This window comes from Mercenaria mercenaria, unplaced genomic scaffold (assembly GCF_021730395.1).
Source record: "Mercenaria mercenaria strain notata unplaced genomic scaffold, MADL_Memer_1 contig_2240, whole genome shotgun sequence".
Lineage (NCBI taxonomy): Eukaryota > Metazoa > Mollusca > Bivalvia > Venerida > Veneridae > Mercenaria > Mercenaria mercenaria.
Window position 1 is genome coordinate 9,168 of NW_026460287.1, and position 69,387 is coordinate 78,554.

General features: G+C 34.1%; 2 protein-coding genes across 4 annotated transcripts in view; both read right to left on the reverse strand.

Annotated features, from left to right (window-relative positions):
- Positions 1-5,016, reverse strand: part of LOC123543346 (uncharacterized) — a 6,895-nt gene extending 1,879 nt beyond the window's left edge. Inside the window, exons 1-7 of one of the 3 annotated variants that reach the window (XM_053533318.1) lie at positions 4,481-5,016; positions 3,343-3,523; positions 3,076-3,177; positions 2,501-2,620; positions 1,935-2,131; positions 892-1,645; positions 310-369 (exon numbers count right to left, since the gene is read on the reverse strand). In XM_053533318.1, the coding sequence (XP_053389293.1) occupies positions 1,527-1,645; positions 1,935-2,131; positions 2,501-2,620; positions 3,076-3,177; positions 3,343-3,523; positions 4,481-4,499 (738 nt within the window). In that variant the 5' untranslated portion in view covers positions 4,500-5,016 and the 3' untranslated portion in view covers positions 310-369; positions 892-1,526. Of the gene's footprint in view, positions 1-309; positions 370-891; positions 1,646-1,934; positions 2,132-2,500; positions 2,621-3,075; positions 3,178-3,342; positions 3,524-4,480 lie in introns of those variants that run through there. The other 2 variants (XM_053533320.1, XM_053533319.1) reach the window with 2 other exon arrangements.
- Positions 5,017-42,071: 37,055 nt separating this feature from the next.
- LOC128552290 (uncharacterized) lies at positions 42,072-53,412 on the reverse strand. Its single transcript, XM_053533322.1, has 6 exons — positions 53,182-53,412; positions 50,899-50,969; positions 49,516-49,860; positions 45,304-45,425; positions 44,538-44,775; positions 42,072-42,106 (listed from the first exon to the last, which is right to left on the reverse strand). Exons 2-6 carry the CDS (start codon positions 50,957-50,959, stop codon positions 42,072-42,074), a joined length of 801 nt encoding a protein of 266 aa, XP_053389297.1. The 5' UTR covers positions 50,960-50,969; positions 53,182-53,412.
- Positions 53,413-69,387: the final 15,975 nt, after the last annotated feature.

A 69,387-nucleotide genomic window follows, 5' to 3' on the forward strand; every position in this document is an offset into this window, starting at 1 on the left:
TAACCTCTTAGTGAGTAATATGGACAAACATTACTTTTCGTTCATTCAATATATCTATACATGCTCCCCTTACAATGAATTTTGATCAAATGCACTATGTTGGCTAAATGTAATACTCGTGTAATAACTGTGCTAGTATTTGCTTGATGCATCCCAGTTACAGAAACATAATATTTTTCTGTGAGTGGAACAATCACAGACCTTAAAATATTGAAAATGTACAGATAAGAAAAAGTAGTACACCGTCATCCGGGTATACATTTTATTTACTGTAAGTAAAATCACATAATAATTATTGCAAAATATTACCTATGTTTAAGTTCTCTTCTTATGACTTTGGGTGTGACTGTGTCCATGTAGTTGACTAAACTATGCAACAAATAAAAACAAAAATTCAGGAACAAGAATGTAAGAACAAAACACTGACTGAAACTGGAACAACAGTATGAAAAGAGTCTGTCTGGTCTTTCAGTATAAAATTGTATTGTTTGTGACTTTAGATAATCTGATTATATGATACAATATTATGATAGATAGTGTTTGTCCCCAGAAAACAAATATTTGTAATTTACAAAATAAGTTTTGACCAGACACACTAATAGCTATTGTAAACACTTCAATAATTGCAAAAACCAAAAATTCAGCTTAGTCAAGCATATACCATGCTAATGAAATTATGATACATGATTATCAGTCTGGATCCATAAAAGCATAACAACTTATGGATTCTATTAGATAAGACTTATGATATGGCAGTCTGATATTGATAAATATGGCTCACAATCATAATTAGCTTGTTTATGCTTGACTTAGCCGAGGTGTAAAATATTGACAAGAGAAAACAGAAGTTACACAACTAAAACATTACACAGAAAAAGAGAATGATAGTACCTGCGATAGGTAATGTCTTCCCTCATTTATACAAGCAGCGGTCGCTTCAGCACGGTAGTCCAGACTCTTAGTGTCACCATAGTAATGTGATTTTGGTGCGCGCAACGAGACACGTCTGTTGGCCGACTCGCATTGTTGACTAGATCCAAGGTCAACGTAACTGTGGGCATTGGCTGTAACAGTGTCAAACACCGCCTGTAGCTTGGTCCTGAGATTACTGTCATGTAGCGGTGTCATATATGGCAGACTGCGGTACACATACTTCTAGACGGCCTTCTTTTATATCCACAGAATCGTCCATGGCAGAGAGTGTGGTCTGCAAATTGGTGCGGTATCAATGCCCGAATGTTCTCCTCCATTCCAATTTTATCACCTTGCTTTTTTGAGAAAGCATAGGACAAACATTTTTTTTATGTGTGATATAACATTGTCACTTAGTTTAAAGACACTCTTCATTTTATACAATGTCCCAGTCACATTTTTGACAACATAATTTTCGTCAAATCGTTTCTATCTCCTTCCAAGTACTCAATAGGAGTTCCTTCATTGAACAGCTCTCTAACTCCTTTCAAACCATTGGCTGCTTCCATCGATCTTGCACTCCCAGTGTGATTTTTTTACACAATAATGAGGTCTTACTTTCTGACCCTGCCTGTTCCGCTTCCACCACTTGCACTTGCCATAATGTCTATGTCCAACATGATGACCTTTTTCCTCCTGCCTGCTTTGTTTGTTGTCATGAAGAAGGTGTCAGCTAAAATGTAAAATAACAAACATGCAGGCATATCATGAAAACTGAAACAATAAAACTGACATAATGCTTTACTTTTTCATTTGCAAGCTTTAAATCAAACTCTGAAAGAAATGAAATACAAATCTTCTTTGCTCGAAGGGGAAGGCATTCATAACATAATGCTGGGTGGTGTTATCTGCCCTTGGATACAAATCTACTGACTAGAGTTATGACACCACAATAGGTATGCAAAGTTACAAGTTCAAAGCAAAATACTGAAGACTAAGTTTGGACAGCAAAAATTACTCACATGTAAGCGAATCAAAACCTTTCTTTTGCCAGGCTGTATCGCACGAAGAGGACATTCCAGTTCGTGTACGACATGGAAACTTCTTCTCAAGTCTTTTCCTTGATTTCAGCTTAGGCGATTGTTTTGCGAATCTTCTTGCCGACAGACGACTTATTCTTTCTGTATGAAGTGATGACTGAAGTACATTCTGAGGTGTACTGAAAAAATAATTTATATTATAAATGCTTCTTAGCTGCATGCATATGGTTAGAAGGAATGTTTTTTGCATGGTAATTATGCACCTGTCAGTTATGACAATGACTTCCCCTGGCCGAGGGAATAGTGGGGATTTTGACTTTTGATTTTTCAAACCACTGCCATGGTCTTGCCATGGGGGCATGGTTACAATCGACCGGTGGATAGGTCATAAAAATGTGTTACCAATTCCCCATAAGAGGGTTGTTCATCTGCTTGGAACTAACTTATTTTAGTGCCCTATTTGCACGTTAATAGTATTGAAAGACACAATCGTGCATGGTCTCACTGAATAGAACAATATTTACCATTGTGCATTTGATTTACTTTACCTTGTCATAACAGAAGATTCATTCTGCGGACCTGGTACTGGATCATTTACTTCAGACAGTACAGAGTCTTTCTCAACGTCGGAATCTGTTTCACATTCAATTACCTGCCTTGCTTGAAGTCTGAGTATGTAATTTGTATATTCATAAAAAAATAAAGTGAAAGTAAAAGTATTCTCAAACAATAATCAAAGATCTTTAAAAAATACCAAAATTGTCACATCACAATTAATGATATGAGCCACGCCATGAGAAAACCAACATAGTGGCTTTGCGTCCACGCAGTCTAGTCAGGATCCATGCTGTTTGCTAACAGTCTCTCTAATTGCAATAGACTTTGAAAGTGAATAGCATGGATCCTGACCAGACTGCACAGGCTGGTCTAGATCCATGCTGATCGCAAAGCCATTTTGTTGGTTTTCTCATGGAGCGGCTCATATACTGATATAAATGATTTCCTTTTTAGTTTAACGGCAAAAATCTTTATGGGCGAATCAAGCCAGGGATCAGACCCTCAGCCTCACATAAGAACTAGATCTGCCCTTGCATCAAAACTGTTAATAAATTATTTTACATACTGAAGTGATGGAGATTCTCCAGGGAGAGGACACACTCCTAGGTCATCAATCTCTCCTACCATTTGCCCATGTGCTTGCTCAGTCTCTTGCCGGGCAATATCACTGTAATATACATGTACATAAAATTATCTGAGACTATATGATAAAGAAAACTGATAAAAAGAACAAAATATGTTCAGTAATTCAACCTGACTAATATCTGACCTAGAAGTACAATTTGATTTTTGGATATACAATTTTTGCATATTTATAACAAATAAGACATACCTCATTTCTTTTTCAAAAGCTTCTTTTGCAGCATTTTTGCAGGATTCTCTGGACACCTCCTGAATAGCCTCACCAGCACGGTTTTCAAGTAGTTTTAAGTTCTTTGGATGAATCGCCTTCAAATTCAGGACTGCTAGGAGATTGTTCACTTTCTCTGCACCACCCAAACTGTCAATCATAGCTGAAAACAAAAGAGCAAGTTTATTTTACCCGTAAAAAAAGAAAAACAATCAGCCATAATAAGCAATTTAGATTCAGATCAGCCTAACTTCTAAAGTAACGTCTAAACATCAGATTTTTATGACATCAAAGCATCAGAATTACATGAGCCGTTCCATGAGAAAACCAACATAGTCGCTTTGCTACCAGCACGGATCAAGACCAGTCTGTGCATCCGGACAGTCTGGTCAGAATCCATGCTGTTCGCTAGCGGTTTCTCTAACTGCAATAGGCTTTGAAAGCAAACAGCATGGATCCTGACCAGACTGCGCGGATCCACGGTGGCTTTGCAGCCACTTTGTTGGTTTTCTCATGGCACGGCTCACATGAAACACATCCTTATTTTACATGATGCAGATCTCGAAGATTCAACCCAGAACTAGCCAGCCCCTCTGGTGTTTTTTTTATAACTTACATGTAATGGAAAGGGGATTCAATTCCTCATCAATCTATGTTAAAATTATCAAATAATATCCAAAGTCGATGTTACAAAATGATGTTTACCTGCCCCAAGTTTGGTGTTTATAATGTAATAGGAGCGGAAAAATGTGCAGCCCGATACAGGACTCGAACCTGCGACCTTCTGCTTGCAAGTCAGATGCTCTACCAACTGAGCTAATCGGACAATCGATATCATAGACTAATTATATACATTATATACACACTGCTACATTCCTCCCTCCTTTTTTTCAAAGACAAACTCAGATTCTTTTGACTAACCCAGCCATTGCTTCACCCTAGCTCTAGGATTCCAAGGCTAGTCACCACACTCACGGCACCAATGTAATAGGAGCGGAAAAATGTGCAGCCCGATACAGGACTCGAACCTGCGACCTTCTGCTTGCAAGTCAGATGCTCTACCAACTGAGCTAATCGGACAATCGATATCATAGACTAATTATATACATTATATACACACTGCTACAATAACAAAGCATGGCATCCCCTTGTTTTTTATATGGTGGGTCTTCCCATATGGCACTCGATTTATGTGGCTGCAGTCTGGGTTTTGGCACACAGCATATAGATATCCGCCTAAACCATTTTGCAATTCACCAACGATGTTGTTGTACATAAGTGGCACTGGGCCAAGCATGCATTTTCGGCATGATTTTAGATGGAGTAGCAGTACATTCAGTTCAATGAGCCTCCGACCCACTTTCCAACCATTCTTGTTTACTTTTTGTAGTAAAGTCATATGCAAGGAACTTGGACACTTTTTCCTTTTACAATCGCCTCCATCACACAGGAAAACATTGGCATAGTTATGGTCAACGATAAGTTTGGATTTCCTGCGCCTTTTATCCTTATCCGAAGCAAATCTTCCGCGAAAATCTCGTTTGTCGCCATATCTTTCTACTTTCGATTGCAACAATTTTTGGGAAATACCCCAAGCGTGACGTCACAGGAAGACAAACATTTTATAAATTTTTGAATAAAAAGCTTTTAGTAGTAAAATTTTGTTTCTCTTTAGCAATTCGTATAAATATTTAGCATTTAGAAAATAAAACGTCAAAAAAATCACAAAGAAATACACAAAACTCGATAACTACCGGAAATCACCGGAAACGTCGAAAACTTCCGACATTGGCCGAATTCTTCGATGTCGGTAATCATCGTAACTGAAAAGCGCGGGAAATCATTACACCATGTAATCCTTAATAACTTGATAACAGGATATTCATATAGTATTTTCTGAGAAAATAACGATACAATAAAACAAGGTTTACTTGAATGGTAACGAAACATGACTTAAGTATGCAACAAACAGGTTCTTCCTTCAAATAAGTGTTTACACTATATTTTTCATATGATGCAGCTCAAATAATCTCCAATTTATTGATCACATTTTATTTTTATACCACGATGAAAATGTTTTAGTAATATCTTGTTTCCGGAGATGTTTGTTTGTATTGGCTCATTTTGTGCAAATTAGCTAAAATACTTGATGTGGAAAAAATTATTTACCTTCAGCGTAACAAAATACTACTTATGCCATACCAAATTGATTTGTCGTTCGTCGGAACTACCGCATCAATGATTTCATTCCCGAGAAAAAGAAAAAAAATTCACCCGCCCGCACGCACATAAATATCGCCGAAAATATTTTTTTTTTTTTTTTGATTACGCGCTCCGGAATGATAACGGTAAACAGGTTTAATCGCTGTTTTAATGCGTCAAAGTGATATTGATCGGAATCCATGCGTTCGTAATACATGTAGCTGATGACACAAACTCAAAAAGTCAGGAATTATGGTGTTGTTCATCATTTGTTTTAAATCTGAAGTGTCTGTGCTAGTGCCACACATGGCCTTCGATGTGCCGGTAGGTGATGAAGTAGGCACGTTCTACGATTGTTCAAATTATACAATGAAAAGAACAAAGCCCGACTTGTAAGACGTGCACGGCCATGGGGATTCAAATTGAAAATATCTGGATTAAACATAGAAATATTGTTCAGATAAAGTTTTCAAACCATTTGTTATCAGTGTGTTTAGTTAAATATTTAAGATCTAGAGCCAAAGCCAGTGCTTTCTTGAAAAAAAGTTTGTTCACAGATCCTGACAGATGGATCCATCACATTAATTGTCTCGGGCCCAAATCGTTTTGAACGTAACTTCTTTAGTACGGCAGTCAGATATTCTATCAAAATGCATATATTCATTTTTAAAAAATGTTCAGCTTTTCAAATAAGTTGTGTAGATATAAAAAATAATTTCTGTCATATTGTAACCCCAATTTTCCCTGTTTGTATATTAACTGGCTGTGAATTGATTGAAAGAAAGAATCTGAAAAAACAGACTTTCCCAACTCAAAATTTCTTGGTCAATCAAAGCACAACAAATAACACTTTTAAAGAGTGGCCATATTGGGATCATTTTTTGTCCGTCTGTTATCATTTTTGACTGAAATGAACCTCTACCACAAAAACTTAAGCTAAGCTTATCTGTAAAGAAATTATTCCAATGGATTCGAGCAGTGTCGAAGCATTTGTGTGCCCAACTCCGTTTGGTCTCATTGTTAAGTGATTTATTACTTTCCCCTCACCTCTACCGTTTGGAGTTTCACTAGGGGCACAAAGTTGCTCATGTGTCGAAGCCATCTAACTGGGTTTCAAAAGATATGTTATTCCACTTGGGTGCCTGTTTTGTCTTAAATATTCCTCGTCCTCTGCCGTTAAATGGGCACGCCTTCAGATTAATGTAGAACAATCAAAATTAAAAATAAGACACTCATCCCTCAGTAAATATAAATACAAAATAAAAACAAAGTGATTCAGTGAGTTTTAGCAAGAATTTATTTGCAAAACCATTCATGTAGTCTTTAAAACATACAGAAAAGCTATCTACTGTCTTAGTCACACTATAAATGTTTAAGTTCTGTGTTATTCTTAAAGAAATGTTAACTTTATGTATAATCATAACTGCAAAAAAAAAAAAAAAAATACCCGCTCGCTCCATGTAAAAGCTACCCGCCTCTGAAAAAATCAAAATTGAGAAAAAAAAAAAACAAAAAAAAAATTCGCTCGCTCGCACCCATTTTTTTTGAAGAACTATGAATCAATTTGGTATGGCCTTAAGAAAACAATGATAGATTTTAAGATCAGATCAAAACTGTTTGATACATATTTTCTAAATAACTGATGTAATAAGACAAGGTTGTTGAAATGGTAACGTAACATGTGTAAAGTATGTTACATACTGATTCCTCCTTCAAATAGGTGTTTTAACTATATTTCGAAACATTATAGCTGACATAATCGTTATTTTGTTAATAATTATTAACTATATCACTTTATTAAGTTTTAGTGGTATCTTGTTTCCTGAGACGTTGGTTATGGAAGTGGTTCATTTTATGAAAATTAGCTTAACATTCATATTTTGCAGTTAAAAAATACCATCACAGTTACAAAATACTTTCTAAGAAAATGCTAAGAGACTTAAAGACCAGATCAGAACTGTATCGTACATTTAGATTGAATTAAAACTTTGAAAATGTTATTTTCAATCAAAATGTTTTTCATTTTGTAAAATTCTCATTAATATTCATTAATATGCAAATTAGTTAACTAATATGAAAATAAAGCTTTTTAAAGGCCAATGTCTCAGCTCTGTTTTAATACCATTTCTATTGTTTATCACCAAAACTGACCAAGATATGACTGATTATCATCTATATGGTTGTCCTTTCCAAAAACGAACGGTTGCCATGGAAACAGTGAAATCATATAATAGTTCAAAAGATTTTTTTCATGGTAACATTTTTTTTATTTTGAAAGAGCTGGTCCAGCCGAACAATTTTGTACCTATGAAAAAAAGTTAGAGGGGGATGCATGGTAGACGATTCTGCCCCCTCCCCCCACATACACACACAAAGTGTTTTTCCAGTTCGAATCCATTTGACTTGGAAATGTCTACTTCCACTCAATTTGATAGGATACATGTATATGTACATGTTGTAAACGAATGCAAGGAATGTATAATTACATTTGCTAAATAAATATAAATGCTTTGCGTTGATTTTTACTTTGCGTGGTGGGTCACATTTTGTTACTCTGTTTATATCTCGCATTATGCAATCAACTTTCAGGAGATATTATCATCATTGGTATGTTACCAAGTACATAGTTTGTGTATAGCACGGATTGGGAAATAAGCTTAAGTGTATATAAGCTGTTTTAGATAATTTAAAAACAAAAGTAAAGAGTGTGTGTACATTTACAGCTTTTCTGATGTTTCTTTCTTACAGTAGCAGTTTTATTCCCTGCAAAAGGTTATATTCTACGAAGAAAATATCTATATGTTAATGTACGTGTTTATGCATGGTCACAGTAAAAAGGTCAGTTTGCAAATGGATGGTTTGTAGCATATGCTGAAATACGAGTCAATAAATTTTATCGTTATACGTTTTCATTCCAGCTCCGTTACTTTAATGAATGGCAATGTTTAGGTATTTTATATATAAAAACACTTTATACAGACAAAAAGAAAAATATGAAATCCAAATAATCTTTTTACCCCGACGATTTACATGCTCAACATTGAAAAACACATGTATACCATAATCCATAATATCATTTTAAGAAGCAGAAAGGAAGTTAGTTTAGGACTGTAATGGCAAATTCTTAGTGTTAATAAATGACTCCAGGTATCCCGGACGATCCCCACCCTCCTCCCTCCCCCTACTCAATTTTAGTAACTCAAACAAAATCCTAGACGTCACAGTGCTAGATTTATTTTTTATTGAAAATTAGTACAACCCCTCCGGTAAATATCAATATGTACACTCTATAATCAATTTGCTCCAAGAAAAAATACCAAAAGAAATGGTACAAGATATAGATGGCGAGAAATTTAGTTAACGAGTAGCTTTCCTTTGCTTAGTAACTATGTCTGATATTGAAGTGGTGAAAACAAATGGCAGCTAAATATTTTGATCATCATACATTAACCGAAATGCTTGACGGACTTCTGTTTTTATATCACATGGCTTAATGTGATAAAAACATTGTTCCTGTGCACTTAGTGGAAGGCCAGTGCGTCATGCTAATTGCCAAATGCTAAATGACGAACATTTAGTGCTAAATGCCAATAACTTTATGCTAAATGTTTAACATTTAATGCTACATACCAAATGCTAGATGTCGTTTACTTAATTCTTAATACCACATGCTAAATGTCAAATAGCTAATGCTTAATGCCAAGTGATAAATGCTTATAGTCACATTCCTTAACTTTATAAGTTAATGATATATGTCTCTTAAATTAATGAATGTAACTTTTAATTATCTGAAAACATATAATGTTTTACCCGATAAAATTTTTTATCGGTCTTGGGAACATGGAACCGAAACTGTTTACTCTTAAATGTTTGGAAAACATGTTTTTAATACAGACAACGCTATTTAACAAAGGCCAATGACAACACAGTTATACTTAGCAGTAAGCATTTGGCATTTATTGTTTCGCATTTCGAAATTAACAATTAGCATCTGTTGTTTGACAATTACTATTTGATAGTAAATATTCAACATTTAGCATCTGACAAATCACATTTTGCACTAACTGTTTATCATTTAGCATTTGGAAATTAGTATGGCGCATTGGAAGGCCAGTGTGGCATGCTAATTGCAAAATGCTAATAAAACAGTTAATGTTTAATAGCAATAAATTAATGTCATATATTTAATGCTAAATACTTTATGCTATCTACCAAATGCTAAATGTCAAATGCTATTTAAAAAAATCATTCTTATTGACAAATGATAAATGGTAGTTGTCAAATATTAAACTTACTGATGATCTTTATCTTTTCAACTAATGAATGTAACTTTTAATCATTTCGAAACATATAATGTTTTACCAGTCTGATCTGAAGCAAAAACGTATCCACCTGTTATGGGGACATGGGACAGAACCTTTTAGCTGTTAAATGCTTAGACAAAAAATATTTAACAGAGACAAAGTTATGTTACGGTAGCCAATGATTATATAAAGGATGCTTTCATCCACTGATATATTCAGCTCTTTATTTCAATAGACACTTAGCACTAAGCATTTGCCATTTATTGTTTTAACAATTAGGAATTACCGTTTGACAGTCAATATTTGACATTAAGCATTTGGTGTATAGCATTTTGCATTAACAAGTTGGCATTTGCCATTTGACAATCAGCATAACGCATCGGCTTTCCATAGGCATTATAGCATTTAGTATGTAGCATTTAGTATTAAGCATTGGGCATTTAGCATGAAATATTTGCCATCTAGCATTTGGCAATTAACATGGTGCACCGGCCTGCCATAGATATATATGTCATTTCGTTTTCTAAACATTTAGCATAATGTATTTGGCATTTGGCATTAATATTTGGTATTTAGCATTTGGCAATTAGCATGGCATACGGAACTTCAATAAGACGCATGTATATGAACGTAAGCACCACTTGTCTAGTTATAGACAATATAATTATTAAAGTGATAGAAGTATCAGTTCTAAAATACTTGATTTCATGAACGAGAAACAGTAACAATAAACAATTTAACAAAAATGAGGAAAATCTAATGCATTCATTATATGTAACGTATCTATACAATACTGAAAGAGCTCTAACAAAAGGCAGTGTCACCGTAATCTATCAATGTTTTTTTTCAATAATTATTTTGATTAACACTACTACCTTTTGAAATATGACCAAGGAAAGTTTTTGAGTTTCCGCGATTACCAGCTTCAGTAGCCGTTTCCATGGTTACGGCACATCGCTAAATTTCTATGATCTGGTTCAAAACCTCAATTTATTGTCGATCTGTATTTTTGAACAGGTGAAAAAGTTTGTCTTCTGGTCTGTTCCGTCGGGCCCTTAAGAGCATTGTTAGCTCATCTGTTGTTTTGAATAAAAAGACGAGTTATTGTCATCACTTGATCGGCGTCTGCGTCGGCGTCGGCGTTGCCTGGTTAAGTTTTATGTTGAGGTCAGCTTTTCTCCTAAACTATTAAAGCTATTGCTTTAAAACTTGCAACACTTGTTTACCATCAATAGCTGACTATGTACAGCAAGAAACATAACTCCGTCCTTTTTGCAAGAGTTATCTCCCCTTTTGGACTTAGAAAATATCAGATTTCTTGGTTAAGTTTTGCGTTTAGGTCAACTTTTCTCCTTAGTGGTCAAAGCTATTGCTTTAAAACCTGGAGCAGTTATTTGCCATTAAAAGTCAATTTTGCACAGCAAGTACCATAACTTCACATTGCTTTCTGCAAGAATTATGTCCCCTTTTGGACTCAGAAAATGAGATTTCTTGGTTAAGTTTTTTTGCTTAGGTAAGTTTTTCTCCTAAGCTATCAAAGCTGTTGCTTTAAAACTTGCACCACTTGTTTACCATTAATTTAATAGCTGACTCTGTATAGCAAGAATGCTTTTCAAGAATTATGGCCCCTTTTGGACTTAAAAAAATCAGATTTCTTGGTTAAGTTTTGCGTTCAGGTAAGCTTTTCTCCTTAACGGTCAAAGCTATTGCTTTAAAACTTGGAGCAGTTATCTGCTAATCAAAGTCGACTCTTCACAGTAAGTACCGTAACTCTACATTGCTTTTTGAAAGAATTATGACCCTTTTTGGACTTAGAAAATCAATTATACAGAGACAAAAAAATCAGATGAGCGTCTGCACCCGCAAGGCGGTGCTCTTGTTGTGTTTTACATTACATGCCTTCTGTTGCCTTTGCATATGTTAGGGTTTCACCTGACGGGGAAAACTTTTATTTACACTGTCCTGTGACTTTGGAACATGGTAGGGATAAAAGTGAGGTTAGGTGAACCTAAAACCGGTTTAAGCTCCCCAGTGGCGGCTTTCCATGTTGGATATTCATCCTTGTTTGTAATTTGCGTAAATTACAATCCTAACGGAGGACTCGTACACTCGAAAGCTGCTTCAGTTATTAGATGTCTAATATTTTCCAGCAAAATCATGGAATACTTTACACCGATACTGCTCATATCGGAAGCTTTCCAGAACCTCATTGTGAAGAATAGCCTAATGCTCTAATCCACCACGTGCAGACACAAGATTTGAACAAAATTTATTCCGGACGGAAGCGCATGAACACCCGAGCGACGGTAGAATCTGCAGTGTAAGTGACATGGTATTCGAGCAGCAACATATTAACCACTTCATCGCGCAGGTCCCTACTGTGGTTGAGAATAGGTAAGTTTACATTATGTTTTTGATTGTAAACAGATGAAACTGTTAGCTAGTCAATGGAGTTCTTGTCATAGGCAGATACAGCTGGCGAACGATAATACAAATGGCGCGAAAATATCAGGTGAGTCTAAGAAATATAATTTAGGTTGGTCAGTTATCACATTAATTAGATAGGCATTCTTATGATACTTGTCAAATGAAAATTAACATTTACTTGAATGGCGAAACAGCTCAGGCAGCTAAGCTGTCGGTTTCAAATGCAGTGCGTAGAATAGCACGATTTCGAATCTCGCAAGAGGTTTATCTTTTAAGGAAGGTTTTGTGTAGCTTTGCTTTATTTTTAACTCACCAGAGCCAAAGGCTCAGGGTGAGCCACATATTCTGATCACTAACCGTCCGGCGTCGGTTGTCCGTCGTCCGTAAACTTTTACTTTAAATCTCTCATAAACCGCTAGTCCAATTTCGTCCAAATTTCACAGGAATGTTCCTTGGATGAAGCTCTACTATAGTTGTTCAAAGAATTGAATTCCTGCAGAACTCTGGTTGCCATGGCAACCGAAAGGAAAAAATTAAAAAATCTTCTTCTCAAAAACCAGAAGCCCTAGAGCTTAGATATATGGTGTGAATCATTGCCTAGTGAACCTCTACTAAGTTTGTTCAAATCATGACCCCGGGGTCAAAATTGACACCGCCCCAGGGGTCACTTGATTTTACATAGGAAAATCTTAAAAAATCTTCTTCTCAAAAACCAGAAGCCTAGAGCGTAGATATTTGACATGTAACATTGCCTAGTAGACCTATACAAAATTTGTTCAAATCATGAACCCCTGGGTCAAAATTGACCCCATCCCAGGGGTCACTTGATTTAACATAGGAATATCTTCAAAAATGTTTTAAAAATAAACAAGAAGGCCTAGAGCTTAGATATTTCATATGTAGCATTACCTAGTAGAGCTCTACAAAATCTGTTCAAATCTTGACCCTCGGGGTCAAATTGACCCCGCCCCATGGGGTTACTTGATTGTACATAGAAAAATCTTCAAATTTTTCTAAAAATATACCAGATGGTCTACAGCTTAGATATTTGACATGTAGCATTGCCTAGTGGACCTCTACATTTGTTCAAATCATGACCCCAGGGGTCAATTGATTTTACAAAGAAATTCTTTATAAAGTTTCTATAAATAAACCAGAAGGCCTAGATCTTAGATATTGGACATGTAGCATTGCCTAGTAGACTTCTACAAAGAAGGCCAGAAGGCCTAGATCTTAGATATTTGATATGTAACATTGCCTAGTAGACTTCTACATTCTCATAACCCACGTGGTAAAATTGGCCCCGCCCCAAGGGTTACTTGATTGTACATTGGAAAAAAATTCTAAAAATCATCAGTTTGACATATTGGAAACATGTAACTCATATTACTCTGGTGAGAGATCCAGGGACATCATGACTCTCTTGTTTGTTTTATTTCAGTTTTATCCTCAGTTTGTCTTCTCTTTTTTATTTTTTTTATATTATCATCATTTCAAAATTACAATAAACCATTAGAACTTGTCGAATGATCTTCCTAGAATCCTCAGAATAATGAAATCGCTCATCGGAAGCTTTTTCAATGTTCTCCATTTCGAGCTATGGAATGATATGTTAGTGTTAAATGTTGGGGTACTGTACCTACATTCCATCGGTGTATATGGATGTTCACGAAAAAATGCTGTATACCGTATTACATGTATTTTCAAAGCCAGCGGAAAACCCGGTATTGTATCTATGCTGAAAAGAAGTAAAATAAAAAGTTTACTTCAACCTGGTATCGAACTCCGGACCTCGGGCGTTGCGCTAATACAGTACACCGTTCATCGAGTCTCAGTTTGAGATACTAATCAATATCGTCTATGCGTGATTTACCTAAACTGGTAAATGATACGGTTGACTTCGTTTGTTTACAAATATCAAATTATCGTTCGGTTACTGTAATCAGTTGAACAAACATTATACAGCGGAGAAGAGTGAATTACTTTAAACATATTGTCAGAGAAAATACTGACCACTGCTATAAATCATGTAGCATTTCGAAATCCAATAAACATTATTAAATTCTGGACCGACATGTCTGTTTTTTTGTTTGTTTTGAGTTTAACGCCGTGTTTCAACAGTATTTCAGTCATGTAACGGCGGGCAGTTAACCTAGCCAGTGTTCATGGATTCTGTGCCAGTACAAACATGTTCTCCGCAAGTAAATGCCAACTTCCCCGCATGAATCAGAGGTGGAGGTGGAGGACGAATGATTTCAGATACAATGTCTTTTATCAAATAGTCATGAACAACATACGCCCTGGGATCAAACCCTCAACCCGCGATCAGTAGGTCTGCGCTCTCCTTATTGAGCTAAGCGGGCGGGCGGACCGACATGTACAACTGTTATTGTCATCGCACTGCTATTGTCATCCCATAACAGTTTCGGATGATGCAATATTGTTGGTGAGATTGTAGTGAATAAAGTGTGACAGTGACGGAGAAAGACACAGAATAGCGGATAAAGCAGTCTATTTTTTTTTTGTATTTTATTATAACTATACGATTTAGAAAATCAATCAACTAGATTCTGTAGTAAATGTTTTCTTTATACATGTATGTAAGCTGTTAGTCAACTTTATTTTGAAAAAAAAAGAATTATATACTTCTAACGCAACACTTGCTTGCCAATGGAGACCTTACGGTGATGCTACAAAGCAAGTTTGACGAACATCTACCCAGTGGTTCATGAGAACAAGTCGTTTAAAATTTTTTCTATTTTTAGGTAAAGTGGTCCATAAAAGGAGCTAAAATGCCCCCATTTGAACAAATGTATTAGAGGACGTTATAATGATGCTCCAGAAAAAGTTTGATAAAGAACATTTAAGCATTTTATGAGAAGAAATATTTTAATGGTATGTCTGTTTTTAGCTCTAGCGGCCCCTATAAGGGGCCAAATGCTCCACTTGAACAATTTTTAGAGAGGACCTTTTAGTGATGTTACAGATAAAGTTTGATGCAAAATCCATCAAGTGATTCATGAGAAGAAGTCGTTTAAAGATGCGTTATCTATTTTCAGCTCAGGCAGCCCATAAAAGGTGCAAATGTGAACAATTTAAACAAACTTGACAAACTTGTTAGAGGTTTATGCCAGGAGGCTACTGACCAAGTTTGGTGTAAATCTGACCAATAGTTTGTGAGGAGAAGATGTTTAAGTAAAAATGTTGACGGCGGACGACTTACGACGGACGCCTGACCATCCACCTATACTAATAAGTCACCCTGAACAATTTTCCGGTGAGCTACAAATATATTCATCGAAAGATATTTGTATTTTTGTGATAGTTTAGTCATCGTCTAATCTAAGATTCTACTGATATCCCTTTTTTCAAACTCGGGCACCATTCATCGACTCAAACACTCAAAAATGATTATTGTAATGGACGAATATCAAATGCACATATTCAGTATTTCGATACATTGTTCTGCTTTTCGTAATGTGCAAATGAATCCGTCTGTTACAAAAATCTTCCACTGCTAGCCATTGTTCAACAAGTATTATCATTGTTATCACCCACCAAAAACGATGGTATAAAGCGATTGCGTTGTCTATTCGTCTGCCGTTCGTCTGGTGTATTAACTAACGAATCTTGATATATAGGTAACACTAGTAATAGTTTGGGTTTCTGTGCTCAAAGTACCGTATAGCGAGTTAATTCTGCGGGTTTTTATTTCTGCTAAATCTGCGGGTCGAGGCAGTCACGCAGAAATAAATTCCGCACATTTAAACAATCAGCAGAATTTTTTGACACAGAAAAAAAAAACACTTTGATATTTCGCTTAATATAATGACCTGTTATCTTTATCTCACGAGTTTTTCGTCTGCTGTCAAGTTATTCACACCGTATCGATTGTGGTTGATTGATTTTGTTATTGTATTAATCTATTGTCCACGAATGAGTGGATACCTTTTCGAGTGTGTAATCTTTACAAGTGTATATCACAAAACACTCTAGTAGCCGGTTGCAAGACGACTATAAGCTAGAGTTAAGTGAGAGTTATTGTGATCCGTCGATAAAACGGATCAAAATGATTTTTTGCCCGCAGAATTAACCCGCTATACGGTATTTGTTTTGAAGATAAATGAAGACCCAAGATGCTCTCTCCGGACATTATTTCAGGCACGGGTCGGTATCTGGGTAGAACCATCAACCTTCCGTAAAGCAAGCTGGATGACGTCCTCACATGACAAACTCTACACCCCAAGCTAGATTTCGAACCAATCTCGGTGACAGACAAGTGATTCGAAGTCACCGACCTTAACCGTTTGGTCACAGAGGTCCATCTTCACTGAACGTAGGTTAAATATTGCAGGTACATGATTTCTTGTAGAAATGAACCTTAAAACAATTCGTTGAATTTGCTTGTTCTCGATTAATATTACTATCAAGATTGTCATCAATAATGTAATTATGTCAAGGTCATTGAGTAAGGTTTGGTTGATATTTACATAATTATTGTTAATTTATTGGGTAAAGCTTCATTAGAAACGTGTTGATCACATCACAGATTTATTATTTGAGATCATGGTAAAGCTATTTTTCCATGCTTATATATGCATAAGTTTGAAATTCTATAATGTGCTGCAACCAGGTAAGCAGCAGGGTAGATTCAAATTAATTGAACTGCAGTAATTCTTTTTTTCTTAATTTCTTTAAAACAAGTAACAAATAAATTTATTTTTCCGATCCCATGTAGTGTTTGTTTTATTTTGATTTATTTAGACACATATCAAACCTTGACAGTAAAGTTGGTAGGCAGTTGGTAGTTAGTATTTGAACATTCGAATAACAAACTGCATACTAGTTGGCAGCTGGTTTTTCAAATTGTATTGGCAAGTTCGATTACTTTCCAAATCCAATATATAAAATACGGTCTAGCAAACATTTTCTATTTAGAGGTATTGGTTAATCAGTTTTTATTCCGCTCTGAAGGTAGTTGGTTACTAGTATTCAAACTTTGACAAAATCCTTACCTCTTTTAAAGGGATTTAATGCTTAATTTGCTCTTACATATCAATATCAAACACTTTAAATTTATACATCAGTCTTTGAAACATACAAGAGAGCAACTGTTTAGAAAAAAAAATTAGTCGAAAATGATAAAAGCATTTGATTTAACCTTTGATTTGTTCTTGGATAAAAATATTAAAGCATTTAAATGCACTCAGTAATCTCCGTAACGACCAGCACGCCAGTTGACAATTCGCGGTATGTTTAAGAAAATCTATTTTTTAGACATAAAAAGAATATAATCATACAATTTAACGCTAAAAATGTTCTTAGATATCAATATCCTTTTATCAGTCTTCAAAACATCCAGGCCAGCCAGTTGGCAATTTGCGTGCGAATGACCAACTGTCTACTGGCAAACAGTTGGTTATTCAATATTTTTCAGAAACTCAATTTGTCCGTCGAAAATGATAAATTCACCCAACTTTACGCTTGATTTGCTCTTAAATTTTAATATTCAAAACTTTCAATGTGCACAGCAGTCTTCATAAAGATCAGGAGAGCCAATGGCCTCTTTGCGTGCGAATAATCCTACTGCCTACTGGTAAGCATTTGGTTAGTCGACATTTTTTAGAACATCAAAGTTTCAGCCGAAAATGATAAAAGCATTCAATTTAGCCCTTGGTTTTTCCGTAGATACTTATATTAGTCCCGTTAAATGCATTCAGCAGTTTTCGCTAGGACTGGGAAAGCTAGTTGCTAATTTGCTGCTAATTCCCCACTTTTTTGGAAAAAAAATCAGACATAAAAAACAAAAGCAGTGAATTTAACATTTAATTAGTTCTAACATATCAATAACCAATACCTTTAATATATAGATCAGTCTTCGAAATATTCAGGAGGGTCAAGTTTGCATGCGAATAACCAACTGCCTACTGGTAGGTAGCAGTAGGCAGTTGGTTATCCGGCACTATTAACTGATGATTTTATAAAAAGGGATTTGACAAAAAATCCCTGTTTGGGGGTAGTATACGCCGTTTAGAGTGTCTTTATTTTGACCAAATATCGGAGGACTATTTTGGAAATTGTCAATTTTGCAAATAAACGCGGAATTTGTGACATGGATTAATCCATGCATTGGCAAAAACCCGAATAAAAGAAGTTATAATTTCCATTTTATTATCAGTTCCTCTGTACAACGTTATATAAACATGGTTTAATTCATCTACGAATACAGAATTCATTACTGATAATGAATGGATTAATCCATTATTCAGTCCAAATGAATTCCATACTTTGAAGAAATATAACACTTTATGTGCATTATAAAACATGGATTAATCCATCTTTTCATTTGGACTGTTGATATATGTCATAATCATGGTAATATAAACCTGGTATGATATATATAAAAAAAACAAAAACATGGATTAATCCATGCATTTATTTTGCATGTTTTCGAATCATCTACAAATCATTGCTGATATTGATAGTAGAAAATGACGAATTAATGCATCCCTAGTGTGTACATGTTTGAAAACTAGCACATATAAATGCAAATATTGATAAAAATATAAAGAATGGATTTATCCATCTCCATTTCATGTAGTAAAGTCAATGCTAAAATTGAAAATGAAAGACATAGATATGTTCATCCTTCCTTCGCGCATGTTTACATGTTTCTACAAGCAATGTTAATATAGAAATAGACGGGTTAATCCATCCCAATATTTGTAATGGAAAACACATTAGAGACCATCTCAAATGTAGAGTCAAAAACATGGATTTATCCATCCTTTCTTTCTTGATAAAGATAAAAATATTTTTTTCAAGTAGTGAAATCCTGTTACACTTTTCCAAAACGTCTACATACGATGCAAATATTAATGAAAAGATGGATTAATCCATCCCTATAATATGCAATAAGAAAACATTGTAAGACCGTCTAAAATATATAATCAAAGACATGGATTAATCCATGCATTCTTAGTGCATGTTTTCAGAACTTGAAAAATATAAATTTTTCTTTCCTGTAAAAAACCTGTTCTTGGACATGGATTATTCCATCTTTTCTTCTTGCACTTTTCCAAAACTTCTACAAGCGATGTAAATATTGATAAAAAGATGGATTAATCCACCCCTATTATATATAATGAAAACAAATTGTAAAACCGCCTAAAATATATATGCAAAACACAGATAAATCCATGTACTTTGGTGTGCAAGTTTATAAAACTTAATAAAAGATAAAGTAGTCCGTAACTATTCCATGTAGTGAAAACCAGTTCGCGGACACGGATTAATCCATCATTTCTTCTTGCACATTTCACAAACGTCTACATGCAATGCACATATTGATTAAAAAAAGATGGATTAATCCACCCCTATTATATATATTGAAAACAAATTGTAAGACCGTCTAAAATATATATGCAAAACATGGATTAATCCATGCATTTTTGGTATTCAAGTTTTCAAAACTTGGTAAAAGATAAAGAAACCCGTAAATATTTCATGTAGTGAAAACCAGTTCGCGGACATGGATTAATCCATCATTTATTCTTGCACATTTCAAAAACTTCTACATGCGATGCACATATTGATAAAAAGCTGGATTCATTTTTCATCTAGCAATTCTAAAACAGTCTCGGTGGTAAAATTAATAATTAAGGAAATCAAAGTTCCGTCGAAAATGATGAATTAAATCAATTCAACGCTTTATCTTAGATACTAATCTTCAACACTTTCAATGTATGCAGCAGTCTTCATACAAGAGAGCCAAGATAGCCATAGGTCGCTCACCTGAGAAACACACGATAACAGTGTAAACATGTTTGACATAGTGACTTCATGGAAACAAATATTCTGACAAATTTTCATTGAGATTGGACCAAAAATGTGGTCTCTTGAAGTGTAATCAAGTATTTTCTTCAACTGACCTAGTGACCTAGTTTTTAAGCCAAGGTAACCTACATTCAAACTTTAACTAGATTTGATCAAGGCAATCAGTCTGACTAAACTTCATGAAGATCAATTGAAAAATACAGCCTCTATAACATACAAAACGTTTTTCTTTGGTTTGACCTAGCGACCTAGTTTTCGAACTTGGCCTTAATTTCATCAAGGCTATCATTCTGACCAAATTTCATGAAGATCAATTGAAAAATACAGTCTCGATCGCATACACAAGGTTTTTATTTGATTTGACCTAGTGACCTAGTTTTTATCCACAGATGACCTATATTCTAACTTGACCTAGATTTCATTAAGGCAATAATTCTGACTAAATTTTATATATATAGTGTAAAATGCAGCCCCTAGCTATTGCGTATACAAGGTTTTTATTTAATTTGACCAGTTGACCTAGTTTAAAACCCTAGATGACCCATATTCATATTCGCCTAGATTTCATCCAGACAAACATTCTGATCAAATTTCATGAAGATCTGGTGTAAAATGCAACCCCTACTGCATACACAAGTTTTTTCTTTGATTTGACCTAGTGACCTAGTTTTGGACCCCAGATGACCCATATTCGTAACTGGCCTAGATTTTATCAAGCCAATCATTCTGCCTATAATTCATGAAGATCAGTTGAAAAGTATAGCCTCTATCGCATACACAATGTTTTACTTTGATTTGACCTAGTGGCCTAGTTTTTAACCTCAGATAACCCATTTTCAATCTCTTCCTAGATTTTATCAACGTTATTATTCTGACAAAATTTCATGAAGATTAATTGAAAAATACAGCCTCTATCGCATACATAAGGTTTTTCATTGATTTGACCTAGTGACCTAGTTTATAATCTTAGATAATCCGTTATTAAACTCGGCATAGATTTTATCAAAGTTATTATTCTGACTTATATTCATGAAGATCAATTGAAAAATACAGTCTCTATCGCATACAAAATGTTTTTCTTAGATTTGACCTAGTGGCCTAGTTTTTAACTCCAGATGACTCATTTTCAAATTTAGCCTAGATTTCATCAAAATAATCATTCTGACAAAAATTCGTGAAGATCAATTGAAAAATACAGCCTCTATCGCATACACAAGATTTTTCTTTGATTTGACCTAGTGACCTAGTTTCTGACCCCAGATGACCCATTTTCGAATTTTTCCTAGATTTCATCAAGGTAATCACTCTGACAAAATTTCATGAAGATCAGTCTCTGTCGCATACACAAGCTAAATGTTGACATACGACAGACAAACAACATACAGACGCCGGACATCGAGCGATCACAAAAACTCACCTGAGCATTGCTAAAATGACCAAGAGAGCCAGTTGTCCATGGTTATTCATCATCTTACGGAAAGTCAATTTTTCAGCCGAAAATGATAAAATCATTCAATTTGTTGGTTGCCCTTGAATATTAATATCAATCACTCTTTTAAAGGGACTAAGCCAGACAATGTCGGCAAAATATTCATGAAACTGAGTATTCTGAAACAGACTAGTGATACAAAATTAAATACTGATAAGATTTGTGCAAGATATTCTTCTAAATAAACAAAATAATTGTGCAGAAGGTAGAAAACATTTTCAACGCTTTTGAAATAACGTAGAAAATTTACATTCTTTTACTTTTACACACTGTATCATTTTTCAGTGTTATATATACAATCCATGTCAAACTTGGTGGAAATGAATATTTTGGAAAAAAAAAATCATCCAAACTGTGAGCGAGAAGCATTGAATGCATTCAGCAGTCTTCGTAAGAACCAAGAGAGCCAGTTTGTTTCAGGTTTTTTTTTTATAGACATGAAGGATAAAGGCATTCAGTTGAACATTTAATTTGTTCTAACATATCAATCTCCAACACTTTCAATATATAGATCTGTCTTCAAAACATTGAGGAGATCCAGCTGCCAATTTGCGTGCGAATAACCAACTGCCTACTAGTTGATCAATATGAAAAACCATTCGTGTAAGATTATATATTTATTAATTTATTTCTTGAGGTTCACATGTATTCATTAGCCACCACAATCAGAGCCAAAATCAGTGGAACAAATTTGGACTCTTTTCCTCGGATGTTTACATGACTGTGCTGAAAAAATGCCTTGCATGTGTTGACATATTTGACAGGTCACGTTGCTCTGCTAAGAACGAAGGTAATTGCAAGAATCAATCAATTCTTTTGCAATGCGTTCGAAACAAGGCTGATATCAGTCGTCTGCATCTTAGGATTTGTAAACGAACTACCCAGTCACGACCATTTAAACGCATGCTTTTGGGTGGAGAACATACGCGTGTATCAATGGAGTTTAGAAATTAGATGCAAAGTTGACGCATTGCATAGACAGTAAATCGGGCAGAAAAGGTTACTGTCATGGCAAAAAAAAGTTTCTGTTTAGGTCACGTATAATTTATTCAGGTAAATAGACAATGAATTGAAAAAGAAGTATTTTCTTAGGAAGAAGAGGGCCAGAAATGAATACATGTTTGGTTGGATTTTTACCCAAAAATGTGTATTTGTTTCACATGAATGAAAGCATGAACCATGGAAATAATGGTTAAGATTTGTGCTCGGCGTATTTCAGCGCCAACATATTTCTTATTCAGCATGGAATATATGATGGCGACCAACAGTACAGAAAGGTAAATGTCAATATTTTATAAGAAAAATAATGTTCTCTAAGTAAACCAAACTTGTCTTGAAAAAGAATAGCTAAATATATTAATGGACAAGGGTCTGATGGAGCGGCTGGTCCTGCACTAAAATGCAACAAATACATGCTGAATGACAATAAGTGGAGTAATGATCATTGTTTATGTCAGGTATAAAATTTTCAACAAAATTTGTACATCAACAGATACACGTGCAGTAGACCTGCAGACATATATGTTAACTTATAGCACTTCTATAATTATTATTATTATTGATTATAAATAAATCTACACTTTATTATCTAAAGAAGTGTAGAAATTCAATTCCTTACAAAAAATGCAAGGCAATGTTAATTTCCTTACAGTATACTCATAGTTTTCAATTGTACTGTATTTATTTCAGATGAAGATGTAAAATGATTCAATGATACAATGGTACAATGTATGCTAAAATAACCAAGAACTTATTGTGCCAAAACCAACAGCTTATAAAGGTAGATGTCAGTATTTTGATAATAAATGAGACAATCAGCATTTATTAAACGAACTATAATAGTTTATTTTAAATTTATATATTTCTCTAAATTATTTTGTTTTTAAATAAACATTGTATGAAAACAAGAACAAATACTATACTGTAAACATAACTTTATGTGTATTTACAGTACTATGCATTAGGTTAAAAATAGTAGGGGCCTACATGCTGTATACATGTATAGCTAAACACAGTATAAATGTGAACGTACACTAAATATTGGAAGCTTATTAAACAATCGAATGTTACTTCATGGCATATGCATGTAGTTCTACATACACAATTAATCTATGTATTAAGTTAAATATTTTTGAAAAGGATTTTCTACATTTGAAGTAAATATCTAAAAATAGATTATTTTATAAAAGATAGCAAGAACGAAAATGCAGCTGTTTATGAAATTTATAAATGTGAATGTTGGTCTATTAATTCAGTTACAAAATGATATGGTGAATAAAAAACATCACTGCAACCTTCTCTGAAGATGTGACAGAGTTCTTATGATAACTTTTGTTACTGCCAGGGTGTTTCTTGAGCTAAGCTAAGATACTTTTCAGCTAATTTTATTATTTAGAAAGGGTGTTAATCATGTTCTAATGTAAGATATTTATCCAAGGCACAGTATTATGGTTATACAATGTATGATATGAGTCTTTTGTAAAGTTTAAAACTATGTTCTGTATAATGTTGTAAATTTAGCAGTCTTATTAAAGCTGATTTATTAATTGATTCTACTGATGAGAAACTTTGGCCTCTGCTACTTGAGTTGTCATTCACCAGTTACCCTCATAAATTGCTTGGGACTGGAGTGTATTATTTTGTATCATTTTATCTGGGTACGTTGTCATCATGTACCATTGTAAACATGTCTGGTTTGTTAGAGTTAGGGGTGGCTCCGTATTTGGAATGGTACCATCAGTCAACGGTTATCCTCACAAATATTAGGGGTAATCTTTGTCTTTCATTACTATGATACACTCCAAATATGGGAGGGTACATACTTTTGTATATAAACCTAGTTCAGAACTTGGGAGGGGATTTTTCTTTACTTTTGGCTCGGACTTTGAAAAAAACAGATCATAGGATCTAGAAACAAGAAATGTAATATTTTACAATTATAATACAATAAGTGACTTTAGACCAGAGGAATGAGAGAATTATAATTTTGATGACTATATTTGCAACACTTAGACTGTATATCCATCTCATAATAAACTAACATAGAAAACTGGAATTGAAGTGTTCTTCTATCAATGGTGTATAAACCCTCACCCTCGAACCTACGTTTTTCAACAATAATGACATATATATAGTAAAATACGAAAATAGGTAACAAATGCAGTAAATTGTATTGTTCGTTCTATCAACGTCTTTTCATGCGTGACCATGTTATGACAAGAAGGAAATGATTCTAAATTAAAATTGTTATTGTATGATATATGTTGATTAGGGACCATAATTTGCCACGCGACAGTAGATTATACTCCATAATCAACAAAAGTCGTACAATAACTAACAGGTAAATGGTGACAAAATTATACTAAAACACACCAAAATTATAGCTTCAAATGTACATGACAATATACATATAATTTATCAAGTATAATTGTGTGTATGCGATTTTGTTAATGTTTATCGCATGACCATTTTCATTAAGTTAAAGACCTTAATCCGAACGCTTTCGCATACTATGTATACAGTTGTATTCATATCAATAGTTTTGCATAAATAATGTAATAATGATAATAATAATGCTATATATTATCAGTAACATAATTATAAATTTACCATCATAATTTTTCTAATCCTTCATATAGTAGAATTTTAAGAGTGGACGCGGAAAGAATACAGTCAAATGTGACTTGCGTAAATTCTACGATAAAACCTAATTGGTATTGTCATAGCATCTTACAGAATGCATATAATTTTCAATGCGCTGAATACTGAGTACCAAAAAGGGGCTTGTCATCCTCATACATGCATATGCTATTTGTCTTAAAGAATATCATAATGCATATTAATATGAATTATAAAGTGCTATCTATATCAATCCTTCACGAAAAACGACCTTTGCATTTTCCAAAATGCTATAAGATGAATAGAAGTGCATTTTGAGTTTACTGGGAAATATTTAAAGTAAGAGGAATAGTTAGCTAGATCATCATTATGAGCGTACACAGTCCCGTTAAAAGTGACATCTAGTTTGAATAAAAAATTTAATACTAAAACGTTACTTTCTTAATAATAAAATTAGCTAAAAAGTATCTTAACATAGCTCAAGAAACACCCTGGCAGTAACAAAAGTTATCATAAGAACTTTGTGACATCTTCAGAGTTATCACCTGAACTCTGTAACATTTGAAAAATCGGGCATAAAATTGTTAAATAGTGGTTAATGTTTGCACCCTTGCACTAAAATTAGGCTATTGCGTGTGGGGAGGATGAAGAACGTGAATGAGCAGATAAATATGTATGAATAAGCAAACGATTTCGATATTTTACTCAAAATATCTTCATTTCAAAGAAGTGGCGCTGATTATTAGTCTTGACAGTTTTTTCTGATGCATAGCACAAAACATTAAGCAACCTTGATCATCAAACTTTAGTTTTACTTCCCATTTTCTCTTTATAAAGATTGATAATTATCATTTTGCCCACCGATTCCTTGTTTTGTCGTACAGATATCAGAAGAACTCTGTAACGTTTTCCAGGAACTCCGTAACAGTTATCAGAAGAAAACATGACAGGTTATCAGAAGAACTCCATCCTTCGTGTAACACTTCCTCCCCCGTGTTATGTATGTATTAAACAGGAAACTTGGTACACACCAACATGAAGTGGGCACACACACATTGTTGGGACTACGAAGATTAATTATTTCTATTATGAGTCAATATGCGACATTGATACGTTGTATATTAAAACTACAATTTCCATTAGATTAGTATAATCAGGCAGCAGACATGCACATGTTTTCATGACTTTTATATCCGAGGATATTCTTCTTGAGTTATGGCCCTTTTTGGACTTTACAAATTGAATATTACAGCTTCTTTGTTCATTGTACACTTAGCTCCTGAATCACTTTCTATCTAAATCCGCTGAAACATGTTATCCATCATTATCATAAATGTCAGATCCTTTTAGTTCATTTTTCTGGCAGATAAATGAAGAAAAATATATACATCATCTGCTGAAATTTATAGATATTGGTCTTTTATAATTAAGTGAGGTATAGTTTTACCATTTTTTATCAAGTCATGTCTTTTTTTCCTTAATAATATCGGCAGACTGATATGGTTGTACTTGTAAGACATAATATTTTACATTCTTTATTCTTAAATTTGTAGTCTTAATGAACATACAAAATATGTAAAATTAATACTAGTGTAAACATGTTGATGAAGCAATGACTAAAACTTCTCCTTTCAGATACTCGTCCAAAGGGTTACTAGTGTTTGAAGCATTGGTCAACAAAATCTGACCTGTTTGATGGATCATACAAAATGTGATATAATATAGACACAAATTGGGAGAATCAAAGAAAAAGAAATATCAAGGATTAGGAAGAAATAAAAATACATTACTGATTAAAAACCTGCTTTAGATTGATTTGCAACTTACAATGAAAAATATCAATTGTTAATGGCAATATGAACATGGAAGTTAAGAAATGTGTAGTTTGATTAACCATCTCAATCGGGAAAATGGGTATCCCGTCAATACTGACACAATAAAAGAATAATTTTGTTTCAATTATCTGATAACATTTTTAACATGGCTACATCAATTAAAGAATCTGGTCTGACCGAAAACTTTTTTTTTTGAAAAAACGAGTACGCAACTCCTACAGTTTCTCTTCAATTGTACTAAAACTAGTTAATCATTGTGAACAAAGTGAACATAAAGTAGTGTTTTAGTTATATCCCCTTTTTGAACTGATGACATTTAAATTTATTAAAACGAGCATTTTCAGGGACGTGCGTCATACAATACCGACATCATTCTAGTTCCTTTTGTAGCACAACATTCTTGTTAATACATACTTTAATTTGTGCAGACATGCTACTATTTGTAACACTGCATCATAAAACAGTCATTGTTCCTTATCTTTCTTTATCCACTGGCATTTACAGAAGGATTCTGTATAGATATACTTTTTGTGTGTGAATATGTTCTCCTTAATATTTTAATGTAAAAAGAATAGCCTTGTTTAAGGAAAAAAAATCCTAGATCCTACAAAAATACAACGTATAACAAATTCAAAGGTAAAAACAAGCACATGAACACAGCTGGGCAGTCAGAACAAAGTACTTTCAGTTGTTGGTAATTATGGTGAAAGTTACGATTTCGTGATTTCTGGACACAATTTATTTATAAAAGCACTCGGAGAATATGTATATTATGTACAGGAACTCTCTTAAGCGTAAGTTTTGCAACTATACAAATAAAGCTATGCCTTTTAGGCGTGCTGTAAATGCACAATACACTAAAATCCGCGCAAAATAATTTGCTTTGCATTTGAGTTGGTTTCACGGTTTGAGAGGCTATATATCATTTATATAAAAGTTCACTGTTTCCATGACAACCGTTCATGTTTCGAAATGACATCCATATAGCCTGTAAAGATGATTATCAATAACATCTTGGTCAGATTTGGTGATAAAAAAGTGGTTCCAAAATAGAGCCAAGACATTGGCTTTTTGTTAGCAGTATTTTTATGTAAATTAACTAATGCATATTATAATTATGATATACAAATACTCATGATTATTGATGAGAATATTATAAAACCGCAACATTAAAATATAAAAAACATTTTCTGAACGCTTTAATCTGGTCTTAAAGTCTCTTGATGGTTTCTTATATATCATTCTATTACTCGGTAAAATATGCTGCTCTTAGCTAGGTTTGTTCAGCTAATTGCACAAAATGATCCAGTGCTACATCCAATGTCTCGGGAAATAAGATATCACTAAACTGTATAAAATGTTATAATTATGTGTTATTAATAAAATAACGTTTATGTGAGCTACATTGTTTGGAAATATAGAGTAAACATTTATTTGAAGGAGAAGTCAGTTTGTAGCATACTTTACACATGTTACGCTACCATCATGATGTTTTATTGCATATATGTATATACCAGACGGCTCTAATCTGGTCCTAAAGTATGTTAGTGTTTTCTAAAATATTATTTTGTTACTTTAAGGCTAAGACATTTACATCAAACTATGTGTTATATCTAATTGCTAATCTGGAAACGAGATATTACAAAAATGAGTAACATGATAAAATAAACTGGCATGTTAGTCTAAACGTCTAGGAAGATACTGAGTGTCTTTTGAAAGCCACTGTGAGTTGCTGAAAACATTTACCATTGATTCAAAAAGATCCTTTGGAAGTATAGAATGCAACCAAGCAAGCTGTTAATGAGAGGTAATGAAATGTCAAGTTTGAATGTATGTCATTTGAGGTCCTTGTTTATGGAAAATTAGAGGCTGCATTTTATTCCAGATGTTCCTCAGGTGAGTGACCTATGACCAGTTGGTCCTCTTGTTGTAATATCTTGTTTCATGAAACGTTGGTTGTGGAACTGGTTCATTATACTGAAAATAGCTAAGCATACCTACTTTGAAGTGAAAAACTTTACATAAGAATAATTTAATACTATTAAAAAACATTAAGAGATTTTAAGAACAGATCAAAACTGTTTCGTACATTTAAATTGATTTTAAATTTAGAAAATGTTATTTTGAAACAAAAGTTTGCAATTTGATATATTCTTATTGATATTCATAATTATGCAATTTGTTAATTAACATTAAATACTGCAAATAAATGGCAAATGTCTCGATTCTATTTTGATACCATTTTTATTGCTGTTTTTTTTACCAAAACTGACGAAGATATGATTGATTATTATCTATACGGTTGTCTTTGAAAAAAATGAACGGTTGCCATGGAAACAGAGAAAGCATATATAGTTTAAAAGAGTTTTTTCATGGGAACTTTTTTTATTTTGAAAGAGCTGGCCCTGCCAAACGATTTAGAACCTACGAAAAAGGTCTACATAGGATGTATGGTAGATTTTGCTGGCCCTGTACTACTAAAGTAAGCAATCCGTATTTCGACTAGAAAGTAGCAAATTCATGTTTTAAAAGGATAGATTAAGTAACAAAAAGTACGCAGTTATACTCATAAAATAAAAAAGTGGAAAACCACAGGTCGTCTAACACGATATAAACAAAAATGTTGCAGGTTCAGCTTGATTAAGCCTGTTCATGTACGGTAGCGGAAGTGCAAGCTCTAGCACCGGGTTGAGCAGAACTCAACATTTACACATGTTATAAATACCAGACTGTAATTTAGAGACATCCGCAAATATGCACTTGGAACCTTCAATGATGCACAGTGCGACTTATGGTCCCCAGATAAAATAGATAAAATAATGGATGTGCCCTAAACGGGAAAACAATGGGCAAAACTAAACAAACTGAAATTTAGAGAGGGGATCTGTGGTTATGGAGCCTGAATATCACAGAAACTGCCAAAAGACAAAATTGAAAAGCAGGCACTATATCCAGGGGGTGATTAAACAATACCTAACGTTTTTAAAGTGGGAGTATTGGAACCACCCAGGCCGAAATGTTACACTAACACAACATAAACGCCTTGCACAACACCTACGAATAATTGATACCTGTGACATATGCAGCTTTGAAAAAGTCTTTGTAAAAGTCATATCAAAAGTGCAAGAGGTCCCTTTTAGAAACTAGCTCATATATATTACTAATTCTGTATGGTTAATATGTGTCTCCTAAATCTTCTGGCGTACGCCGTTCATATGAGCGACAAGAAAAAACAATATAACTTTTGTTATAGTTACAATTTTCTTGTGGATTTTTTATTTCAAAATATTTATTTTGGTAAACTGTGCCTTGATGGTATTTACCAAACAATTTCATTTTTGTTTTTTGAATTTGAAGAGGTAACGGAACTTGCTGCTTACAGTTTCCCACTTAAGGTACTAGTCAGAACCTTTGCAATCTTGCATAGGTGCTCCATAATTCGCGCCCTGCGTAGCTGCATTTGTATATAAAACGCGTTCACGAAAATGGTGATGCATAAAATTGGTATTATAACGATAATACTTAAAAGTAATATATATACGTTAAATCGTTTTATGAATAAATTTAAAGTATTGGTAGAAACAGTTTTGACCGGACATCTACTACCTAGATATCAGAAGTTTAACATTTGAAAATCATAAAACATTATTAACACTTTTTGCAAGAATGACCATCGGATAATTGAATAAGATTATTATACTTGATACCTGTAATTTTTAATGAAGTAATTCATATTAATGTTGAAAATGATTTCGTTTGCCTATATAATACCTACAAATAAATCAAAATATAATTGTGTTCTGGACGGAAACACGAAAACTTACAAGTCAGAAATTGGACTAAAATTTCAGACAAGGCTTTCTTGTCATTAAACTTACCAAGATATTAACTAAAAATATAACTATTGGATAAATTTATTTGAATTATTATTATTATTATTATTATTATTATTATTATTAGTAGTAGTAGTATTAGTAGTAGTATACCAGATTTATTAGCGCCCTTTTCATGATAAACACGTTCAAAGGCGCTTTACATATAGCAAACGCAGCCACGCAAGAAATTAATGGCCATTCTGGCCTAAAAATGTCAAGTTCTGTGTGCAGATAAACTGTTTGGCTTTATCAAGCTGATACCTTGGATGGTGAAATAGGGGTGAAAGGACATATTATATATAAATCTCAAAGGACATATCCGTGTAAAATTTTTTAAACCTTATTTCATGACAATAAGAACATGTTATTTGGCAGCTATAGAGACAAGCCAATTTTTCTAGTTTTTTTTTTCTCCGATTTCAAATCAAATACAGCGCCCTTCCCGACTGATGCATATAATGATAGCTTACGGAAATCCTAATAATGTCCGGGAATTCAAAACAAGACAAGCCCGTATGCATAACTCGGTAGATATGTGTCCATATGGCACGGGTGCAAACTATTACTGTAGCGTATGTTGACACAGAAGACAAAATAACCTTTTTAATTCTTCTTCAGTGTTGACATTACAGACCCAAATGTCATCTATATGACTCTTTGGTAATAACAAGAAATTTGAATCCGCCTGCCTTCGAAAGTTTTCTTTATACCGACTGCGATGAACTTTAAAATTGGTGGGGGTGGGGGGGGGGGGGGGGGGGGGAAGAAGGTAAGGTATTAATTGAATACCGCAAAACTAAGACGTAGATATGTTAACCTTGGTCATGCATTTAAACTTGACCTGCGGTATTTAATACCAGCCGTCGACGGACATGTTTTAGTTTTACTTCCCAATGCTTTATTTTAAATACAGGGATTCAATATTCTGCAATCGCAAAGTTTTATAACATGTTTTATTTAAATATTAGATAACAAGCATCATAGGGCATACTTAAGACCAGTGTCACATGGTAGAAGCGACGGCAAATGAAATAATTTTTATATGTTCACATTTCTTAAGAAAAGAGTTTAGAACTACCATAATGGAAATGATTATCTGAACCTCTTTACATCAGTACCTACACCAAACATTCCCAATAAAAATTGAATATATCATTTGGTGGATGACCCAGAAAAATCCAAATTCTGGTATTATGCAATATGCATATACTATTATTGCAAATTATGTTTTGTATAAAGCATTCAAAGGATGTGCTATGTGACAAATGCATTAAAACAGTCACCAGAGATGTCATCACTAATACGTATGTTTCTTTCCTCTCATAATGAAATAACTAATTATGAGAATATACACAAGTAAGATGAAATTCAATGTCCGATCTTTTAGAACAATAAGGTTAACAGTAAAATATAATATAATTATGAAGAAGACTTTTTATTGGTTGCAACGTCACACCGACACAATTATAGGCCACATGGGGACTTTTTATGAGGAAAAAGACCAAATCTGATCAAACATAACATACATAGAAACTGTGATGATAGAGTTTTGACAAAATCGTCCTTAAACACATCACTGTATCAGATGAATGCGCAGCATCAGTTTATTGAAAATAATGACGCTATATGTTACTATAACTCAATGAAAATTCCTCCCTTGACATCCCATATGTACGGACTTAACGATGAGAAAGCATATCAAATATAATGAGCGTCTCAATTTAAAAAGATGAATGGAAACTAATGAAAAACAAAATATTGTCAAAAATTGTTACAGAAAAAATATTTCAACGACAAAAATAAGCTAATTACATAAGACTATAATGATAATTTTGGAGTTAATAATTTGCTTAAGTCAAAACGGTGTTATAAATATATGATAAATAATTATATGAAGTAATTGTGGTAGTTGAATATGTACTTCATAACAGTCAAGAGTGATTCAATTTTTATCGCTATATGTTTCGTTTTCTCTTCTTGTCAAACCGGATGCGGGGTCATTGGTTTTGATGATTTCTTCCACGTTTACAGTAGCAAATGTGCACTATGATTAAAACAATTCCTGCGACGACTGCACAAGAGATGGCGACAAATTCTAAGGTATTTAATCCCGTTAGTAGTTTTAGTTTTGGGCTTGTAATGTCGTTCGGTTTTCTAGTCGTAGGGTTTTGACTGATATTTGGTTTTGTAGGCAAAACGTCTGAAAAGATACCAGGCAGAAGGTGTTTCATACAATCAACCTACATTTTGGATGTGAATTAGGTGTTGTGTTGATTAATTGTAGAGATAACGCACGTTTAAATGACATTGTGTTATTACGTCTGCAGAACTGGAAGGGATCAAATTCTCTTTTGTTTCCGGGCAAAGACAGAAGTTAATCGCAAAACCAGGTTGTTTACAAGCTGTAACCACCAGATAACTAGATACTTAAATTACACTGACATTTGACGAAAAAACATGTATGATCGTTCAGTTGGCTTGTAGGAAGTCCTCGTAGGCTTTACCCTGACCTAGACTAGCTCCTAGACTATAACTTTGTTCTTATTTTTATGATTAAATGTAGTTAAGTGAGCCAGAGTAGATTCTATGTTAAATATCGTAATCTAGTACAATCCGAAATTCATTATCTTAATTTTAGGGTTGTTATCAATCAATGTCAAGAACTAACCACGGTCTAAATGGTGAAAATAATGTTTCAACTGATTAAGAGAACCAGGAAGCTGGGATTTACTAGTCCAGGGGTCGTTTATTTGAAATCTGTTTACAAATTTCCTTGTACTTGATACTTCGAGATGGAATGAAGAATGTGAAAGCTGTACATTTCCCATGGCTTGTTAAAATAATGTGTTAATGTGTTTGTGATTGTATCCTATATTAGCGTCTTTTTCAACAATTTATCAGTCATACAAACAATGGTGTCTACTTGCTGAGGTACATATTGTGTCATTTTGCTTTGGAAAGAATGCTTTCTGAAAGTTTCAGTTCTTCCAGTATTCTGTAAGCTACAGAGTATATGGCTTATCTAATTCTGATGCAGGCATGACTTTCATTCGAGGAATCTTTAGTCTTAAAATGTTATATTTAAATACATGTAGGCACACTGATTTTAAATCAGATTAATATGTTTTACAGGGAGATAAACAAGTTTTAAGTTAGAATTACATGTAAGTAGTTTCTTATGTATACAAAATTCGCATGTCTCACATTATAGCTGTATACATTTTAGATAGCTGAATAAGATTAACAGAGCCAAACAGTAACACCTTGTGAACAAGAAATATATTTTAAAAAAAAGATAGTCGGCGAACTGTAATAAGACAAGACGTTTATGAAGTTTTCATATCATATGTTTTTCTGTCATCTATTTTGCAAAAACTAAACACGACACTTTAACAATTTAAATGGTTCTCTTTTAATTTTTCACAAAGGTTTCGTAGGGGTGCAAATTTGTTTCGCTTTTCCTACGATGAATAATTACTGCAGTGGTCTGGAAGACACTTTTCTACCTAGAAGGCTTTAATCGATCGGCTAATTACACTCTTATTCCTGTGATACGCAGACCGTATCCAGCTCTCTATGTAAATTGATATCTGTTGGTATTTGGACAGGTTTTTATTATATTTATTAAACTTACTTATCATTTTTAGCTATAACAATATTCTTGCTAAACGTAGCTTTAAAACTGTAAGGATACACACTTTGTCTAACATTTCACTCAGCGTTGTGCATTCAGCAGAGAGAAAAAAATAACACTCTCGTCAAATCAGGCAGAGTGTAGCATATATCTTTCATTTTGATAAATTATCTATAATGTGTTATCAAGTAATCTGATTTGCAAACTTAAGATAAGTGGCATGGTTAAGTCCAGGTCAGGAATTCGTTCCTAGACGACTTCATAAAAGCAATTTGTTCTTACATTAGGTCATATGTTGTTAATAAATAGCGGCTTTTGACTGGTCGAAAAATGTGAAGAGAAACCCGCAAGATTTAATGAGACATCAGCAGATTGGTTGAAATGTGTTACATGGAATCATAAAAAATATCTTTAATATCTTGAAATGTAATGGTTGCTGTGCAATCTGAAGTATTTTATAGCTGCCTAACTAAATATTTGAAATTTGCTATTTAGTAAAGTAAGTACTAGTGGGAATTTAAACTGATGGTAGTTGTCTTGAATGGAAAAATAAAAAAAAAAATAATAAAATGGGTATCTTCCGGTGTCTGAAAGACTGTTTGACAGGGAAATGAAACCTCATGGGTCAGCGAATGTTTTTGAGGGTGTCCTACAGAGTCATTTCTTACAATGTTCACCTATGAGAAAAATCAAAAGCAGAGTGTGTCTATTAGTGTATTAACAAAGAGCGCGAACTTTACATCCGTAAACAGGGAGTACGTCATTACGTTACAAAGACAAAAACAACGTCATGGTTCCGGTATTTTTTATCATCTGCAGTGAAACGTTATGTTTTTGTAAAATATTTGTTGTATCGAAAGATATATTATAAGGAACAAAAAGAAAGTATCAAGGTATTTGATTTTTATCCGGTTTTACAAAAAAAAATATTATTGCAGGAAATTACTATATATGCTCAGTACATCTAGAAACGCAACGTTTTTACCCTCGAGTATTTCTTACTTTCCTTTATAATTTCCTTGTACATGTATATTTGAATTATATCAAGGGTTCAAATTCACGTTTGAACAAGCACACAGTTAACAACTTGTAAAGCCACCATTTGTATTTACCATTGCAAGTCGGTTAAAATATATTGACTGTAGACCAAGTGTTGCGTTTCTTTGTTTGTTTTTGGGTTTAACGCTGTTTTAACAGTATTTCAGTCATGTAACGACGGGCAGTTAACCTAACCAGTGTTCCTGGATTCTGTACCAGTACAAACCTATTCTCCGCAAGTTACTGCCAACTTCCCCACATGAATCAGAGGTGGAGGACTAATGATTTCAAACACAATGTCGTTTATCAAATAGTCACAGAGAACATGCGCCCGCCCGATGATCGTACTCGCGAGCCCGCGATCCGTAGACCGACGTTCTTACCTACTGAGCTAAGCGGGCGGGTGGTGCGTTTCTAGATGTGCTCAGTATAGATGTAATTCGTTATACGTCATTTACAACACGAGGGTCACTTTACATCCCGGTTTTCCAGCACCGGTGAAATTACCAGAAATCCAAGTAGGGTATGCACGAAATGACATCCAGTTTAAAAATATGTAAGTATTGTAAGCGTACTTTGAATATAAACATTCACATTATATATCTCGTAAAAGGATCATGCGTTTATCAACTAATTTCAGGTTTAGCGAGGACGGCAATTGATACTATGTGTGTGCAAATATTATTTATACAGTATTCACATTTTGAAAAACTGTTAACCTTATTTTTTTGTCCATTTTATTTGTTTTAATTTTATTGATGATCAATCAGACTTGTTCGCCATGTGATTGCCAAAACAATTTACCAAATATTTAATTTGTACTTTAAAATGCCGAATACTTTAAATCGAGTAAACATTTGGCAAAATATCTAGCATTTATGGGAAGCCGGAGCGCCATGCTATTTCCCAATGTCAGATACTAAATACTTCATGCTAAATGCCAACTACGTAATGCTAAATGCCTATTATTTAATGCTAGATCCCATTTACTTAATGCTAAATGTAACATACCAAATGATTTATGCCATATACTTAATGATTATTGCCTAATACTAAATTTCAAACGGATTCCTGATTTGTGTGCATTTTCGATCGACTCTAACCCAGAATCAAATTTCTTTTTTTCCATCTACGAACCGTGGCATAAGACACCTTAGTAGAGAAATTTCAGCAAATATTTGTTTAAAAAACAACCTATCTTAGAGCAAACTTTTATGTAGGCCCGTATTTCCTCCTTCTTTGCAACACTTTTACCAATCATATTTATTACAGTAGTCAATGACTGTGTGTATTCAAATGGAAAATTATCAATCTTTCTATTACACTTATGAGCACACATGTACACACCATTGTGTAGGTATTGGATAGCGCTATACAGGTGTGTATTGGTTTGCTTCAAGTTCCATGTGGATATCGAGCAACGACACAATAAGCAATTCTTTTCGAAAACCCCTCGTATAGGTTGAATCCACTCTTCTCGGCCCTAAAGCCGCTGATCAGGTCTTGGCTGGGAAGCACTTCAACAGAGGAATAAGGGCTGACAAGATAACAACACAGGCCCTCTGGACATTGTTTCTTCCACAATTTACATTGATTAGAGGGACATTTATTACATGGGATATTAATGAAAAAGAAATATTCTGTGAGCATGGAATTTTTTGTTGCTAATCTATTAGCATCGTGGTTTGTAATCCGTAAATTAAATAATTTACTTTTGCAGATGATCTAAACTTCCTCAAGACAAACATTCTAATAAGAGTTAGAGCGGACTTAATCTTTTTACGATTTTACGCTATGGCCTTTTCTTGACCACACACCTGATAGTGACTTTGAATTACTTTTAGTAGATATAAGAATTCTTAAACCTCAACTGACGAAAAATTATGATACAATTGGATACATTAATCTATCTGGCTAACAAGAAAAAAAAACTTGTCTATAACGTTTGAATGTTCCATTACTTTAACTTTATCAGATCATAAATCGATGAGTTTCAATTATTCTCAACACAGAAAAGCTTAAAAAAGGACAAGACATATAAGAAATGCAGTTCAGTGTGCCAACAGTTTGTTTTATAATCAATATACATGTGGTCATTCATATTTAAGCAACCTTTTATGACGTTTTTTAGTTTTCGTATTTTCCGTTGAGTATATAAGGAAATAAACGTTACACAGAATAAAATAAAAAAGGAAATGTTGCAGGCTCGGTTTGATTGAGCCTGTTCATGAACGGTAGTGTAAATGTATGCTACCGTCCAAACCCTCTAGCCCCGAGTGGAGCAGAACTCAACTTTACACATGCTAAAAGTACAAAAATCAATTTAGAGACATCCGCAGATATATTCAAACAGCGGTGAACATGGAACCTTCAATGATTCACGAGTTGTGGCGTGTAATTCCATGAAAAGCGGTGTTTGGTCCCCAGATAAAGGAATGGGTTTGTCCCAAATGAGAAAACAATGGGCAGAACTAAACAAACAGGCATTTTGAAAAGGGAGCTGAGGTTATGGAGCCTGCATATCACAGAAACTGTCAAAAGACAAAATTAAAAAGCAGGCACCATATCCAATGGATGATTGAACAATACACAAGGCTATGAAAGCGGGAGTATTGGAACCACCCAGGCCGAAATGGTCATGCTGAGAAACTAAACAGTACCAATTAGAAATTGCTTTTGTAAACAAGAGGGCCATGAAGGCCCTGTATCGTTCACCTGATCTATTGACATAAAGATCATCAAGATTAACATTCTGACCAAGTTTCATTAAGATATTGTCATAAATGTGGCCTCTAAAGTGAAAACTAGCTTTTCCTTTGATATGACCTGGTGACCTAGTTTTTGACCTGACATGACCCAGATTCCAACTGGTCCTTGAGATCATCAAGATTACCATATTGACCAAGTTTCATAAAGATACAATCATAAATGTTGCCTCTAGACTGTTAACAAGCTTTTCCTTTGATATGACCTGGTAACCTACTTTTTCACCCAACCTGAACCAGATCTAAACATGACCTATAGATCATCAACATTAACATTCTGACCAAGTTGCATTAAGGTGTGGTCATAAATGTGGCCTCTACAGTGTAAAATTGCTTTTCCTTTGATTTGATCTGGTGACCTAGTTTTTTATCCTACATAACCCAGATTCAAACCTGACCTTAAGATCATCACGTTTACCATTCTGACCAAGTTTCATGAAGATACAGTCATAAATGTGGGCTCTACAGTGTTAACAAGCTTTTACTTTTTTAACCTGATGACCTTGTTTCTGACCCGACATGACCCACATTCAAACTGGACCTTGAGATCATCAAGATTAACATTCTGACCAAGTTTTATGAAGACACATCATAAATGTGGCCTCTAGAGTATTAACAAGCGTTTCCTTTGATTTAAACTAGTGACCTAGTTTTTGACCCCACCTGACCCAGATTTGAATTTAAACCATAAAGATTAATATTCTGACCAGGTTTTGTTAAGATATGGTCATAAATGAGGCATCTACAGTGTAAACTAGCTTTTCCTTTGATTTGATCTGGTGACCTAGTTTTTGATTCTACATGACCCACATTCAAACTGGACCTTGAGATCATCAAGATTAACATTCTGACCAAGTTTCATGAAGACACATCATAAATGTGGCCTCTACGGTGTTAACAAGCTTTTCCTTTAATTTGACCTGGTGACCTAGGTTTTGACCCAAGATGACCCAATATCAAACTCTTCCAAGACTTTATTAAGGGTAACATTCTGACCAAGTTGCATTAAGATTGGGCTCAAATTGTGACCTCTGGTGTGTTAACAAGCTTTTCCTTTAATTTGACCTGGTGACCTAGTTTTTGACCCTAGATAACCCGATGTCAAACTCGTGCAAGATTTTATTAAAGGTTACATTCAGACCAAGTTTCATTAAGACTGGGCAAAAATTGTGACCTTTAGAATGTTAACAAGCTTTTTCTTTGATCTGACCTAGTGGCTTAGTTTTTGGCCCCAGATAACCTAATATCAAACTCGTCCAAGACTTTATTAAATGTTACATTCTGACCAAGTTTCATTAAGACTGGGCCAAAATTGTGACCTCTAGAGTGTTAACAACGTTTTACTTTGATTAGACCTGGTGACCTAGTTTTTAATTCCAGATGACCTAATATCAAACTCTTCCAAGATTTTATTGAGGGTAACATTCTGACTAAGTTTCATTAACATTGGCTCAAAATTGTGACCTCTAGAGTGTTAACAGTCAAATTGTTGACGCCGACGACGACGGACGACGGACACAGGGCGATCACAAAAGCTTACATTTGAGCACTTCGTGCTGAGGTGAGCTAAAAAGCGCATGTCTCCCCCAATGCAAAGTTCTATAGGCAAGAAGTCAATAGGGGTCAGGAGCAAAAGTCAAAGAGACACTGATGGTTGGCTGCAATAGGAATCATCTACATGGCCTGTCCAGTCATCCCGCTAAATTTCAACACTCTTGGCCTAGTGATTCTCAAGTCACTGTTCAGGCTCCTGGACCTTGACCTTTGATCAAGAGACCTAAAAATAAATAGGGGTCATCTACTCTGCATATCCAATCAGCCTATTAAGTTTCAACATTCTAGGTCAAGTTGTTCTCAAGTTATTTTCTTGAAATGATTTTACATGACCAGGCCCCTGTGACCTTGACCTTTAATAGACTGACCCCAAAATCAATAGGGGGTCAACTACCCTGCATGTTCAATCATTCTATGAAGTTTCAACATTCTGGGTAAAGTGGTTCTCAAGTTATTGATCGGAAATGTTTTTCAATGTTCAGGCCCCTTTGACCTTGACCGTTAACGTAGTGACCCCAAATCCAATAAGGGTCATCTACTTTGCATGTACAATCATTCTTTGAAGTTTCAACATTCTGGGTAAAGTGATTCTCAAGTTATTGATCGGAAATGTTTTTCAATGTTCAGGCCCCTGTGATCCTGACCTTTGATTGAGTGACCCCAAAATCAATAAGGGTCATCTACCTTTCATGACCAATCATCATATGAAGTTTCAACATTCTGGGTCAAGTGGTTCTCTAGTTATTGATCGGAAATGTTTTTCAAGTTTCAGGCCCCTGTGACCTTGACCTTTGACGGAGTGACCCCAAAATCAATAGGGGTCATCTACTTTTCATGATCAATTATTCTTTGAAGGTTTAACATTCTGAGTCAAGTGATTCTCTGGTCATTGATCGGGAATAGTTTTCAATGTCCAGGCTCCTGTGACCTTGACCTTAGACAGAGTGACCCCAAAAACAAGAAGGGTCGTCTACTCCAGCAGCCCTACAACCCTATGAAGTTTGAAGGTTCTATGTCAAATGATTCTCCAGTTATTGCTCAGAAATGAAGTGTGACGTACGTACGGACGGAGGGACAGTGCAAAAACAATATATCTCCCCCAGAGGGGGGAGACATAATAACATGACATAAAAGTCGTGCTGAACGATCTGAGAAGATTGAAATATAACAGCCCTGATTGAATGTACGGGGAGACTTTCTACGGCCGCCACACGGCACAAACAACGCTGCTGTGATAATAAAATAGAAAAAAAATAGAAACTTCACAGGTCGCTCAACACGACAGAAACGAAAATGTTGCAGGCTTAGTTTTTATTGAGCCTGTTCATGAACGGTAGTGGAAATGCATGCTACCGTTCACGCCCTCTAGCCCCGGGTTGTGCAGAATTCAACATTTACACATGCTAAAAGAACAAAAAAGCAATTTAGAGACATCTACAGATGTATTTAAACGGCGTTGAACATGGAACCTTCAATGATACACGGGTTGTGGCGTGTAATTCCATGAAAGCGGCGTTTGGTCCCAAGATAAAGTAATGGGTTTGCCCCAAACGAAACAACAATGGACAGAAATGAACAAGCGGGAATTTAAAAAGGGGATCTGAGGTTATGGAGCCTGCATATCACAGAAACTGTCAAAAGATAAAATTAAAAAGCAGGCACCATATCTAAGGAGTGATTAAACAATACCCAAGGCTGTGAAAGCGGGAGTATTGAAACCTCCCAGGCCGAAATAGTCATGCTGAAAAACTAAACAGTACCAATAACACGAGATAATAGAGTCATAGTAAAAATCGCCTGCTAAAAACGCTTTGTCGTATCTCCATTTTTTCAAAATTGAGATTTTGGTGCTGCTGAATCAGATCAGAAATGCCTTATGTCCTGACACACCCCTTTCTTACCTAGGTGTTCTAGTATTCACGTACTGAAAATAGCAAAATGTCGTATCTCCATATTTTAACAACCTTTTCCGAAACAGTATTTCTTATCTCAATCAGCCAATAAGGTAACAGAAAGTTGTCACAACCAGCCAATTAAGTAACAAAATGTTGCCTCTTGATAAAAATGCTAAATCTGAAGTCGTATGTCCAAAACTTGGGATCTGCATTAAAAATTAAAATGTCGTAAGTCCAAATCATACTGAACACTCACTATGAGAAAATGTCCAACCTACAAACAATTAAATCAAATTGTTTGACTGAACAACAAACGCTGAAGAGAATTTAAAAGGCTAGACGATACCTATAATATAATTAAAGTTTAGCTGTTTCGGAGTTTTCAATAAAAGCTTTTATAACAAAAAAGTTTTAGCGAGTTGAAATTTTAACTTCGATTTTCTCAAAAAGTGAAAAATGGTTGTTACGACAGGCGAATTGTATATCCAAATACTTTGTATAAAATTCTACAATAACCTCCCTTTAATGTAAAAGTATTTATCTTGATTTCAATTTAAGTAGTAATTTTACATTTGCACTTGATGGATATTGCAACTATTTGAAGCAAAAGGCAAGTTTTAAATAACATATAGCTTCGGAATTCATTTATTGTCAATCTATATTAGTAACATAAACAAAGGAAGTTAATAAAAGTAATGTTAAAAACTTTGATAACTTTTTTTTAATGAATTCCGGCAATATATATTATTGTCAATGCAAATATTTGATGCAATAGTCCATATATATATATTTATATTATTCCTAAGGCAAAATATTTATAATATTCAAACTTGTGCTAAAATTACGCTGTTTTGGTTGGGCACCAAAGATAGGTAAATCAGATTTTAGAATTACATTGAATTAAAATGTAACAATTGTTAAGAACCCAGGAACACAAATAAATGTAAATGATCATTTGGTACAGATTAAAAACATTCATCAGCAACCCAAATCTTGAATTATATTACAAGCAAATATTATTTTTATTCCTCTGTATTATTTTCATCAAAGTACTTTAGGCCAGATGACCGAGTTTTAAACCTAAATTGTATTCAGACGTTTTGATATATATTTTTATCTAATATAATCCTTTTTTACATTTGGTCTACATTTGTGTACAAAAACATATTAAAAAAGGTCTTTTCTATCGTTGCACATAACTTAAAGTAATATGGCTCACATTTAAACTTGACCTTAATTTAAGTTCCCCAGCACCCACTTTCAAAATGGTGGAGGCTCTTAGAGTTGCTCTTGTCCACCCGTCCGTCCGTCCGTCCAACCGCCCGTCCGTCCTTATTCGTGCTGTGTTTTAATTTGGATCTCACAAAGCAAGGCAATAGTTATTGACCCTTGATTTGTGTCGCATATATCTCAGTAGTATTTGACTTAGATTCTAAAAACATTAGGAAATTGTTATATAGCATGTGATCTTGAACACCTAGTGTTCTGTTTAGGATTTCACTCATCGACAACAAAACCAAAGACATTGTCATTGATTTAGTGAAAAATACCACAACGTGCTTAGAAATTTGTGTTGTTCAATTTTAAAAAGTAGAAATATTATCTAGCATGTGATATTTGCAAGAGCAGTGAAATGGCACTTGACTTTGGCAAAAATGTCCCATGTATTTCAAAATGTACTTGACCTCGTGTCATAAAACATTAGAGCAATGTGACAAGTGTACAATGTGAAGCTGTGTACCTGATATTAAATTTGCGATTTCACTCAGCTAGGCCAAGTTTATGGTCATTCACCTTGTGAAAAAATACACGTAAAGTGCTTAAATTATTTGTTTACATATATCTGAAATTTTTCACTTAGCGTCATGCAATCGTGTACTTTTACATGATTTTGGGTCACCTGTAGCGTATGAACAGACGTCTAGTTAAAAAAACAAAGTGTGACTTTAAGTTTCCCGTTTCCCTGGAAGAAAATGTGGCCTCTAGATTTTAACCTTTTAATCTACGATTTAACTTTTTGATATAGTTTTTACACCAGTTGACCCAATACCGAAATTAATATATATAACAAAATTTAATATGTTTTGAAAGGCAAACATTCTGTCCATTTTTTAGGTTTGGACAAAATCTGTGACCTGCGGAATATTAAGAGCAAACTAGATACATTTTCAAGACCAGCTTTAAAATAACAAACAAAAAACGGTCATACACAGACGTTTGTATACATTTCTTGAATGGCTTTCCGGTCAATAGTTGAGCGGTACTGACTACTGGCCGGAAAGCCATATTACATGACATCAGATATTAATTTTGAATATTTTGTATTATTAGCAAGGCAAACATGTGTTAAATATAGACCAGTCATAAAGCACATATTAATGACAGGCCGTTTATATAAAGGGCCATGAAGTTTCATTTTTTTTCAATGAAAAATTAAGTTGTGTAGTTTAGTGACATTTGTATTCCAAAACTATAAAACGATTGTTTTAATTTAAATACCTAGACATAACTATGTATTACTTACTATTTTCACACACGTGTGAGACAGAAAGAATAAGCCGAATGTGTTTTATATCATGGTAATGTAATAACAATTTTATATGAATTTATCTATGTCGGTAGGAACACATTTTTTCCGTTTAAAAATGATAATATTTTGCTTGAGACCGGAACGTTTAAGGTGAAACGTATAAAAGTTGACCTACCCTTGACCTTGACTTTATAACGTCTTCCAGTAGATTGTACTGCAAAGGGTCTATTTTGGACATCGTTGTGCTTAACGATAACATACATATAATACTCTTCCCCATCATCGAAAACATCAAATACCACAGTGTTGTTGAAATGTGATGCTGTGCAACTTGACGTTTCTGTACAATCAAAAATTACTGTGCTTTCATTCTTTATTGATGTAAATGGCTCTAGCTCTAGAGTTGTGGTATACTGTAAATTGTAGGAAAATGATCAAGTTATCTTAATACATTTGTAATGATTTACATATCAAATTCTTATTCTGTATAAACCAAGTTAGAAGTGTCAAAAATTAATAATTAAAATAATCAATGCCAATACTTTAATGCCTATTTATTTATGTATAAGGTCTATGCAATGATGCTTCTGACAATAGTTCGAAGTTGTTTCTGATGTTAGTTCAAGTGGCATTTTAAAGAGGTCAAGCGGAACAAAGTTGAGACTTTCAGACAGATTTTATTGTCTTAGGATGGACGTGCCTAAACTTTTGGTTAAGATACCTCAAGTTATTCATGAGATGCATGAAGAAGTTTATAGAAATAAACTTAATATACAAACTAAAGATATCCCGCCTGAAATGTACCGTATATGGCAAATTCAAGTATATATTTTTTTAGAAATTGTTCACGAAAATGTTTGATATTTAATTCAACGTTATAAAATATAAGATATGAAAATAGCTACTTAAATTCATTTTATTTAACAATATTGAATGATTACCTTAGATATGTACCATTCAAATGTTACATTTTCAATTCCATTCGGATAGACACATCCAGTTGTTACTGTAATTCGATCTTCAGCAGTTATATCCATTGTTAAAGTCTCATTGTTAAGGTATACTAAAATTGTAAGACAAAATAGTCATCTATTTTTTTTAAAGTATCGATAAATCAACCCCCTCCCCCCTTCAAAAAAAAAAAAAAAAAAAATCGAGTAAAGGTTTAGTATTGTTACAGGTTTTTCGACTGTGTCGTTTGAATGATTTCAAACTTTGACTTATGTTTTCTGTGCAAGACTTGTACCATTATACTTCATGTACCTGCATTCGTCGTATAATACCTATCAATTCAAACACCAAAAAATATTTGAACATGTATTTCAACTCTTAGAAATATTTAATTTTTGAACAAGTGACTCGGTTACAACAGAGTCTTACATTGTAAACAGAAAAATATCCAGATGTTTAGTTTATAACCCAGATGACCAAGTCTCAACCTGTTCGAGATTTAAAGGGAAATCCTCTTACCTAAAAGTTTATCAGATTGATCAAAATGAAGACGACAAAACACACATGGCGATGCCAGACTGAAACAGGTCGTTTTGGAAAGGGTTAAAGGCAAAGAAAATCTCCTATATAAGTGACCCCCCCCCCAAATACCAGACTTTTTAATCCCCAGTATACAAGATCCTGTCTGGTCCAGTCTGATAAGGGTCCATAAAACCCCTGTAGACTTGACATGTAGCCTAATTATTGTCAGAGAATCATAAATTTTATTGCCTACAGGTAAATTGGTTATTTCCTGTGTTTTGCATTTCATTAATTGAAATGCTTTTGTTTTTTTAGTCTTTTTTCAGCATGTACACAAAATTATTTTAATTGATAAGATACTAATTTTGATTGCTCAGTCATGTTGAGTAATGTCCTGGCCAATTAAATTATTACTCTTATAGCAAAGCATTTCTCACTATAAAATAATTATTCAAAACTTAATAAGAGAAATTACAAGTTTGTTTATTCAATGATTATGATCTTTTTATCAAAAGTAACCAAATAAAAAAAAAAGAATTGCTGGATTTTATTAGAAATTAAAGAAGCGTTCAGTTGCATTTTTAATAGATAAAGAAGGTATATAGACAGAAGGATGTTATATATTAAAAATGCTTAATTCCTCTTGCGTTGTCTAAATAATGTTAACTTTCTTTTATGTATAATAAAATCCAGCAATAAAGATATATCATTGTTCAAAATACACAATAATTTATTACTTCTAAAAGCTATGTGCCTGAATGCATTTTTTATATTTTTGATAATAAAAACAGCAATAATGAGATGCAATTGTTAAAAAACTTACTTTATTAAAAATATGATAAAACACTGTTGTATCTTATCACTTTGTTTATTTAGCCCTAATTCAATCAAGCTTTCTAAACTCCTTATAAAGGTGAGAACTGATTTGCTATAAAGGTGAGAAATATCACCTGCAATTTATTTACTGCACAGTAGCTATACAGTAGCTTATTATGATAAACAGAAGCAAGTCTACCAATGGTCCTGACTTGTGTACTGGCCCTTATCGCCAATACGCAGACCTTATCATCTCCATAGTCCACATACCAGGCATACCAGAATCAGTGTCTTTAAACAGTAAAATTTGTGTAAAATTAGTATATTACGCAGGACAATATGGTTATCAAGCGAAATTTGTATCAGTTGATCCGCATTCGGTGAAAGGTAGTTGCCTGGTTATAAGTCAGATTATTGTAAATGTTGTTTGTTTTCGAAAACTGAAACGTTACTTCTGTCTAGTCGATACATCTATGACAATGACTAGATGCATGCAGAGTTTGTTTGAACTTTTCGTTGGTTCTTGTATAAGTTAGAATTAAGTTTAGAAAATCTATCAATAAACGAGAGGGCAATAAAGATCCTAAGTCGCTAACTCGCCTTGGCCCCGAGACTTTTAATATTTGTCAGGCTTGAATATATGTCAAAACACACTGTATCATGAAAGGAAGTAGTGAAAAGAATAATGAAAAAAGAAGTCAGCTGGAACTAAATACTGCGCTGGTGTGACGGTAATCTATCCAGTTCATAAAGAGAAAATTAAAAGAGATTTAGTTTTAACACTTCCGGCCTTTAAGTGCAAGTTAATCCTGTTAAGTTCAAATGAAGAAATTAACTAAAGATTTTCGTTTACTCGTATTTTGATGCTCTTCCAGATTTAAAGTGAAGTCAATCAGATGCACTTGAACAACAAAAAAAATATTCAAAGATATCATAGTCTGTGTGTGGTTCATAAAAAGCAGTCATTAGAATTTTATTTTATTTCATTTTAGATCTGACGACATCTGAATACGGTAGGTAGGACCATTATGACAAACCGTACGAAATGATGCCATCGGACACATTGTTGGAACATCCATCTGATCGTAAACGAGCAACTTTTGAAAAAAAATGTTTCCTTGATTTTTACGTAAGCGGTCCAAAGTGCATTTCAGGAATTAAGTAAACATTAATCCTACAATTAACAAGAAAGGGTCATTTTTCAAATTTATTATTCACCCTATTTAAAAGCAATTTTTGTAGACTGCCACACAAGATATATCAGTGAAATTATTTAAAAATTCTGCCAGCAGTTTTCTGACAAATACATACTGTCACATTACATTCATTACAAGGTGGCCTACTAAGTATCACAATAAAACGATTTTCGAAAATGCCCATCGTTGTTGCTTTCTCCTTTATCTTGCTTTCACTTTCGTATGTACTCGTAACAAATAAGTTATTCAAACCATTATTTTTTTTATTAGTCCTCTACTGGTTGAAAACCAGTTTCGGAGACTATAGGAATTCACTTTTCCCTCCGTCATTCAGTCCATGTTCAGTCCATAACTGTGTCATATATGAAGGGATTTCAATATTACATTGCACAAATGTTCACCAAGTTGAGACGACGTATCATGCACCAATCCCCGACATCTAGCTCAAAGGTCAAGGTCAAATATCCACAGGGCTTTTTTCCTGTCCAGTCCACAATTCTGCCATCCATGAACGGGTTTTAGTATAACTTAGCAAAAATATACCTCAGTATTAGATAATGTGTCATGTACAACTTTTAGACCTCTAGCACGAAGGTCAAATGCACACTTGGCAGTCAAATGTTAACATGGCATGAACAGGGTCAGTTTTGTATCCGGTCCATAACTCTGCAATTCATTAAGGGATTTTAATATCACTTGGCACAAACATATCTCATAATAAGACAACGTGTCACGCGCAAATCCCGAACGCCTCGCTTAAAGGTCAATGTCACAATTGGGAGTCAAAGATCAGCAGGTCTTTTTTCTTTTCGGTCTATAACTCTGTCATTTATGAAGGGATTTTAATATTACTTGGCACAAATGTTCCCCATGATGAACCGACGTGTAGCATACTTACTCATTACTTTGTTTAAAGATAGCTTGTTGTTATAATGCACTGTTAGCAATTTATTTTAATGCCAGGTCAGCAATGTAGATCTTATCCCAATAAGTCAAAGGCAAAGAGTTTACATTTGTGTGCTGCCGCTTTATACAAGGGAATTTCAAATGTGTCCTTATAATGAATCGGAAGACTTTTGTCCCATTCGATATGAAAAAGATATGAATTTTTGAACTGGAGTCCAAAATGAAAAATTATAGAGTTTTAGGATTGTAGATTTCGGATGACACAATATATACTTAAGAATATGTGACACACAGTACAATACTAGTTCCTATTGTATTGTCACGTGATAGAAAGAAAAGCTTCCAACTGGTTAAAATATTTAGGTGTGAAATAAGATGGATGATTGGCGATGGACGACGGTTATCTAACATCTTAAAAGCTCAGCAGGAGCACTTCTGTGAATGGCGTATAAGGCACGTTAAAAGTTTTAGGATACAAGGGGTTACCCAAACCTTTAAGTCTTAATCAGAATTTAATAATGATTGGTAAAACGTTTTTTTTTTTTTATTTTTGTTTGTTTTTTTTTTGTATTTCCACCACTACCATTAGACTTTTTGTAGTTATCAGCTCTATGATAAGAATACCTTCAAATAACTACTTTCTAAACATTATAAAACTACATACCTAGTATTGCATATGAATTTTCATAAACACTTGTACGTCATATTAATATGATACAGACGTAAACACTTGTTGTATATAGCTTGTTACTACTTAATTACCTTTCACTTGTGCTTCAACTGATCTTGCAGTAATGCCATCATCGCATTTGTAAATATTGTAGTTTGTGGAATTGGTAACCGGATCCACAGTTAAATTGAAAACTCCGCTTGCCACGTCCATAGCAAAAATGTGGTTTTCTGGAAAGGGTGGGTAGGTGACACAGTTCTGGAAAATGCATACTGCGTATGTTTCCCCATTTATTTGCCAAGTCACGGCGTCTTTATATGGTTTAATTTCACATAACAAAGTGATTTCGGCATTGCACTCAAAGTCCGTGGGTATATCAAGATCATTTATTGTTGATTCACCAAGAGGGCTAATAACACTAAGAGAAAGTTCCGCACCTGGAATGAAAGATAACAGAAACATAGCAATGTAAATATAAAAGAAATGTATCTTAGCTTGAGGTTCACTTACTATAAGAAAATTGATAGAATTAAAAAACAAAATCACCGTACTTAAAGAAATCCTTTCAGCCACTGCATTTATGTTATAAATATCAGTTCTGTACGTTTGTTACTCTGTTAGTAATTTCTAAACGTTATGTATAACGTAAAAAAAAAACCAGGGTTCAGAAAACGGGAAAGTATAACAGACAACAAATAAATGACAACGGTTTTGTTAACTGATACAGCATTAACCAATGGATAACCAACCTGGTTTGTCTAGGGATAATTGTTCTCTGCTGGATGAAAATGCTTTCCAGCTTATGATTAAGTATAACGCAAAAATAATTGCACACAAAATAATTTCAATCAGCTTCGTAGAACTTGATTTATATATGGCATTTACTGTAGAAAGCATCATATAAGCAGGATAATGCGGTTTATTAACTTGTGAACTAAATGTATAAGATACGAATCATAACAATGATAATTAAATGCCGGGCGCACAGATGCTTGAAGTCATGCAATCTATTATGACTGAATTTCATTTATATGCTGTGTTGAAAAAGTTGAACAATTATTTCATCGACATCTATAGAGAACGTCTATTGCTTGGAATTGCGTGCTGCATTTTCCACCGTTTGGAAATTTGACAGTATTCTAGCGCTTTTCATCTTCTTTGTAACGGTTTAGATATTGATAGTCAAAACTGACTGCTTCTACTAGAATTTTATTTAATCCGTATGTGCTTTATCTGTTACCTTACTTGTACATATGTAGCCCTCAAACTGCCTAAAAATGAAAGATTATGAACTCATATGAACTCAAGAGTTTAATACTACAAAGAACACATACAATCATATAAAGTCAATAAATCAAGAAGACGCAACTCCTGCTTTGAATCTTTAATTGGCACCTCCCGATATTAAGGATCCGTGAAAAGCGCTTTAAGAGCTCTATTTCTTACGTATATGCACACTTCAAATTTTCTCTTACCTGTGTTTAAAACCATACATGAAAGAAGGAACGTAGCTTGAAACATCAATAATATCTCCATATTTAGTTACCTACAAGAGAAAATATACAATATTTTAGTAGTATTTTATCAGTAATTCTCCAAAGCCTTCCGGATACCTGAAGAAATCATTTTTGCCGTCAAAAAGATGAAGAGAAACAGTAATGCAATGCGAAACATTATATCATATAAAATTAGAAAAGGAATGAAAACAAATGAATGCATAAATTCGACAATATGCTCTCTGCATAGAATTTCTTTAAAACTGTTACTATCTGGACTATAATATCTATCAATATCTATATTTAATAGTATACCAAAATTTATAAATGTATGTTATATTGTAAATTATTTAATGACAAAATGTTCTTATCAAACAACTATGTGAAAGAAACAACACATGAAATAACATGATAGGAACACAAAAGTAAGGTAGCAATTATGGACACTACAATACCTAATACGTTCTGTCATCGTACTCTTGGACTTGCATAGGAAAAAAGGTTTTGTTTGTTTGTTTTGGGTTTAACGCCGTTTTTCAACAGTATTTCAGTCATATAACGGCGGGCAGTTACCCTAACCAGTGTTCCTGGATTCTGTACCAGTACAAACCTGTTCTCCGCAAGTAACTACCAACTTCCCCACATGAATCAGAGGAAAAAGGTCATAGACATAAAGGTTATCAAACTTTAGAACAATAGTCATAGACCGCTTATGTGTACTTACTAACTCACACTAGTATAGCATTTTTGAGGAAAGCATAAAAATGGCCGCTCCATCAAAAATAGTCAATTTGGATTTGTAATGTGGCAATATACTACTATATATAATTGCATAATCCACAGTTTAAAAAAGGGCAAAATGCTTTCATATTAGCAAGACTTCTCTAAATTTACATTGGCTTGGTGAAAATAATGTGTTGAAAAGAGAAAAGATAATAATTTTCTGAGTACTGCGACGTTGTTATTTGTTTAGGAGTTCGTGTGATTGATGTGTACAAACAAATCCATATTAACTTCTTACAATTTAGATATATTTCTCATCCCTTTCTCCAATGTTGGCTTGAATGTGCACTTGGTTAGCATTATAAGTTAATATAATGTGTATTAGAAGATGGTCATCTGACAATAATCCTACAATGTGTATTTCGAAATGAGGTAATGTGGTCATGTGGGTCAGTTTAGGCCTTTGAAAAGCAAAGTTGAATAATAAGAAAGTAGATAATGAAACTGAAGCCTTCCTTCGCTTTGTCGCCTTCCTCTAGCGCATGCGCACACCATTGTTAAGAGATGTGACAGTTGCAAGAACCATGCACCCGGTGTTAATACCTGGATACTCCGGTTAAAATTATCCCAAACGATAGCATATTTTATACAACACATGTGCTACAAGAAGGCGACATAGCGAAACTGCGAAATTTCTGGGTTGTCTCCTTTTCGCTTTGTCCAGGGTGACAAAGCGACAAGGCGAGATTTTTAATGCTATTTAAAATTCTCGCTATTTCGCCTTTTCCCGTTGTGGGTTTTCGCTTGCCATGTTCCCAATCTCGCCTTTTTTGTCCTGGCGCCCGCGACAAAGCGAAGAGGCGACACTACGCCAAAATAAAAAAAATCTCGACTTGCGTAAATGCGAAGTCGGCAGAAATCAGCCACCATAATGTGGTGATAAACATTCCTATGTTACTTCAAATACATGTAGCTGGATAAAATGCGTTCTAAGTACCTCGTTAAACAATAACAATATGACAATACTAATTCAAGGGTCATAACTCTGTTTTTGCCGAGTAAAAGCATAAACCCTAGGTGTAAAATGTAAAAACATTTCCAGAAAATCGTTCATTTCTGTTGGTCCTTTTTGAACATGTTTGAAAATTCTAATTCAGATGCCCTGGCTGTGAAATCACAAACAAAACCGCACGTGTGTATCCTCATTATTATCATTTTTTAAAAAACATTTATGTCTCTAGGATGCATTAATGCATATATATATATTTTATATCAACATGCGTCTCAACACTGTGACGCGTAGACAGACGAAAACTGAAGGACGGACGGACGAAGGCAATTATATATTCCCCTCCCCGCCATGTCTAACCCCCAAATCATTATTCAGAAACATGACTGAACCTAATTTACATGATCATGAGCATAATAAGATATAACGTTTAATTCCTAAAATGTAAGTAAAAAAAGGGAGTAATGTCTTACGACTTTTGAATGCCGTTTTATCAAATTGAATATAAAAACATACACCTTTTGTACTACCTTTATATCTTTATATATCCCATTCAAACAATAGATATTGACAATTAAAACAATTCATAAACAATCTTAAATCCCTGGTGCATACTGTTTATTGTATCCATAAGATTTTAATGATATCTAATAAAGACTGGTTTAATCTGCCACAAGTCACACAACTACATAAGTTACAGTCCGTTATTTATGCCGTACTTTAAACATCATTGATTTGTTTAAAACTTTTTAAATTATTAGAAGCATTCTAGAACGTAACGACTATTGCCCAGTCGTCGTTATTTTAGTGCTTACTTGAAGCGTTCGTATCATTCAGTCATTAACGGGAGGATGACTTGGCCTTCGTTGCGCACAATTAATATCTGATCTTTTAAATTGTTTTCGTAATTGTTGCGCATCTTGGTTTTAATGTACATATATTCACGTCTGAAATTATTTCCGTCTATTTTTTTCCCGAAACTTAATTAATACAAATATTGAACTAATGTGTAGCATGCATATGTGTAATAATTACATTTATTCTGTTCCGGTGGGATAATTATTTTCGCCCGTTTTTTCGTGCAACTTTTCAATCAAGAAACACAGAATGTACTGATTTTCTAGTGCACATGTATCCGCTGGAAATTTTTCAATCTAGGTTATACTGTATCCCGTCAAATGACTACGTACATATAATTTTGGAATACTGCAACAGAAATATAGGACACGGGCGTTGTTTTACACCTAATTAGTTTAATTTCATTTGAGCGAATTACATTTATAGGATTCCATTCACCTATTTGTACGTTCGCTTTGAGCCGAGACTGGTAATATTATATTGTCTTCTGAACAGTCTATAGTATTTTACTACTTTATCTATTTTGTTTTATATTCCATCAAATGAAATTTTGATGATTGATTCAAATTTGAGGTAACCCCAATAGGAAATATTTGTAATGACTTCTGGGAGATGTAAATATTGATATCTTAGCCAATTGAATTTATCTATATGATACTACTACTAGGATACAAAACTTTTTTATATTTGCCAAATGTATTTAGTGTTTCATTAACATTAAGATGCTTGTAATTGAACTAGTCGGACTCGTATATGAGACTTATACCTATTGAAGACTACCAAAACTGCTTCCATAACTGGATAAAAAGACTAAACTTGTGTGTGAAGTCGAGAGGAGAATAGTTCGAAGGAATGAAATAAATTTTGTTGTAAATCATTGAATAAAAGTATAATAACACGATGAGTTGCATTATTTATGAAACACCCCTCGTACCTTAAAGTTGTAATCCGTATCATTCCGTACCAATCCACACGGTTCAGGTACGGATCGATACGGATTACTACGTTTCTACCCGTGGCTAGGCGTAGCTATCTGCGCCGTATGTGTGACTGAGGTAATAAGAAGACCTTTTTGAAGCGTAGAACGCAACCAAACGTCTTTTTGTAGCCAAACTGTTACACATGTTACAGCTCATTTCTTAAATTTGGCCGAAAAACGTCTTCAGTAGTGTTATATAGATGTAACAAGGATCTTACAAGGATGTTACATGTATGTTACTTACGTTACGCGTGTCTAAGAAGAGGCGGCTTTTTGTAGTCAAAATGTTACACATGTTACACCTCATATTTTAAATTTGGCCGAAAAACGTCTTTATTAATGTTATATAGAGGTAACAAGGATGTTACAAAGATGTTATATGTATGTTACTTATGTTACGCGTGTCTAAGAAGAGGCGTCCTTTTGTAGTCAAAATGTTACACATGTTACACCTCATTTCTTAAACTTGGTCGAAATACGTCTTAAGTAGGTAGTGTTATATAGATGTAACAAGAATGTTACAAGGATGTTACATGGATGTTACTTATGTTACGTGTGTCTGAGAAGAGGCGTCATTCTGTAGTCAAAATGTTACACATGTTACACCTCATTTCTTAAATTTGGTCGAAATACGTCTTAAGAAGGTAGTGTTATATAGATGTAACAAGGATGTTACAAGGATGTTACATGGATGTTACTTATGTTACATGTGTCTGAGAAGAGGCGTCATTTTGTAGCCAAAATGTTACACATGTTACACCTCATTGCTTTAATTTGGCCGAAAAACGAATTTATTAATGCTGTATAGAGGTAACAACGATGTTACAAGGATGTTACATGGATGTTACTTATGTTACGTGTGTCTGAAAAGAGGCGTCTATTTGTAGTCAAAATGTCACACATGTTACACCTCATTTCTTAAATTTGGCCGAAAAACGTCTTTATTAATGCTATATAGAGGTAACAAAGATGTTACAAGGATGTTACATGGATGTTACTTATGTTACATGTGTCTGAAAAGAGGCGTCTATTTGTAGTCAAAATGTTACACATGTTACACCTCATTTCTTAAATTTGGCCGAAAAACGTCTTAAGTAGTGTTATATAGATGTAACAAGGATGTTACAAGGATGTTACATAGATGTTACTTATGTTACATGTGTCTGAGAAGAGGCGTCTTTTTCTAGTCAAAATGTTACACATGTTACACCTCATTTCTTAAATTTGGCCGAAAAACGTCTTTATTGATGCTATATAGAGGTAACAAAGATGTTACAAGGATGTTACATGGATGTTACTTATGTTACATGTGTCTGAAAAGAGGCGTCTATTTGTAGTCAAAATGTTACACATGTTACACCTCATTTCTTAAATTTGGTCGAAATACGTCTTAAGAAGGTAGTGTTATATAGATGTAACAAGGATGTTACAAGGATGTTACATGTATGTTACTTATGTTACGTGTGTCTAAGAAGAGGCGTCTTTTTGTAGCCAAAATGTTACACATGTTACACCTCATTTCTTAAATTTGGTCGAAATACGTCTTAAGAAGGTAGTGTTATATAGATGTAACAAGGATGTTACAAGGATGTTACATGTATGTTACTTATGTTACGTGTGTCTAAGAAGAGGCGTCTTTTTGTAGCCAAAATGTTACACATGTTACACCTCATTGCTTAAATTTGGCCGAAAAACGTCTTTATTAATGCTATATAGAGGTAACAACGATGTTACAAGGATGTTACATGGATGTTACTTATGTTACAGGTGTCTGAAAAGAGGCGTCTATTTGTAGTCAAAATGTTACACATGTTACACCTCATTTCTTAAATTTGGCCGAAATACGTCTTAAGTAGTGTTATATAGATGTAACAAGGATGTTACATAGATGTTACTTATGTTACATGTGTCTGAAAAGAGGCGTCTATTTGTAGTCAAAATGTTACACATGTTACACCTCATTTCTTAAATTTGGCCGAAATACGTCTTAAGTAGTGTTATATAGATGTAACAAGGATGTTACATGGATGTTACTTATGTTACATGTGTCTGAGAGGAGGCATCATTTTGTAGCCAAAATGTTACACATGTTACACCTCATTGCTTAAATTTGGTCGAAAAACGTCTTTATTAATGTTATATAGAGGTAACAAGGATGTTACAATGATGTAACATGTATGTTACTTATGTTACGCGTGTCTACGAAGAAGCGTCCTTTTGTAGTCAAAATGTTACACATGTTACACCTCATTTCTTAAATTTGGTCGAAATACGTCTTAAGAAGGTAGTGTTATATAGATGTAACAAGGATGTTACAAGGATGTTACATGGATGTTACTTATGTTACATGTGTCTGAGAAGAGGCGTCTTTTTCTAGTCAAAATGTTACACATGTTACACCTCATTTCTTAAATTTGGTCGAAATACGTCTTAAGTAGTGTTATATAGATGTAACAAGGATGTTACAAGGATGTTACATGGATGTTACTTATGTTACATGTGTCTGAGAAGAGGCGTCATTTTGTAGCCAAAATGTTACACATGTTACACCTCATTGCTTCAATTTGGCCGAAAAACGTCTTTATTAATGTTGTATAGAGGTAACAAAGATGTTACAATGATGTTACATGTATGTTACCTATGTTACGCGTGTCTAAGAAGAAGCGTCCTTTTGTAGTCAAAATGTTACACATGTTACACCTCATTTCTTAAATTTGGCCGAAAAACGTCTTTATTAATGCTGTATAGAGGTAACAACGATGTTACAAGGATGTTACATGGATGTTACTTATGTTACGTGTGTCTGAAAAGAGGCGTCTATTTGTAGTCAAAATGTTACACATGTTACACCTCATTTCTTAAATTTGGCCGAAATACGTCTTCAGTAGTGTTATATAGATGTAACAAGAATGTTACAAGGATGTTACATGTATGTTACTTATGTTACGTGTGTTTAAGAAGAGGCCTCTTTTTGTAGCTATAATGTTACACATGTTACACCTCATTTCTTAAATTTGACCGAAATACGTCTTCAGTAGTGTTATATAGATGTAACAAGGATGTTACAAGGATGTTACATGGATGTTACTTATGTTACATGTGTCTGAGAAGAGGCGTCTTTTTGTAGTCAAAATGTTACGCATGTTACACCTCATATTTTAAATGTGGTCGAAACACGTCTTTACTAATGTTATATAGAGGTAACAAGGATGTTACATGGCTGTTACTTATGTTACATGTGTCTGAAAGGAGGCGTCTATTTGTACTCAAAATGTTACACATGTTACACCTCATTTCTTAAATTTGGCCGAAATACGTCTTCAGTAGTGTTATATAGATGTAACAAGGATGTTACAAGGATGTTACATGTGTGTTACTTATGTTACGCGTGTCTGAGAAGGAGCGTCTTTTTGTAGTCTATTTCTTAAATCAATCAGAAGTGGGGCATTAAAAGATATTACATGATCTTTATTTATGTTACTTAATGTTACGTTATGTTACTTGAAGTTATGCTTGTAACAAATGCAACGTATGTCACGAAATTGCGCCAATTTTGTGCTCTAGGTGCATAATAGAGTACCTCCTTTTTGAAGAGTATTCAATTCCTACCATAAACCTACTTTGACAGCAATTTTCAGGGGGGCGTAGGTTCAAGCCCTACTGGGACCAAATTTTTTTCCCTTTGTTTTCCTTTTCTTCTAGTAAGTTTTTACTTCTTTCAAGACTTGTTATTGATTTATTGTACAAAAATGGGAAAAAAATTATTTGATATGCGATTTCTTGCTGTTAAAAGTGACTTTACCTCTGAAACAGAAGGGGTAGAGTTAGACATCTTTAGAAATACTGAGTTACATGCGGTAAAAGTGCGGTATTTTGCCTTTATTCTTTAGATTACATATTCTGGAAGAAATGTAGGTAGGTTTTACTTCTACCCTAAGGTTATTTTTGAATGAAGTGAGCAAAATTCAAAACAGACCCGCAGGATTCGACCATAATTTTTCAATATTGGAGTTGGAATTCTGTCTCATTAAATCCGTTTACTCAAGGCACCCTAGAAAAAATGATATTGACAGTTTTCATTTTAAGTTTTATGATTGTTTACCAATAGTTTGATGATTCTTTCATAAAAAATAATGGAATAATAAAATCTCTGAAAACGTTTTGGATAAAGGCCACCACTTTGAAATTTGTCTCTACTTGAGCTTTAGGAAATACCATAAATTACACAAAATTTATAAAAAACGGCACGATAAAAGTTTTTAAAAATTTGCATATAAGTGCGAAGCACGGTCAACTGTAAGAATATACCAAGCAAATGTCATTTTTATCCCCCGCCGATGAAATCGGGAGGGGGGTATTGAAATGGCGTTGTCCGTCCGTCAGTCCGTCCGTCCGTCCGTCCGCAGCCATTTCTCAGTAACTACTTGGTAGAATTTCATGAAACTTGAAATAAACATAAACCAACATACTGAGATGATGCCCGTCAAGTTTTTTTTTTTTTGATTGGTCAATTTCCCTCAGAGTTATTGCCCTTGATTTAATAAAAAATGTCCGTCTGCAGCTATTTCTCAGTAACTAACAGGTAGAATTTCATCAAATTTGAAATAGACATGAACCAAGATACTGTGCTGATGGCCGTCAAGTTTTTTTTTGATAGGTCAATTTCCGTCAGAGTTATTGCCCTTGATTTAATGAAAAATGTCCGTCTGCAGCCATTTCTCAGTAACTAGCAGGTAGAATTTCGTCAAACTTGAAACAGACATGAACCAAGATACTGCGACGATGCCCTTCAAGGTTTTTTTCGATTAGTCAATTTTCCATATAGTTATTGCCCTTTAATTGTTTAAAAATCCACAGATCTGTACATAACAAACCAACCAATTGGAAGAATTTCATTAAACTTCTTTCATTCTTTTCCATGAACATTTATTATAAACATGTGATGTTGTGTACCTACACCTGGTCACCACCTTACCTTGGTCCCACCCCCCCCCCCCCCACCATTTTTTTTTATTTTTTTATTTTTATTTTTCATTTTCTATCAATATTTATAATCAACATGTAAACTGTTGTATCCTCACCCACACCCCCCTCCCAGCCCCACCCAAACAAACCATTCATTTTCTTTTAATTTGATTTTGACTAATGAAATTATTTGCTTCTTGGTAACATTCTTAACTTTTGCTGGATATATATTTTTTGCCGTTCCTCAACTCTGACCCTTTCGGCGGGGGATTCCAATTCATCGAATTTGCTTGTTTAAACATTACTATTAGGGGCCTAATAACTTTAAGAGTGTCAAAGGGCTCGGTGTGATTGCGTGAGGGTTGTTGCCGTTTTATTACCACTAACGAAACGAGTCTAGCATATATATATATATATATTCGTTTGTTTGGTTGCTTTTTTAAAATGCGTCATAAGGATTGAAATAATGGCCAACTCATATTCATTATACAGAATATTAACAATAAAAAGCTGTACTTCCTTTTGTACCAGCAAATTTATGTTTCAGAATAATGTTGAATGACCTGTCCAAATATATATTCTTGAAGTTTTATATTACTTTGATGAAAGAACGATCCTATTAAAGGTCACCAATCACGGTCTAAATGTTTGTCACGTACTTTGCTGGATATCTTTTTAAAATTAATGCAAAATCTTGGTAAAGGTACAAGAACAATACTAGATGCAAAACAATTAACTAGTGGGAGAGACTACAATAATTGATGCGCCAAATGCTTGCACTTTCTAAACACACGTTCAATAGATAGAAACAAGAATGATGTAAACACTGTATGGTACATGCCCAAAATGCTAGTAAACATTCATGTAAATGATGTATACTATGTTTAGTTTTGACAGAAACTGCAGGTGGTGATGAGTACACAATCTGGATGAAGACGTAATATTTCAAAGTCGGATAAAGGGCCATGACTCCGAAAAAAAGTAAATGGACATATAAGTCCCGGTATTATGCGTGTGTTCATCTCATGTATGCCAAGTTTCATTTCGTTTGGGTGGAATCTAAAGGAGGAGTTTAATACAAACGAACGTGTGATGGACTGGCCAACTGACGGACAGTTCAAACACGCCATGCATCTTGGGTCTTCAAAACCGAGGCATATAATGCAGTAGGCCTACAATAGCATTACCGTCCTAATATGAATTTGATAGATGAATAATTCTTTTAAAGTGATATCGGTGTTGTACATTAAAATGATAGATATATGTTTGACGCCCTTGTAATTTGATGTAATTAAGTTTTACAGAATAATTTATTTATGTTTATTTTGTTTTGTTTAACGTCGCACCGACACAGTTATTAGTCATATGGTGACCTTCCAGCTTTGATAGTGGAGGAAGACCCAAGGTGCTACTCCGTGCAATGTTTCATCGCGAGCGGAACCTGGGTAGAACCACCGAAATTCCGTGCTTCCTTACATTCCTCAGAATAAGATATTAAGCAAAAAGATAGAAAACAATGCTGCATACTCATATTATAGTACAGCTGTAGGTACTTTGAGAATATACTTTAGCACTGATATTGTCTGTTGCAGATGTATCTTATTTGTTTAATAAAAGACACTTATGATCAAGCATAACGACTACACAACGCATTTGTTAAGACCTTTATGTACAAATGTTTTAACTTCTGCTTAATCTATGAAAATTACGAATTCGCAAAAAGAACGGACGTGGTCTTTAGACTGTCGCAAACGCATTTGGTATAGATATAACGAAGTCTTCTGGTGACTCAGCCAGCAATGCATGCATATACTAGGATATTTAATTTTCAATTATTAGTTATTATTATCGTACATCCGTTCGGGAGAGTAATGCCAGATCGCTTCAGCGGGTAGATATTACGATATGATTTTACTATAAAACTATCGCTAAATCTCCAAAAAGCTTCTCTTTTTAAATGTGAAACCGGCGACGAAACGTTTTAACATAAGTCTGTGACTTAATATTACTTTATTCGTTTGGGCTCTACATTCTCGTGTTAGATTTTACATTTAGGTATCTCAAATATATATTTCATGGGAATGTTCTAAATTTGAATCAAAATCTATTTAAAAGATGAAATATTTTAGCGGAAAACAGTAAACTAACATATAAAAAAGTGTCGAATCTCAGTAGGCATTTTCACAGGAAAAGAAGCGTATTAGAGCTGCTTCATCTTGGGACTATGAACATCCTTGTGTTATTACAGACTTTCCCGATACTTAATTAATAACAAGCTCCAAAGATATCAATACTTATATATGAAATTTAAATCACACAAAAATGCAAGAAGCATGAGCAATGTAAAGAACTTCACTTTTAACAAAATCAATCTGCATTATCCAGCCTCGCTCTACCTTCTGAAATTTTAATCAACAGTGCGTGATTTGTTTTTACTTGCAAAACTGTACCCATGTTTTTTTTTATTTGTGCTTTATCTGATGGAGTCAACTGCTTTACTTTGGGGTTAACCTAGGTAACCTAGAGATATCTGAACATCAATGTATTTACTTTTCTCTTGCATGAAAGAGGCTTTTACCAGTTACATTGCAAAATACAACTAGTGTATACTTACGGGCGACAATAATTACTCAGTATTCGACAAAATCTTATAAGAGTTATCACGCTTTAATCAATGAAAATATCTATATAAACTTCAGTAATGATACACCATAAATATTGTACCCTGTAGTATCTATTATTCAGCATTTGTATTTCAGTCGGGAGGTGATCCCTGTGTTATGTTATATGTATAACAGGCATCATGTTATCAGCACTAAATACTATCTTTTTTAAACAGTAAAAGTGCATTGTTTCACTTCATAAATGACTACATGTAAATAAAAACCACTCTTTCTGCTCTCTCAGATGCTAGCTTTCATGACAAAATTAATGGAACTGTGCAAAATAGAAATACATTAATACCTTTAATTATTGTTATACGGATGAATAAGGGTTCAAGTAACCCATAGGCAGAAAGATATTTTGTCATATGTATCTGTAATGCAAGAGCATACGTAACTTGTACATAAAGCTATTATAATTTTATTTGTAGTCAGTTGTGTTTGATAAACTACTAATAAATTATTGATTTTGTATCGCTTTACTTTATTCTTAATCTGTTGGTTCCTCCGCGGCCGACTGTTTATGGTTGCTGGACGAATTATTATTATTGTTATGATACCAGATTTATATAGCGCCCTTCTCATGATAAACACGTTCAAAGTAGCAAACGCAGCCGCACAGGGCGCGAAATTCATTCCCTACTAGAACAGACACAGATCGATCTGACCAGAGGGACAGAGTGCGATAAAGCCCCCTCCCCTCACACCCCCCAGAATAGATAGAGAGAAATCCTTAATAGATACAGGCATGTCCGACTAACTGTTTGCGAATAGACAATCTGGTTCTTTAACGTGCTCGGTGTATAGCACCAGTACAAGTACAGGCCTCTAAATTAGGAGTGAGACACCCAAGAACATCTTAGAAATGTCCTGTGCCTGGACAGGGATTCGAAACCCGGACCTCTGGATTGACAGTCAAGTGTGTTACCACTAGACCATCGGTCTATCACTTGAATCACTTGCTCCTCGCCGATGTGGGTTCAAAACCTCGCTTAGGTGTCAACTTCTTTATATGGAGAAGTCATTGGGATGTTGATGGTTCTGCAAAGTTACAAACTTAAAGGTGCTCACCCATGTCCGAAATAATGCCTGGAGAGGTCGATTTAAGACATAATTCTTTTTTTTTCTTTCAACAATTTATATCTAGTAATTGTAAGGTGATAGCCACTAATTGTGCACATTTACTGCTAAATAGCTGAAGTTAGGTTATTATCTTCCAGTAGGGATCGTTTCAAGACATGCAAAAATGATGATAACTGTTTACCATGAATTACGAATATTACAATCACAAATTTCTACCAGATGATAAATAGAAGTAAAACAAAATGAAACATGTTACTTTTAAAAAGCTACAAATATAGAAAATAACAAAACTAACATTATTATTACTCTGGAGAAAACCCCTATACGTATCTTTCTCCAAATGACATGACAAAGTTAGGTGCAATTGATCATTTACGTTATTGGTACTATTTTAGGACAGTGCGTTTGGTGTAATAGTTTCATATAGTCAAATATAATGGTTTAATTTTATCTCGTGATCTTTGTTTTGTTCCAATTGTTTAATGTCTCAATAACACTCTTGTGAGCACCAGTAAGTCAACCTATTTAAAAACTAAATACCCTTACGGAACAATGATTTTGACGTGATCACGCAAAAATGAGATATATCATGCTACTCCAATTACTATGTTGATAACCAAGATACCATTCATCACTGAAATATCACAACAATGTTAGGTGTTTACAATCACCTACAGGTTGGAAGAAAATTGGCTAAAGTTAATAACTATTTTAATGTCCAAGTCAAACATATACCATACTGTTTTAGATAAAAGAAACTGCCTCGATATTCAGCATAACTGGACTCAATGCGTACAGCACCAGTGGTGCATTAAATATAACGAACTTTTATTATGGTTTAACTGTCGTGTTTAATGCGGCGGTTTATATTTTCAACACTTAATCATAGGGAATCGGTGATACTCGTCAATGAACGCCTGTCGCGGAAATTGCAGAAGTTCACTGAAGCACTATAGTTGGTAAACACTTGTCAATCTATTGTTTTATACATGGCTAATCGTATTATCCGTTTCGTGATTTTATGGGAGTTAGAATGAGAGGAAGAAATACATTTTTAATAACAGTCTTTTTCTGCGCACGCATCTGCTTTCCATACCCGCACTTTCCTAAGTCCACTCTTACGAGTTAGACGTTTTTCATAGAGAAGCCATAGTATAACTAAGTTTATTTCAATTTATATTAAAAAAGCTTATACAGACGCTGTGGTAAGATTTTATCCAGTGAATTGATATATTATTATGTATGTTGTATTTGATCGCGTTGATTATATATGTGCAATATTGTACTGTTTTATTTTTATGTCTGTCTAATATAGGTTTATATGTATGTTTTAGGCCAATTAATTATGGATAATAAATAAATAAGAACAACGAACCTACGCCAGAGTAGCGTATTATTACACCATTTAACAAATACTAATTGGAATGCTTACAAGTTATATGAATTTATTAAACATCGACTTTGAAGACAGCTTAATATATCATCTATCCTTTTCGGAGGTAGCTTTCAAACGATACAACTTAGCAATAAGTCTACAACGCCACTAGCATGTACATGATTTCAGGATAAACAAGTTAAATGCAGCAGTTACAAATGTGTGTAAGTATAGATAACATATAAAACGAAACGGACAGAAACGGCCATTAGTTCATGTCAACGATACACGGCTTTTAAAAGCGTTTAGGGCATGACAGCCGCTCACTTGCCCTATTTTCAACTAGTTAGACGAGACAGTGCAAAAAAAAAAAAGATTCCGAATTGAGGTAAACTCGAACATAAGTGACAAATACCAGACTATATATAGTATAGAATAAAATTCAAGTAGGTAACCATGAAGTAACGGTACAGCAATGTACGAAGCCAGAGCACACAGAGCACTACTTTTATCGGCACAACTAGGCAATTTTGCAGGATTTAAGCATATCAAAAATCTTATCCTAAAGCTATGGAACGCCGTAGCTGTCTTCTGTTGTTGATATAGCACTTTATACTGTACATATACCGGTATATGAAATGCCTTTACCAATATATACGGTGTTTATATATGTATATAAAGAGCTTAACATTGTATAGGTGGTGCATTCAATTGTATATGTGGTGCTTTCAACTGCATATGCTGAGCTTATAACTTTATATCGGAATTACTTTATGTGCGATGTTTTCAGCTTTCATTTGTATATGAGGTACCTGCAACTGTATGTGCATTTCTTTTAAATTTACATGTGGTGAATTTAACTTTTTATGTGGCGCATTATGTTGTATATGTGATGCTTTCAATTGTAAATACGGTTCGTTTAATTGCTTATGTTGTACTTTCATATTTATATCCAGACCTGTGCTTTCAACTTTGTATGCGGTACAAAAAACTACATGTGCAAACTACATTATGAGATCGGAATATTACGAAAGTTGACGAATATTGCCGAAAACATCCGATATATGATATTATTCGAGGGCATTCTGCCTCTTCTACACCGGTTCACCCGCGCCATTTTGTCAAGGATGTCGTCTGCACTGAATGCTGCGCTTGACGAAGTAGATCTTGGCGCTATTTTCCAGCGCTTTGTGGATGAACAAATAGATGGCGATGCTCGTTATTTTTCGTTATAACCGGATCTCAAAATGTTGTTTAACCATAATGAAGTTTGCACCGCGTATACACTTGAAATCACCGCAAATAAAGTTGAAAGTACCAAATATGAAAATCGAACCACTTCACATAATGAAAAGAGGACCAACGAAAGGTGAAACAACCGCATATACCGTTAAAGCACCGCATACACATTAGAAAGCACCACATATAAAGCTGAAATCACCGCATGTGCAGCTGACACCACCGCTTGAAAATGTAAAACCAATGCATATACAGTTGCAAGTACCACGTATACAGTAGAAAGCATATCATATAAAGTTAAACATATAAAGCGAAAACCACCTTATATACATAATAAGAGCATCCCGTATACAGTTAAATCCGCATATAGTTAAAAGTACAGTATACATAGTTAAATGCACAGCATATACAGATAAAGGCGACGCATACATGTATAAAGTTGAAAGCACCACATAAATAGTTGAATTGATCGCATAAAAAAGTTAAATATACCGCACATTGTCAATCAGATGAAAGCATTGCATATACATCTGAAAGGACTGCATATAAAGTTTAAAGCACCGCACTTAGTGATGCAAGCACACCATATACAGTGTTAAGCGCATCATATGCATGCATAAACACTGCACATACAAGTATAGGCACTTCCTATACTGATATATATGTATAGCAGAAAGTGCTATATCAACATCAAAAGACAGCTATGGCTTTCCATAAAGCTAAAGAAAATGGGATGTATACTTGATTATAATCATTGTTATTATTATTATAGATTGTTACTTTTATGTCACATTCAGATATACTTATACATCTAAGAAAGATATTAGCACTTTTAATCAGAGCCAGACCCACGTCCAAGAAAAAGATTTGTATGAGAATTGCGGTCGTGATCCAAGAGGGGCTTTCATAGCTTTGAATATTGCATAATCATCCCTTGGATATGTTGTCTGCTTTTTGATTTTGTCTTTCGGCAGTTTTTGAGATATGCAGGCTCCGAAACCTGAGATTCCCTTTCTGTTTACTACCCATTGTTTTCCTGTTTAGGGAAAGCCCATTATTTCAACTGGGGATCATACGCCGCTTTGCATAGCATTACACATAGTGTATCATGGAAGGTACCATGTGTACCGCCATATGAACACATCTGCGGGTGTCTCTAAATTATTTTTGGTACTTGTAACGCTCTTCACACATGGGTTGTTCTTATATTTCCATGTCAAATATTTTTCCATAAGATTTTCTAGATTGAAATCAATATACATGTATAGTGTAATCAGTACTGATACAGATTTCTTAGAGGCACTGAGCGAAGATTTTCACTTTCTACATCATAAAGCTGTACTATATTGAACCGCAGGTCTGAATGTTAGTTCTACTTTCTATGGGATTTTATCATATCGTTTACACAAAAATATCATGCTAGTTTTAAAGCATACTCTCTAATCCTTTGATATGCTTTAATATGCAGCAAGCTATCAGATTAAGCTTCCTCTAGTATAATTACTGATAATAATGTTGCAAATCCAAACAAGAGAATATTCCACTAAATTTAAAAGTATCTTGCTATAGGGGTCAGTGACCATTTTATAAGACATTGTTTGTTCAAGTAAACACTTTCTGTACATAATTTCACAATGCAATTATACAAAAGCATTTATACTGATAATCTGGTTCAGTCTGATTGATTAAATATGATTATTCCAATTATGTAAACAGTGTTTGAACTATTTCAAGAGATATATTAATGTGTTTAGAAATGCAGCTTCTGTCAAGAAGTTCCAGTATGTGATCATGTTATCTGATTTTATTGTGATATTTCTATTACAGCTTCTAGAGTTTTAAGATGCAAAAGTGAACCAATCAGTGGTAGAGTTTGTTTCTTTAAATAACTTTAAATATACATGTTTAAGTTAGTGCACTAAATCTGTTGTACTCAATAGCTAAGTTCTAAATTCTAAATTTGGGTTTCAGCCTAAACAGATATAAAAACAATTATCTATTTACAATTACTAATATTTTGCATGAAAAAATACCTTTACCAATTTTATTGCAAAGCAGAACTGTACAATAAATAATTGAAATTAAAAAAAATCTACTGATTATAAAAGTATAGTTTTGTTTTCAGGGAAATAACAATTGCTCTGTTTTCGGTAGATTTTATAAGAGTTATACCGCTGTAATCAATCAAATATCAGTATTAGAAGATATATTACAGTCAGACCTCATGTGAATAATACCTCATGGGCACTAAAAACTAAACTCTTTGTCTCACTTGCTAGTTGAACAATTAGAGTGTATTCTCTTACCTTTTTATTACTCTTTTTAGAAACATGTAAAAATAACTGCATTTTCGGCTCTACTAAGAGATATATCTAATATTAAAAGTCATTAATGCAATATCAGACATTGCGTTTGGATGAATTTGGCCTCGAGTAACCCATACAAGTGTAAACATCAAATAAGTAGAGAAAAGAAGTTTTATCTCGTTTACTTGCAGATCAATGCTACAGCGCATACTAGCTTGTCAGTAAGTAATTTTTTCTTCCAGTATGTATATGGTTTGATAACGCTTACATGTTAGGCCTAAGAAAATGTTTGTTTCCGGTAACATGCTAACCAAATAGGGTAGATCGGTGATTTTTAACCTCACTGACCATGTTTAAAGCATAAAATGTGCAGTTTTGCAACGTTTTGTTTATAAAAGTTGAAAACAAATTCTCCGAGGCCATAAAACATTTAGGGTCGGGTCAAAATTTAGGGTAGGTCGGGATATCGGACACAAACAATTTTTAGGCATTATCTAAAGTTGTAATTGATATATAAAGTTTTTAATTTCGTATTGCTTTACTAATTTAAAATTTGTTGTGCTTTCAATAAAGAATTGAAATAGTTCATACATATGCACTGGTAGAATTTTAATTGAATCTCTTATGAATTTTGAATCTGGATTCAAACTAACAAGTTCATAAAAGTGAAAATAGGTAAAGACATTTCTTTATGCGTATCACCCCTTTGTGTTCGCAGGTTCAAGCTGTGTAATAAAGTCGGGGTTTCAGTGAATGCCAACACCGACGTTTTTATTCAATAATATTGTAAGGTAATATCCACACAGATATCGACAACAACTGACAGTTAGGCATTCTTTCCAATAGGGACCATGTCAAGACATACAAAAATGAAGACAACTGTTTACAATAAACTTCAAACATTGCACTTACAAATCTGAACTAACTGGTTTATGTAACCCAAACACTAATTACATGGTACTTTTAAAAATCTAGAATTATAGTACAAAAAGCTAGTTACATCAAAATACTCTTGCGAAAACCCCCGTGTATATCTGTCGCCAGATGATATAACAAAGTTAGGTGCAACTAATACTTCCTTCTTGCTTATTGATTTACAACCGTTTTGCTACTATTTCAAGGATATTGCGATTGGAGTATTTGTTTGATTTTATCTTGTGCACGTTGCTTTGTTATATTTAGGTAAAGCTCAACAACTTCCTTGTAGTCCCGTTTTGTAAACCTGCTTATCAACCACATAACCTTACCAAACAAAATATTTTCGAACC

Bases quoted from the DNA above. Each gene is read 5' to 3' on its own strand.
- LOC128552290 (XM_053533322.1), bottom strand. From the start codon at position 50,959: ATGGAGATATTATTGATGTTTCAAGCTACGTTCCTTCTTTCATGTATG. The intron at 44,776-45,303 runs GTAATCATTCAA...TACAATTTACAG, and splicing joins TTGAATGGTACATATCTAAG to TATACCACAACTCTAGAGCT. The intron at 42,107-44,537 runs GTAGGTCAACTT...AATTGTTTGTAG, and splicing joins TTATAAAGTCAAGGTCAAGG to GTTGGACATTTTCTCATAGT.